Source organism: Vicia villosa, linkage group LG1 (assembly GCF_029867415.1).
Source record: "Vicia villosa cultivar HV-30 ecotype Madison, WI linkage group LG1, Vvil1.0, whole genome shotgun sequence".
In the NCBI taxonomy this organism is placed as follows: Eukaryota; Viridiplantae; Streptophyta; class Magnoliopsida; order Fabales; family Fabaceae; genus Vicia; species Vicia villosa.
The window spans coordinates 62,797,894-62,869,982 of NC_081180.1; the positions used below are offsets into that span (position 1 = coordinate 62,797,894).

General features: G+C 34.8%; 4 protein-coding genes across 5 annotated transcripts in view; 3 read left to right on the forward strand and 1 right to left on the reverse strand.

The window, feature by feature from the left end:
• LOC131639531 (uncharacterized) overlaps nucleotides 1-2,029 on the forward strand; it is a 4,495-nt gene extending 2,466 nt beyond the window's left edge. Inside the window, exons 5-6 of the mRNA XM_058910025.1 lie at nucleotides 99-340; nucleotides 577-2,029. Coding sequence (XP_058766008.1) covers nucleotides 99-340; nucleotides 577-1,550 — 1,216 coding nt within the window. The 3' untranslated portion in view covers nucleotides 1,551-2,029. The remainder of the gene's footprint in view (nucleotides 1-98; nucleotides 341-576) is intronic.
• A 24,552-nt stretch (nucleotides 2,030-26,581) lies between these two features.
• Nucleotides 26,582-30,262, forward strand: LOC131607692 (heat shock factor protein HSF24-like). Its single transcript, XM_058879669.1, has 2 exons — nucleotides 26,582-27,158; nucleotides 29,425-30,262. Exons 1-2 carry the CDS (start codon nucleotides 26,946-26,948, stop codon nucleotides 30,016-30,018), a joined length of 807 nt encoding a protein of 268 aa, XP_058735652.1. The 5' UTR covers nucleotides 26,582-26,945; the 3' UTR covers nucleotides 30,019-30,262.
• Nucleotides 30,263-39,918: 9,656 nt separating this feature from the next.
• Nucleotides 39,919-40,843, forward strand: LOC131639554 (ethylene-responsive transcription factor ERF109-like). The gene has a single exon (XM_058910045.1). It carries the CDS (start codon nucleotides 40,063-40,065, stop codon nucleotides 40,657-40,659), a length of 597 nt encoding a protein of 198 aa, XP_058766028.1. The 5' UTR covers nucleotides 39,919-40,062; the 3' UTR covers nucleotides 40,660-40,843.
• Nucleotides 40,844-41,220: 377 nt separating this feature from the next.
• On the reverse strand, nucleotides 41,221-50,703 carry LOC131639540 (uncharacterized). Of its 2 annotated transcripts, none has more exons than XM_058910038.1 (7): nucleotides 45,382-50,703; nucleotides 45,067-45,296; nucleotides 44,881-44,992; nucleotides 43,785-43,983; nucleotides 43,301-43,642; nucleotides 42,488-43,209; nucleotides 41,221-42,258 (listed from the first exon to the last, which is right to left on the reverse strand). In XM_058910038.1, exons 1-7 carry the CDS (start codon nucleotides 50,287-50,289, stop codon nucleotides 41,593-41,595), a joined length of 7,179 nt encoding a protein of 2,392 aa, XP_058766021.1. In that variant the 5' UTR covers nucleotides 50,290-50,703; the 3' UTR covers nucleotides 41,221-41,592. The 2 variants fall into 2 exon arrangements, with proteins under 2 accessions (XP_058766021.1, XP_058766015.1); XM_058910032.1 differs by having other exon boundaries at nucleotides 42,488-43,212.
• Between the last annotated feature and the right edge of the window lie 21,386 nt (nucleotides 50,704-72,089).

Below are 72,089 nucleotides of genomic sequence, written 5' to 3' on the forward strand. Positions count from 1 at the left end.
TAGTAATCTATTTGGCATCCGGGACTGAGACCTTGTGTTGAATTCAATGTGTTGCAATGTATTACTTAACAAATATTTATATTCAATCAATTTCTCAGGGACGTGTTTCAGTGCTCAGTATTGATAAGCTTCTGGCGAGTTCGGCATTTATGGCATAAAAACATAATTAAGCGTTTGGAAACTGGTATGCAAATAAAAATCTCCAAACGGCTTGGGTGGATAATGGATAATATTTTCCGTCGTCAAGGAACCATGTTACTCTTTGAAGATTTTGTAGAGGACTTCATTGATGAATCCAATTTTATGGACTATTTCAAGGCCACTTGGTATCCTAGAATGGGTTAGTAACTTGCTAATATCTTTCTAGATACTAGAATGTTACCCTTTTTCTTATAAAATTGAGAAATAGTAGTATATCCCCCAGCCTGTTTTGTTAATTTGTTAACTATTTGTGTGACTACTCCCCGTACGTTGCACAACCTATATAATAATATTTCCCAGATATTTCCTGAGTATTCTGTTCATTCAATGTCATCATGTTATGTACACTGGACTTATTCTTTCCTTTTGGTGTAGGAGTATGGGTTGATGCCCTTAGAACTCTTCCTCTTGCTAGCCAAGAGTCTTGTGCAGCGATGGAATTTTACCACAACCAACTGAAGATCAGGCTGTTGAATGAGAAAGACATCAGTGTTTATCAGCGTGCTGATTGGTTGGTTGACAAGATAGGTACAAAAGTCCATTCTTATTATTGGCTTGATGAGTGCTCAGATAAAGATGATTTTGCACGATATTGGAAAGACGAATGGATGAGTGGTTTAACATCATGGCGCAAAGCACTGAAGATTCCAGATGCAGATGTCGTAATGGAAGATGGGTGTGCTAAGGTTAAAGATGAGCATGACCAAGATAAAGCTTATACTGTATGGAATGCTGGTTCAATGTTGAGCATCTGCGATTGTGATTGGGCAATGAATGGCAACCTTTGTGAGCATATCTTGAAAGTTTTTAGTATCTGCCGAAGTCGAGGGTCTGTTCCACCATCCATCAGCTTATTGCAGTACCATCAGGTGCTAAAGAGCATGCTGCGTTGCCCACCTTTTGATTCTTTAATTCGTGATCATGCTGTGTCGTTGGCAGTTTCAGTTCAGAAGCAGTTAAATACACTACTTGACAAAGAAAGTATCCAGGCTGCCGGGGGATCTAATGAGAAGCGAATCGATATTGATATCCATCGGCTGAACTCTATGGTAGCTTCAGCTGCCCAAGATGAAGCCTTAGTTTGTGAGAGGCAAGTCATCAAAGATATTTTATCCCGGGGTGCTGCACGTGGAGTGAGTGATATCATCGGTCATGCGAACATGGATGTTGATGAGACTGTTTCAAATAATAATGCATTACTAGAGAAAAAAACGACGAGTTTACTCACCATAGGAAATGGGATTTCAGCTTCCAAAAATGGTGCTGTTTTTGATGAGATTAATGAAGATATTTGCAAGGATAACAATGGTATGGATGCGGATCCCCCACCTGTAGACACCACCTCATAAATGGAAGCATCTGAAGCATTGTGAAAAGCTTCATAATGGTGCTTTCAAATTGGAGGATGCTAATAGCCACTTGGGCTCTCATTCAACAACCATGGCAGTTGAGCAAGTTGCAGCTGGCATGGTTGAAAATGCAGGAACAATCGAGGTGGATGTGAGCTTGGGATCAAATATATAGATGAGTTTAGGTGTCAATATGGATTTATTCCTTTAACATATCAACCCTCAGTCGCTATAATGTCTAATTCTAAATATAATTTTGGTATGTTGAGGTTACAAGAGGCTGTATGAAGCTGTGTTGGTAGCACTCAAACTTTCTCATAACAATAGGGATGTTCCCTTATTCTTTTTGTCTACAAAGTTACAAACGGATACATGAGAATCTAAATGTATTCAATTTTTTTATGGAGTGGTGAGAATTTTGAGCTGATTAGCTAAATGTAACTTATTTCATTGTAAATACACGGCATCATTCTGTGGGATGTACTTATTCTTTTTATATTAAAGACTCTTTTGACTAATTTAAGACATTAAAAAAGTTAGTTAATTGTTGCACAGGTACAGCAAAAAGTAAAATGTTGTGTAGAGATATTTAATATTGTGGTGTGAGATTAAACATATAATTCTAGAGATATTTGCTATATTGTGGTTATAGATTGATCTTTCAATTAGATATGACATTTGGTCCCATATCCTACCATAAATAGAGTAAAATCTTGCAAAATTATCATGTACATGAATGACCATGGTATCTCTTTTTAGATCAAATGACATTGAGATATCAAATTTAATATAATGATATTTCTGATAATTTTTTATCAATCAAAATTAACTATTTAGTGAAGTTTTATAACACGTTAGTTTTTATACATCTCATTGAGATGACAAATTATTTTTGACTGATGTTAAATTTTATAAACATGATCTATATAATAATATAAAATTTGACATTTAGTGTCATTTGACTCTGACACACACACACACACACACACACACACACACACACACACACACACACACACACACACACACACACACACACACACACACACACACACACACACACACACACACACACACACACACACACACACACACACACACACACACACACACACACACACACACACACACACACACACACACACACACACACACACACACACACACACACACACACACACACACACACACACACACACACACACACACACACACACACACACACACACACACACACACACACACACACACACACACACACACACACACACACACACACACACACACACACACACACACACACACACACACACACACACACACACACACACACACACACACACACACACACACACACACACACACACACACACACACACACACACACACACACACACACACACACACACACACACACACACACACACACACACACACACACACACACACACACACACACACACACACACACACACACACACACACACACACACACACACACACACACACACACACACACACACACACACACACACACACACACACACACACACACACACACACACACACACACACACACACACACACACACACACACACACACACACACACACACACACACACACACACACACACACACACACACACACACACACACACACACACACACACACACACACACACACACACACACACACACACACACACACACACACACACACACACACACACACACACACACACACACACACACACACACACACACACACACACACACACACACACACACACACACACACACACACATATATATATATATACGAGGGATATTCTTACTCCAAGAGTAAGTTATTAAGACTTACTCCTCATCATAACCATTGATTCTTCTCAATCTAATGGTTAAAATTAATGAGTATTATTTTTCTCTCTCCACATTTAATTACTTATTAATTTTAACCATTAGATTGAAAATAATCAATGTCATGATGAGGAGTAAGTCTTGATAACTTACTCCTGAAGTGAGAATACCCATCTTTATATATATATATATATATATATATATATATATATATATATATATATATATATATATATATATATATATATATATATATATATATATATATATATATATATATATATATGAGAAAATGGGTGATGCACTGATAGTGTAAAAAAGTTTTACACTGTCAACCAATCACGACTTTGTTAAGCACCAAGTCATACTTTAAATATTAAATTACTGATATGATGTGGCAGAATAAAATATTTTTATTGGATGACAGTGTAAAAATTTTTTATACTGTCAATGCACTATCTTTTAACTATATATATATATATATATATATATATATATATATATATATATATATATATATATATATTCTAATTCTTTCCGCATCTTAAAATCATTAAGTAAAAAAAAATAATTCTAAGACCTGATGATTACGTGTGTGTTAGCGACCTACAATCCACATTTTTCTTCAAGTCTAGGAGTTGGAAATATAACATTAAAATATTTATCTAACATAAATTTATTTAATAAACTCGTCAAAAGTCGATTGCATGTAGAAATTATGTATATATTGTAAAGGGGAGTATTATGTATAATTATTTTATAATTGAAACACATAACCAATATGACACTCACGATGACACAAAGCAATCATTAGTTTTATCTCAACTACAAATATAATTCACAATTTTAAAAAAAAAAAGGTGCATACACCATGTATACGTATATATTTATAAAAATTGAAAAAAAAAAGATTTTTACCAAAAATATAAGACAGAAAATAATAAATTTATGAAAATCAACAAAATATTCAAACCTAATAAAAAAAAGTCTACATCATCTAGTACGTGTTGACAAATTTGTAAATGACGGGAAGTCGGGAATTATATATTGTTGAGAAATGATACATATGGTCTCTGAATTCTAGGTGGAGTGTCTAGAACAATGTTAATTTAATCTAACAAATATGCTTATGATGATTAATTAAGATACGTGCATATAGAATTCGTTCACACTATTTTAAAACGAGCAAGGTGTATGTCTTAAATTTGACAAGAGAAATATTCAACATATATATTATGATTAGCACGTTTTGGGGTTGGAACAAGTAAAAATAATGAGGACAGCATTTGAGCCGTACCGTAATGTATGGATGGTTTTTGTCTACTTAGTAATGACTATAGTCTATAAATCTACATTTTAAAGCAACTAAACAATCTTAAACAATGATGATAATTGTTAGAATATTCTAACTGTCACGCTGTTTAGATATAAAGTTTTGAAAATATAACTGTCACGCTATTTAGATATAAAGTTTTGAAAATAATTTATATAGAGTGACAATTTTTATCTTACAAGTTGAATTTATATGGTTGAGTTATGTCAAATTATAATTTGATATTAGAGTTAGTCGATCGGATTACGGACCGCCTACTATTAATATCAACAAAGTCGATTTTGTAAGATTGAGTTAGAAATAAAAATATTAAAAATAGTGATGATTGCGGAAACTTCGGTAGAACGAAGCTTCTACGTTGATATAACACTTACAAATGTATTTATACCCTGAGCTTTACGGAGTAGGTTAGATAATTGATCTCGTGCTATTGGACATTTGGTCGACGTTGAGCGATGCGTCCCGAGTCTTTGGCCAACACAATATATATATATATATATATATATATATATATATATATATATATATATATATATATATATATATATATATATATATATATATATATATATATATATATATATATATATATATAATCAGGATCTATTGACACTAGGTGTAAGTTTAAAAGACTTACATTAAATCTCAACCGTTTATAACACTCAATCAAACATTCATATATATAATATATTTTTCATGAAAAATACTAGGCCATATATATTTTTTTATTTAATTTAATATGATTATTTGATCAATCTTTTCAACGGTTGAGATTTATGTCAATGAATCCTGACTTTATATATATATATATATATATATATATATATATATATATATATATATATATATATATATATATATATATGTTTTGGTTGTCCAATAAGTTAATGATTATTGCATTATCAATTAAGAAATATATCATTTTCAAAAGACAAAATCTGCATTTTTCAAATTCGGGTAGGAATTTGCAGCAATATAAATTGTTGGACTAGAGCATGAAGCAAGTTGTTATTCAAAATGTCCATGTGTTATTCATTTGCCTAGCAATGGAGTGTGGATCAGGTCAGATTTTTGGTATCAATTATTGAACAGATTTGTTGTTTTATGTCTTTTAGTAGCAAAATAACCATGTCAAGAGAGCTTGGCTTTTAGGTTGGCTTTTGGATGCTATTTCATATATTTAGGATGTTAATATATGTATTTTGTTGCAAATTTATATATTTTGGGTGATTGGTTTAATCAAAGATTGAAAAAAAGAGTAAAAAAGGGTAATTGTGTACACATTTGTTAACTTAAAAGATCAAGTTGTTACAAAAAAAAAAATTTAAGGGACCAACTTGTTACAATAAAATAACTTAAAGGATCCCTAGTATAATTATGCTTTTTTTTAATATTGATTTTGTTTATTTTGGTGTGACACTGTCTGAATTTTGGACAGACAATTATAACAATTTGTGAATTTCTCGGATTGGATTTGTCTGGAGTCAACACTTCCCTACAGTCACGCATTTTTAACGGTCCAATTAAGATCAGACGATTATGATTCAAGAGAGATACTTTTTAAATCTGTTCTGGACTAGCCCGACAATTAGGAACGGCCTAATCGATATCTACTCTGGAACGACCCAATGACCCTGGCCCAGTCGCTCAAAGGCAGAAAGGCCACCACCTATTCTGCCTGTTGTCGAGCTCGCTCCTCCTTCCACGACCGGGGACGACCCTGTTAGAACAAGATTTGTTCTGATCAATATTCTTAGTTTTGATGATAACAATGTATATGAATTTTGTATGAGATAATGTGGTACTCTAATACTATGCAATTTCCATTTCAGGAATTATATAAAGAGTATGCACAAAATCAGCGCAAGAAGCACTGACTCAGAAGGTTCAGCATGCAACATCAGAACATGGTCTGGCAAGACATCAGAAGATGGTCAAGCAGAATCAGAACATGGGTCTATGGAAGCATCAGAAGGACTTGAGATCAGAAGCAGAAGCACTGAAGTTCTCATGGTATCACGCTCAGAAGCACTTCAAGGTCAGAAGACAAGAAGATGCTCTGCACCAAGCCGTTTGACTCTGATGATATTCAAATGTTGTTCACACAAACATCAGATCAGAAGCAAGTACTAGCTGGCAGGCTACGCTGACTGACAAAAGGAACGTTGAAAGCTATGAAAGGCAATGTCAGTAGACACAGCGAAAGCAAGGCTCGAGGTAGTTGACAAAAGAGTGAAACATTAAATGCAATGCTGTACGGAATACGCAAAGCATTAAATACTCCCAACGGTCATCTTCTCAAACGCCTATATATATAAGTTCTGATGAGAAGCTGAACACAACACTTGCGCAAATATACAGAATCACTGTCAAATTCAAAAAGCTCTATAACTTCATCATCATCCTCACTACATTGCTGTTGTAATACTTTAGTGAGATTAAGCTTAAACTTAAGAGAAAATCACAGTTGTGATAATAGCTTTATAAGAAGCATTGTAACTCTTAAAAGAATTTGTTTACATTAAGTTGTAAGAACTAGAGTGATCAGGTTGTTGATCAGTATACTCTAGAAAGTCTTAGAGGGTATCTAAGCAGATTGTTCCTAGAGTGATCAGGTTGTGATCAGTATACTCTAGAAGACTTAGAAGTTGTCTAAGTGGAAAACCATTGTAATCTCGTGTGATTAGTGGATTAAATCCTCAGGTGAGGTAAATCACTCCAAGGGGGTGGACTGGAGTAGTTTAGTTAACAACGAACCAGGATAAAAATCATTGTGCAAATTGTTTTTATCTTACAAGTTTTAAAGCTACACTTATTCAAACCCCCTTTTCTAAGTGTTTTTCTATCCTTCAGACCCACCACGGCCTTGTCGATCGAGCCAACTCATGCGTCATTTGTCGAACATTCGACCCCTCGGATACCGCCCATAGTGCCTTCATGTCGACCAAGAACGCCCTTCCGCTCATCCAACGACTAGTTCTGAGAAGCTTCCTAGAATTCCTAGATTTACTCCTAGAATCCTGGAAGTCACGCGTTTTGTGCCTAAATCCACGATTCAGGCTAAAATGCTGACCAATGGCCATGTGCTAGGGGTATTATATAAACTCTCTCCCTCGAGAGAGTCAGGTAACACAATTTCAAAACCCTAAACACTAAATCGTATCTGTGTTCCTACTTACTTGATCGTCGAAGTATCTTGCAGTTACACCCTTTTTTTTTTCATCATCACCGACACTGTGTGAGACGTTTGTGGCCCTTTCTAGTTCTGATCCTCAGGTCAGTACAAAATCATTATATAAAATTTTAATTTGTTTATTTTATACTATTCGATCAAGATCTAACGGCCAAAAGTATCATGAGTGTGTGATTGTATGGAAATTCTGACTGCAGTGGATCCATTTTGGAATTTCTCGGAGCAGTGATTATTTGTGGCAACGTGTTTTTAGAGTCTCTGAGCAGTGATTGTTTATGGCAACATGTTTTTAGAGTCCAAAGTTGCACTTTCTTCTTGGTACAGTGGAAGATCGGGGTATGTGCCTTTTTTATCTTCGATGCAGAAAGAAAAACGAATATCTCTCATTTACATGTCTTTGGATGTAAGTGTTTTGTCTTTAATAACGAGAAAGTTAATTGAGAATTTGACGCTAAAGCTGATGAAGACATATTTCTAAGATATTCCATTTCTAGCAAAGCTTATAGAGTTTCTAACAAAACTAGTAAGATGGAGATAAAAAAAATGAAATTTTAACATTTAAAAATAAAAATTGTGTCTCAATTAATAGTAATTGTTGATTAAAATAAAATAGATATTGTGTTGATAATGACCCATGAAATAAAGTGAGAGAAAAAAATTAAATAGGGATCATAAAAGTAAGAAAGTGTGGTAAAAAAGTGAGAGAAATTTGAAATTTTAATTAAGATAGAGAAAGTGTGTAATGATCAATTAAAATAAATTAAATATTATGTTGATAGTGACCCCCCGTGAGATAAATAAATATTTAATTTTATTAAAATTAAAAAATAGATTATTAATATTTGTGGTGATAATAAGTAAATGGAGAAAAATTAAAATGAAAGTAAGAAAGTGTGGAAAATGAAATGTGAGAGAAATTTGAAATTTTAAGTAAGAGAGAGAAGATGTGTGTTGGGGAGAAAAAGTTGATCTATTAGACCAATAAAAAAATGACACTTGTGAGGCAATGTGACAAATATGAGAGTTTTAATTGAGACATTTGTTATTTACTTATAAGCTCTTTTAGTAGTGTAAAATTTGAAACAAAACGGGTAATTTAGGCAAAGCATGCAATTGATTTGTTATAGTTAGATAGTAGATAAACATGACGATAGAAGAGTCAGTTTAAGTTACCTTTAATTAGTCTAACCCTTTTCTTATAGAGGTATATGTTGTTGATTGTGCAGGTATCCTTCAAAGTTTCTTGAAGGATGTTCAAGATAAAGGTGAAGATCAAATTCAAGAGGAATTCCAACATCTAAATGAAGATACTCAAGCCGAAGAAGTCAATATAGAAAATAAATGTATACCAAAAGAATGGGGAAACACTAAGGACCATCAAATTCATAATGTCACCTTGACACTCCCTTAGTAAGATATGTAATCATGTGTCATTTGTTTCTCAAATTGAGCCAAAGAAAATTGATGACACCCTAATCGACGAATGATGATTGGTTGTTATCATGTAATTTTGTTACGCATTTTCATGTGTTTTGAGGTTTTATTAGCTGAATTTATCCGAGTTTTAGTGAAAAATTGCCTAATGTTAGGGTATTATAACAAACCTTGCAAGCAGAAGAAAATGTGGAGAGTTTGTGAAGAAAATTGTAGATCAAACCCTGGAAAAATCGTATCCTAAATCATGACATGATCACGCGTCATTCCCAAATTGTGCCATGATGGAAAAAGATCATTGTGCGATCATGCATTAATTCAGCATTTTGTGGTACGCTAGAAATGATCATGGTGTGATTCATCTAGTTTTCTGACGTGTTTATAAGGAAAAGAGGCATGTTTCATAAGGGTTTGCAGTTTAAAGAAGAATTCTGACGAAACGTCACTGCAAGGGCTAGCTATGGAATGAGATTTTTGTCATCGAAGATGAAATTCCATCTTGAGTTTCATGTACTGTTTCTTTAAACAATGATATTCAAAGAGTTTAGCAAGAATCATGATTCAAGCGGTTGAGGAGGGGTTATTCAATGAGTTCATGGTAAATAATAGGGTTGCATACAACTTAATGTAGTTTGCTGACGACACAATAATTACGGGAGAGGGTTCAAGGTCGTATCTTTGGATTCTAAAGTCGATTTTGAGGGGCTTCAAAATGGTGTCGGGATTGAGAATTAACATGTATAAGAGAAAAGTTTATGGGATTGGAATTGATGACCACTTTTTACTTGCTGCCTCAAAGTTTCTTTGTTGCAAGGTTGATTGTATTCCTTTCAAATTTATTGGGATCACAGTTGGAGGAAACCACAGAAGACTGAACTTTTGGAACCCTTTGATCAAGGGCTTGAAATCAAAACTTTTAGTATGGAAGGGTAGAATGTTGTCTATGAGGGAAGGGTTTCTCTGATTAATGCAATAATGTCCAATATTCCATGTATTACTTTTCCTTTTTAAAGTTCCAGCAAGAATTATCCACGATATCACATATATCCAAAGAAATTTCCTATGGAACGGATCGGCTGATAAGGGAGACATTGCTTGGCATAATTGAAAATGTATTTGTAGATCAAAGGAGGAAGGTGGCCTTGGAATCAAGGATATTTCTTGTTTTAACATGGCGTTGTTAAGTAAATGGATCTGGAGATTTTTCAAAGATGAAGGTCCTATATGGTTTAACTTACTCCAACAAAGGTATAATAATCTGAATAAGAGGTTGTGGTTTGGTGAAGGTTCAAGGAATAATACTAAAGAGTCATTGTGGTGGAGAGACATAATGAAGCTGAATGTTTCGAATGTTGGCTCTGGTTTTTTGCAGCTTCTGTTTTGGCGTCTTTGAGGTGGTTTGAGCATTCCTTTCTGGACAGCCAAAAGGATTGGTAGTTCTTTACTTTGCAATTCTTTTCTAAGTTTGTATTTTGCAGCACTGCATAAGATTGTGTTTGTTGGAAACTTTGTTGGAAAATTCAGAGTTTACTACTGAGTTGAATGATTTGGAGGATATGCTAATGGGGGTTAGCCCGATGATAAACACTTTGGATTGTGTTGTTTGGTTGTATGACGTTGGCAATAGCTTTTTGTCAAATCTTGCTATGCTAAACTTATGCAGGGTCAGAAAGTAGCAGCTGCAATTGAAGGAACCAAGAAAGCTTTGAGGAGTTTGTGGGAATCAAAAGTACCTCATAAAGTGAAGATTTTTGGCTGGAGGTTGTTGCATGATAGGTTCCCTTCGCGTGATCAACTGGTCTGTAGGGGAGTTATCACCAATCCTCTTGACAGTATGTGTGTTTTCTGCAATGATTTCGTGGAAAGCGTTGATCACCTGCTGGTTCATTGCATAATGGATAAAAGTATTTGGTAACAGGAATATAACTGGTTTAATTTACTTGGTCCTGCACTAGAAATTTGTAGTCTTGATGACTTTTGTAGCCACTTCTTGAAGATGCAAGTTTGGTTTCAAGGTTAAAGCTTCTTGATGTAGAGAAGGTGTCATATGGTTAACAACTGTTTGGTGCATTTGGAAGGCTAGAAATGGAAATATTCAATAATGAAGTAAGCGATGTCGAGGAAATAGTCTTTATAATTAAGATGTATTCCTGGTGGTGGTTACGAATTGATTCTAAACGATTGAGTTATAATTGTTACAAGAGGTGTAAATACCCTTTTGACTATCTTTGATTTGTTGGTCGGTATGGAATTAGATGATCTTTGTTTTTGTAGGGCTTGATTACCCCTAATACTCTTTTTGGAATACAAAGTTGCTTATAAAAAAACATTTATATCCTTCCAAATCCAAAAATCTTTAGTTGCCTATACCTAGGTTTGGAACAGCTGATGAAATGGAAAGAATGGGATGATATTAGATGTTCTATTTGCATAGAATCTCATCGTAACATTGTTCTTCTAAAGTGATATTTTCATGATATAAGTTGTTGTTCTTACAAATTCAGTACCAATTACAGGCACTCCAACTGTTGTGAACAATTTTGCACGTCATTTGATTCTCATCTATCATTAGCAATATTAGAAGAAATTATGTATTCAAATAAAATACATTTCAACAAAATATTTTCCCTCTTTTGATAAATTTGTTTTCCTTGCATTCGATTATTAGTTTTGAAAATTTCTTTACCCACCTCCCTATGGGGGTTACCCCCAGCGAAAATCCCAAATTACCCCTGCTTCGGAAATGAACTTCCGAAGCGCTTTTTTTTTTAAAAATTTCCACAATTCGGAAGTGCATTTCCGAAGTCAAAAAAATTCAAAATCCGTGCATATTTTCGGAAGTTCATTTCCGAAACTGTTGCTGCATATACAAATTTCCCTCATTCACTATTTCATCATTTTTCTCCAAAACTTCTCAAACCCCTCTCTAAAACCCAATCAATCTCCATCCATTTTTAGTTCGTTCCGGATCGTTTTTGTTTGTAACGATCATTTTTTGTATGTATTGTTGTTTATCATGTAAAATCGGACCGATTCAATACATATATAATATAAGTATGTTTTATGTCATCTTTGTGTAATTTATGCCTATTTTGAATGCTTTTGGTATTGGTAACACAAAACTGAATGCAATGCACAAAATTTGAAATTTGCCTCTATTTCTGCATAATTCGGAAATGAACTTCCGAAATATACATGTCTGGAGCCTATTTTCGGAAGTTCATTTCCGAAATGTCCCCTGATGCAGGATAAGATTTGTTGGGCCATCAATGCTCCAATAAGTCTATAAATACCACACACTCTTCTTCATCCTCTTCACACCACAAAACACAAATGACACAAACCTACCCCCACCTAGCATTCGTCTACTTTGAAACCGGCTACCCGATGTCGTTCCAATTTCGCTTCTCGCGCGACACGCCGTTTGCGGAGTTGATACCGTCGCTCAACACGCTTTTGCGCTATCCCGAGAATCGAAAGGTTGTCAAGCTCGAGTACCGCTCGCCATCGCTTAACGACGAGGGAGGCATTAAGTTCACACCTTTTGAGATCAAGAACGACGAAGATTTAGCGGTTGTGTGGACAACGTTCGACCGATTTTCTTCGAAAGGCCCGATCGAGTTGGACTCGAAACTTCAAAGATCGGCGGACGACGTAATCAAAATGTTGACTCATCCCCACCTACCCGTGTTCAACAATATGTAACTTTAATTTTCAGTAATATTATCGTTGTAATCTTCACCCGATTAAATAAAGCGAATCGTTGTTGTTTTCCATTTTTCTTCTGTCCAGACCTAAATTCGGAAGTTCATTTCCGAATTCCTCCAGGGGGTGCGTTCGGAGATGAACTTCCGAAACACCACATTTTCTAAAAATGTAACTTTATTTCGGAGATGCATCTCCGAAATCAATATTTTATATTAAAAAAAACACGTTTTCGGAGATACATTTCCGAAAACACCTTTTTTTCAAAAAAAAGTTGCTTTTCGAAAATGAACTTCCGAAACAAGGGGTAGTGTTGTAAATTCACCAGGGGTGGGCTGGAAGGTTAGGAGGTGGGTGAAGAAATTTTCTTAGTTTTTACCTCTATTCCTCCTTTATTTTCTCACAAACCCAAAATCATGATTTCACTGTCATGAAGCTTTATGTTGTAGTGAATGAATCTATGACAATGAATATAGTTAATACCATCTACAATTGACCTTGTGTAACAGGGAATGCGTTGTTCTAGAATCTAATTTTCTTTCTAAGGTAATTTGACTTTTTTGAATTTAATTAATTCGAGGAAGAAAATAATAAACAACAATTAAAACTCATAAAATATTTGTAGTCTTTAATTTTCCGCGGCTAAATCAATCACAAATTTTATTTAAGTTACATGGTATTCCATTTCACTAGCACATTGTTTTATTGATTGATTTTGACTAGTAGAATAGATGTTAAAAACTATCATAATTTAGTTTATATAGTTAATAAACTCGAATGATCTTTTTTTTTTAAGTTAAGAAGATAAAGAAAATTCCAAATACAAGATACAGGACAAAAATGAACCTCCAGTACAAAATATTGAAACAATTCATTGTTTATAATATTCCTTTGTTCATTTTTGCTCATTGTTTTTGTAAAAAACATTGTTGTTTTAAAATTCAATATAACATTAATTATTTTTTTTGAATAATAATTTTAAATATGTATTGGAATGAGAGAAATATGCAGAATAAAATTATTATAACAAAAAGACAAATGAATATATAAAAAATGTCAAAAACTATTGATTTTCTTGGTATTTGCAAATAAGATTAAAAATACAGCTAAAAGGGAAAGGAGGGAGTTATTTTATATGGCAATAAAATGTTGGTATTTTTTTTTACCATTATATACTTAATAAATATTATGTTTGACATAATTAATTTTATATTAATTTTTTAAATTAATAAATTATTATTACTTTTAACCATCTTCATATATAAAGCATCACATTTAATGTAATTAAACACCTTATTTAGTTTTTCCATATTTTTTTAAAAAGTATTTTAATAAAATGGAGAATTTAGACTTTCCTACATGAAATTAAAAATAGAGTTAAAGTGTTTTAATCTTTATAAAATTACATATTTTTTAATTTAGTTTTAAACCCTTTTTTTTTTTTACCATTTTGCACTATATCTTTTTATCCAAATTGAAACTTTTAAACCATCAAAAGAACTAAAAACACTTGTTTATATAAATATATTGACTAAAACTTAATAAATTGCAAAAAAAATTAAAAGAAATTATAAAATAAAAATATATTTAATATTTAAAAATAATTACAATAAAAAATTGTACTTATGGAGTGGGGATTTCGTAAGCATGAAATAGTCATCATATCAACAAATATTTAACCTCTCAAATCGTTCGAGCTCTACTCGAAAAACTCTACTTTGATCCGATGCGGGTGTGAGTTTGAGTTTTTTCCTATTAAGTATGTAGCTTAAATGTTTCAAATCATTTAAGCTACTTATGTAATTAGTAAATATATTATATTTTACAAGTAAAAAGGTATGATATGTGTTGCTTAATTGAGATAGCCGACTAGAATAATTTTATTTTGTTTTTTAAGAAATATATATAATACAATAAAGAATTTAATAATAATTTTTTTGACTTAGGTTCCTAAAAATTCTCCTTCAGAAAACATGTTAGCAAGACCTATAGGCAATTAAAAAATGGTAAAATATGCCCTAAAGACACATCTTAAAAAACTAAACATAAAAAACTTATTTAAAAGGATTCATTCAATTGTTCAAAATTTTAAACATTGTTATTTTCAATATAAATCTTCTATTTATAGACCTATTAACATCTTATCTTAGAATACAAGTTATTAAAACCTACACCCAATTAGTAAATAGAAATGTTTTTAAAAATATATATTTAATATTTTTTTGTCATGTACCTTATATTTGATATTTATTTTGGTCTCATAATTTTAAAATAAAAAATAAATTAAAAAAAAGACTATTTTGGAACTTTAAATTTTTAAAAAATATCACATTAGTCATTTTATCTAAATGACATTAACAACGTGTTAATTTTTGTTGACGTGACAAAATATGTGTAATATAGAATTTTAGTGACCGACTTAGCGACACAAAAATAATCAATAAATTGTATTTTTTAAATTAGTTAAATTTTTGCATAAATATTCATCTTCTTCATAAAAAAAAAACTTCTTGTGACAATTGAAATTGTTCAATTTAATTTATAAATCTATGATATCATTAAGTAGTTGACATTGTTTTTTATAATTTTCTATGTTTCTTTGTTTGAAGCGTTTTCTATATAGATTAAGTTGATACTGAACTTTTATGTTTTTTTTCTTCATGTGTGCACTGTCTAGTTAAAGACTGTATTTTTAAGAATGTTAAGTTGATGATTTCCCACTGTGATTGTTGTTTAAGGAAATAAGACATCCGTAAAATATAAGTCTTGGTCTCAAAATAAAACCAAAACAAACCATATTTCATAAACCTTATAATACTTGCCTGAAATTTCATAACAAATCCTTAATAGAAATTATTATAATTAGTTCAGTCCATCTAAAGCTGTCAAAATGGACTATCTAACCCTAAACGGATCGAGTCTGGTGGGTTTTGGGCTTTTTAGGATTTGGTCAAAAAGATCTTGTGTAATATAGGCTCAAAAATTACTATTCGAGTCCGACTCTGGACTTTGGACTATCCGACCCTAAACGAGTTTTTTTTATTTTAAAAAATTAAAATTCCATAATATTTATTGTAAATAAAATTAAAAAGGGTCTTGCTAACCAGTGCCCTTAGGGCACTCTTTAAACATACTAAATAAAGAAAATATTCTTTATAAAAGTTAATATTTCAATTTCCAATACATTTTCAATGCATTGAATACACGCATTTTAATAAAAATTTATCACTTTAATCACTTAAAGAATACCCCAAGGGCACTAGTTAGCATTCCCTAATTAAAAATTATATTATTTTAAACATAATTCATTTTTAAATATTTTTTTTTTATAAATTTTCTAAATACAATATATGTTTAAGTTATATAAAATAATATTTGAATATTTAAGCTTAGAGAAAAAATAATAATACAAAAAAAATTGTATTTTAATAAAGAACTTTTAAACAAAATCTTTTTCCTCTTTTGATGAAAAAAAAAACTTTGCATTTTAGCTTTTCCCTTTATTTCTCCCTGATTTTTTCACAAGCTTGAAATCAACGATTTTGATTTCATCGTCATGAAGGTTTATGTTGAACTGAACAAATCTATTGCAATGAACATGGTTAAGATCCTCCACAATTGACCATGTGTAAAGGTAAATGTTTTGTTTGGAATCAAAAAAAAAATTCAATGAGTTTTGAAAATTTTGGAAAAATTCAATGAGTTTTGAAAATTTTGGATGGGTTTGAGGAAGAAGATGAAGAACAACATTTAAAATCTAAAAAATATTTTTAATGACTGATTTCTCGTACCTAAATCATTTACAAATTTGGTCTAAGCCACATGGTATTCTACGTCAGCGCCATATAGTCTTATAAATTGACTTTGACTATAAAAATGAATGGAAAGAATTAATATTTTTCAGTTTGCATAGTTATTAATAGACTCAAATGAACCTTTTTTTTATGTTAAAGGACTAAAATGAACGAAAAAAGATATTAAACTTAAAAAGTAATAGAGAGGCCCATAATTCATAAAATATAAAAATAAATTGAGAATAGCTTAACTTGGGGGACTAGGTGCTAGTCATAAGCCTCGAGAAGACTGTGGATGCGGTCATATTGGTTTAACGAAAAGGATCAGTTGAACTTGTTAGGGTTGTCATCAAGGTTGATCATAAGCTTATTGTGGTTGTTTGCTTGAGAGACTAGTGTTAGTCAGGAGTATCAAGGAGACAGTGGATGCGGTCAATGTGTTGTCTGTAATTAGTTTTGTTATAGTGGATTAAGTCCTTATTAAGAAGGCAAAATCACCTTGGCGGGTGGACTGGAGTAACTTCGTTAACAGTGAACTAGGATAAAAATAATTGTTTTCATCTATTTTTATTCACTTGTTAATCTCTTGTTTTGAGTTGCAAAAAGATTATATTTGGTGCAACCCAATTCAAGCCCCCACTTTCTTGTGTTTCTCGCAGCTTCAATTGGCATCATAGCTCCGGTTCTAGTTTTATACACTTAACCGTGTCAGATAAAGATCCAAATGAGGTTCGGAAACACTATGGTTGATCCTACATGTAACACCCCAAATCTACCCTTCAATTAATAAGAGCAAACAGAGTATAAAACATCGAAACAAGCAACTAATTTGAGGCGTCACATATTCGACTTAAACAAAACTACAATTCATGCTCAAAGTACATGGATACATAACACTTATATCGGAGGAAACTCATAATTCATCGAACATTTAAATCCAAACAACTTCATCATATTGCAGCGGAATTCAAATAATAACACAATATCCAAATCTTATATTTTTGTCAACATGGCACAATAAGTCCAAAACGTCTCCACAAGACATAACATCAAAGTTCAAGAAAAGATAATCAACATAAAACAAGACACAAGCAAGTATCGCAAACATCCCCCCCGAGTGCTACGTATCAAAGCATTGACACACCGACTCGAGCTATAAGGTACACAGCTACTCCACGTCGTTACCTGCACGTTACCAACAAAGGGTAACATTCAAACATAAGGGGTGAGATATCATTCATTATAAAGAAACGTATGATAATATTCAAAACAAGAGAAAAGATCATACATTGGTCACCACTTCTCATCACAAAACTCAATACAACGATTTCACATCAAATAATCAACTTAAGAAACGGCAACAATGTCATCAATTCAACTATGACAATATATATACAATTCATAAGTAAGATTCCAACACAATCACAACAAACATCTCATCATAAAGTCACCACGTCTTAACAATCATATCATCATCAAATCACAATATCATAATCAATTAAGACTCAAATGCAATTCACATGTGACTCGACTTATGCAAATGCATGTGGTACCATTTGGAGTAAAACTCCCACGTCTCAAGATTTGCCATTGGGCACACCGTCGCTAATTGCCATTAAGGCCACCGTCGCTTTTTACCATTAAGGCCACCGTCTCTTTATGCAATGGATGTGACTCAATAAATGCAACATCCACACAAACACGACATTCACAATACATCACAAATACCGACTAAACATCATTACTTTTATAGTAATTCACCACTTCCCAATCACGTCGCTACGTTGCATCATCATACAACAACACACTACTTCACCACACAAATCATAACATCAAACAAATTCATTTAAAGAAAGATTCTAAAAGGTTTATAAGCATTCTTAAATCATATTCCTTAGAAAGGTCTCAATTATAGTTTCACATAGGTTTAAACGACACTTAAAAAGGAGTTACGGTTCAAAAGTTACATCATTTCAAAGTTTGGAAAAAGTTCTGCAAAACAGGGTTCGCGGCGCCAATAAGGTTCGCGGCGCGAACTAAGCGAATCAAAAATTCCTAACTTTCTGCCAAGCAGTTCGCGGTGCCAACAAGGGTTCGCGGCGCGAACTGAGCGAATCCAATTTTTCATGAGTTTCTGCCAAGCAGTTCGCGGCGCCAACAAGGGTTCGCGGCGCGAACTGGCGATTTTCAGAAACTCCCAAACACAGAAAACAACATACGAAACCCATCCCAAAACCCCTAAACTCAACCCAATCAAGTTGGAAAACACCAAGCATCACGAATAACAATAGAATACATGTTATAAACACAATTATAACACCTATTATGGGTCTTCTAACATCATAACATCATCAATCATACTTAAATTCACAATTTCATAGAAGTCTAGCATAAACCCTAACAATCTCTATTCAATTTCTACACAATCATGGATAACAACATACAATCAAAACCCCACCCAAAACATCATCATACATCCCTTTAGCATGAAAGAATCCCACCCTTACCTTAGGTTTTGGATTGAAGCCAACTCTATCTTCAACCTTGAGATTCTCCTCTTCTCTCCTCTCTTCTCTTCTTTTACCAAAAACCCCAAATGAACTTCTAATTTCTATTTCCTCTAAAACCCTTGTTTTAGTTAAACCCTTACTATCTTAAATTACTAATGGGCTCTAACTAACACCCCTCACTTACTAATACCAACTTGGCCCAATAATCAACAACACTTACTATCTTATATTATTTACTAATAATTCCCAAATAAAACAACATAAAATCAATTAGGCATATAATTAACACATAGTTCACAATTAATTCACATAACTCACATAAATAAATAATTAAAGAAAAACGGTCGTTACACTACACCACCACCACCACTCTCATCAGTTATCAATGAAAGAGAACAATACAATGATAAACCTCCAATCTTTGATGGAGAAAGATTTGATTACTGGAAAGAAAAAATAGAATGTTTCTTTCTTGGTTATGATGTTGATTCATGGGATATGGTAGTCGGTGGCTATGAACGTCTTGTTGATGATAAAAGAGACAAGGTTGAAAGAAGAAGTATGAGCGACCAATAAAAGAAAGATTATAAGAATCATCATAAAGCTAGAACCATCTTGCTTAGTGTGATTTCTTATACGGAGTATGAAAAGATAACAAATAAAGACTCTGCTAAGTCTATATTTGATTCTCGTATAATGACTCATGAAGAAAACATTCAAGTAAAAGAAACCAAGGCTCTTGCCTTAATTCAAAAATATGAAGCCTTCAAGATGGAAGAAGCTGAAACTATTGAAAACATGTTCTCAAGATTCCAAAACTCTTATTGCAGTTCTTAGAGTTTTGAACAAAGGGTATTCTACCTCAGATCACGTAAAGAAGATTATCATAAGCTTGCCAATAAAATGGAGGCCAATGGTAATTGCTCTCAAATTTGCCAAAGATCTGAACAACACCTCCCTTGAAGAACTCATAATCTTTTTAAGAAGTCACGAGATAGAATTGGAACAAGATGAACCTCATAAAGGAGGAAAATCTATTGCTCTAAAGTGCGTCAGAAAGTCTGAAAAGACTAAAGCTCTTCAAGCCGAAGAGGAACAAGAATCATCAGAAGATTCTGATGAAGAAGATGAGTTATCACTTATTTCTAGAAAAGTCAACCAACTCTGGAAGAAAAAGCAAGGAAACCAGTTCAAAGAAACTGGAAGGACGGGTTATCGCTTCAGGTCTTCATTTGGGCTAAAGAAGTCTGGCAACAACAGAGATTTTTTATGCTACGAGTTTAATGAGCCAGGTAATTTCAAGAACGAGTGCGCTAAGCTACGGAATGAGAATTCTAAGAAAGGGATTGTCAAAAGAAAGAAGAAAGGTCTTAAGGAAATTAGAGATTCTTATGACTCTTCAGAAGACGAATCTGAAGAAGAACTTGCCAACGTAACTCTGATAGCTCATGTTGGATCCTCTGAAACAAATATCCATTCAGAAGACGAAGAAGACTTCGAGTCAGAATCAATGGAATATCCTTATCTGCTCAATTAAAACATTAGTCATGGTACTTGGATTCTGGATGCTCTCATCACATGAGAGGAAGAAGATATATGTTTCAAAGTCTATATCTTAAGCCTGGAAGCGTCGTAGGCATCGGAGGTGAACAAAAAGGAAAATTTATAGGCTCTGAAATTATAGGTAATGGATTTCTTCCTTCTATAACTAATGTTCTACTTGTTGATGGTTTAATGCATAATTTATTATCTATAAGTCAATTAAGTGACAGTGGTTATGATATCATCTTTAATCAAGAATCATGTAAAGTTGTTAGTCAAATTGATGGCTTTATCATATTCAATGGAAAAAGGAAAAAAACATTTATAATTTTAGACTTTCTGATCTTAAGAAGCAAAACGTAAAATGTCTTATGTCTATCAATGAAAAGCAATGGACTTGGCACATACGTTTAGGCCATGTAAGTATGAGAAGGATATCTCAGCTAATCAAGCTCGATCTTGTCACAGTCTTCCTAATTTGAAGTTCACTTCAGGAGCTCTTTGTAAAGGATGTCACAAGGGCAAGTTCTCACAAACTTCTTTTAAAGCCTAAAATGTTGTTTCTACTTATAGACCATTGGAGCTTCTGCATATTAACCTTTTTAGACTAGTGGAAATTGCATCAATCAATGGAAAGAAGTATGGATTAGTTATTGTTGATGACTATATCAGATGGACTTGGGTGAAGTTCCTCATACATAAGGATGAGTCGCATTCTGTGTTCACCACCTTCTGTAACCAAGTACAAAATGAGATGAGTTTCAATATTGTTAAGGTTAGAAATGACCATGGTGGAGAATTTGAGAACAAAAACTTTGAGAAGTTGTTTGACAAGAATGGCATTTCCCATGATTTCTCCTGCCCTAGAACTCCACTTCAAAATGGAGTTGTGGAAAGGAAAAATAGAACTCTACAAGAAATGGCCAGGACCATGATCAATCAAACAAACATAGTAAAACACTTATGGGCAAAGGCTGTAAACCCGACATGTTACATTCAGAACAGGATCTTTATAAGACCTATTCTGGGCAAGATTCCCTATGAGCTATGAAAAAAAGAAGCCCAATATTTCTTACTTTCATCCTTTCAAATGGTTGTGTTTTATTCTAAATACTAAAGAGAATCTCAGCAAGTTTGATTCTAAAGCTCATAACTATATCATGTTGGGATATTTTGAATGTTAAAAAGGCTATAGAGTATACAACAATGAGACATTTATAGTTGAATAATCAATACATGTTAGATTTGATGATAAGCTTGACCTTGAAAAGTCAAAGCTAGTTGAAAAGCTTGCAGATCTGGAAATTACCTACTATGGCTCTGAAGGAAATGAATCTGCTACAGAAGGATATGGAATTAAAGATTCAGAAGATGCTCAACCAACAGCTACTGAAACACAGACTCCTCTGAGGAAGCACAGACAGAGATTATCTCACCCTAAAGAATTAATTATGGGAGACCAAGTTGAACCTGTTAGAACTAGATCATCCTTCAAGCCCTTTGAAGATACGCTTATAGGCTTAGTGTCTTTAATAGAGCCCACATCTATTGATGAAGCACTGATGGATAAAGATTTCATTCTAGCCATGCAGGATGAACTCAATGAATTCTTAGTAAATGACATATGGGATCTAGTATCTAGACCTAAAGGAAACCACATAATTGGAACCAAATGGGTCTTTAGAAACAAGCTAAATGAGAAGGGTGACATGGTAAGGAACAAGGCTTGACTGGTTGCACAAGGATATAGTCAACAAGAAAGAATTGATTATATTAAAACCTTTGCAACAGTTTCCAGGTTAAAATCTATTCGTTTGCTAATTTCCTTTACTGTAAATCATAATATCATCTGTACCAGATGGACGTCAAAAGTGCATTTTTGAATGGCTATATAACTGAGGAAGTATATGTACACTAACCTCCTGGCTTTGAAGATCTTAAAAATCTATAATATGTCTTCAAACTTAAGAAATCATTGTATGGTATGAAACAAGCTCCCAAAGTTTGGTATGAGAGATTAAGCAATTTTCTTTTAGAAAATAACTTCACCAGAAGAAAGGTTGATACCACCTTATTTTGTAAGACCTTCAAAAATGACATTCTAATGGTTCAAATATATGTCGATGATACTATTTTTGGTTCTGCTAATGTCGTCTTGTGCATGGAGTTTGTACATGGGTTGGGTCAACCCACGAAACTTGGTCAAACTCAACCAAAAGATCCACAAAAATGGGTGGGTAGGGTAATTGGGTGGATATGGGTTTCAAAACTAAAATACCCATTAAAAAATCGAGTTTCGGGTAAAACCAAACTCAAAATATCCATTGACCCACTAATCAAATATTTATTATTACAATTTTAATAGTTTTGATGAATATTAACTTGGATGTTGTAATTTTAGTCATTAAACATTTACTATTTTAGAGAACCATGGCATTAACTAATTTTGAATGTTTCACTTTTTTGTTATTTTAATGCTAATACAATTTTATGTCATGCTACCTTAATTTGTTGCTAGTATTATATGATAATTTTTATTAATTGATATTATCATTTATTATTTTATAATGCTAAAAGATAGTAAAAATAGATTATCTACTTTTTTTTAAGAACATACAAATTTTGAGTAACTTTTATGAAAAAAAAATATGATGACTCATCATTTAGTCCTTTAATGTTAATAAGCAAAAAATTTATTTGGACAACCCACTATCCAACCCAACCCAATCCAAAAATTAATGGATTTGCCCAAACCGACACATTGATGTAACGCTTGGTTAATTTACATCACCCAAACCGGAGTGTCCAATATGGGTTGGATCTTGGGTTTGGCCAAACCTAATCCAAATCGGCCCATGTACACCCCTAGCTAAGTCTATGCAGGCTGAATTCAAGATAAGCTTAATGGGAGAACTCAAGTTCTTTCTAGGAATCCAGATAAATCAAGGGTCAGAAGAAACTCTTATTCATCAAAGCAAGTACACCAAAGAACTTCTGAAGAAGTTCAATCTATCTGACTGTAAGATAGCCAAGACTCATATGCATCTTATGTGTGTTTTGGAGAAACTGTACAGAGGTATGATAAGTTTTCTATTGTACCTAACTGCTTCTAGACCTGATATCTTGTTTAGAGTTTGCTTGTGTGCTCGCTTTCAATCAGATCCTAGAGAATCTCATTTGACTGCAGTTAAAAGGATTTTCAGATATTTGAAAAACACCACTAATCTTGGTTTGTGCTATAAAAAAGTCTAGGGAATACAAATTAGTAGGATATTGCGATGCAGACTATGTTGGCGATAGACTAGAGAGAAAAAGTACTTCTAGAATTTGTCAATTTCAATGGAAAAACTTAATATCATGGTCCAACAAAAAGACAGTCTACAATAGCCCTCTCAACTGCTAAAATCGAATACATATCTGCTTCTGCATGTAGTACATAAATCCCTTGGATGAAAAGTCAATTAAAAGAACTAATTATATCAATTTATTCACAATAGTTGTTATATTAGTGTTTTCAATGTACTCAGGATTTGAGCCTAACTCCTCCAACTTCTTTAACCATTAGTTCAAATCAATTGAAATATACAAAATAATAAAGAGTCGTTGGAAGCTTTTCCCATTTGGAAAAAAATATAAGAAATATTTTGCAAAAAACAATGTCTAGCCAATGTTACTTTGACCGTGCATAAAATAACAAAAGAATTTAATTTTGTAACGTGTGAACCCAGGATTAACATAACACTTAATTTTTCATGTTTCCCGCATTCCTTTTTTGAATATTATTTTCCCTCTTTAGCAAAAATGACTTGCATGCGTTTCTTTTCCATCAAATTCCTTCTTATCTTATTTTATGTCTTTTTTCTAAAATAAAAAACTCATAATTTCCCTTCACTCTTTCTTTATAAAAGGCTCTTATTTGTCAATATAAGTCTCTCCCTCACACACATTAAAAAAACTGTATTTTTTCACCCACATTGTTGTGCTCTCTTCTGGTGGATCGACGTTTTCTTTCTTTCACATAAAGGCTCAATTCGTGTGCAAGATTTAGGTTTAAAAGGTAAACAAACTCAAATCACTTTTTTTTAAGATATGCCTCTTATGAGTCTTTTTTTATTTATTTAGGTTTATTTTTTTATCGTATAAATTTTGAAGTATTATTGTGTTTGACGATAAAAAATTTCTCTGTTTTGAAGTATTAAAGTTTTTCTACAATATTGGGATTTCATCATCTGAGTGAAGTGTTGTTTCTTTCGTCGTTTTAGCACAACATTGTTTTGTTTTTCGTCATACTGTGGTGTTTGTTTAATTCATATTTGATTTATAAATTCAATCAATGACATATTGAGGGTCGGCGGGCAAACATTGCACTTTGTAAGCCTAAAAATATAAAATTTTATATTTATATTCACGTTGTAAAATCTCGGGAAAAAAACGGAACAGAACGTGGTGGGCACGATTGAGGGTGAGTGCCTAAATTTTTTGTTCACCCCACACTAAAATGCGATCAAAACAGACATACCCAACGGGCCGAGTCTGTTTTGTCACCCCTACTCTTACTTAAACCCAACGCTTTTTACCCTACATGCATAAGTATTAAGTAAATATGCAATAGTGTCTTACAATGAGGTGTTCAAGTCCAAAAATTCGAAAACGCAAAAACCGAATATTATTGGATCTGTTTAGATGTCATTTTGTTAAAACCGTTCAGTGTAGATTGAATTTCGGATAAATTTAAAAACCGATCCAAACCGAACTGAACTGCGTGTATATATTTTTTATACTTATTTATTTTTATTTTATTTTTTATTAATATGGTATGTTGTGTTAATTTGTTATTTGATGATACTCATTTTTTTTAATATTATTTATTAGTTTAATTTAATCTATTTATTTTTATAAGTTCATTTGTTTCAACAATAATCGATTATTCTCAGTATATAATATTAATTTTTATGATATATTAATATTTTTATAATTTTAATAAAAAATATAATTTATAATTTATATATCCAAAAATCAATCCAAATTAAACCTCATAAAATTAAATCGGATTGAATCGAATTTTTTAATTAATTATCCAAAACCAAACTAAACTGCAAATAAATTTATCTTTAGATCGGATAAATTCTTATCTCAAAAGCGATCCACATCGCGTAAAAACTTCTAAGACAGATATGTCTCCATAAGTAAATTTATAGGCAAGGAAAAAAAACAATAGACCCGGTCAATTTATTTTAATTTAATTTTTCATCATGAAGCAGTCAAATTTTTATTTGTCAAAAAAAAAAAAATCAGTCAATTGATATTTAATCAATATCCAAAAGATTCCACATATTTTAGTAATTGTCGTCTATCTATTATCCAAATAAGAAAGAAATTTAACATTTTCGTTTGATTCCATAGATATGAAAACTAGAATCTCCAAAAGTGGTTTTCCTTTTATTTCATTTTGTCTTTTAGACTTCAATATTTCTAGAACACACGTAACTTTAGAAAATGGTAGTTGGCATAGATTTTTATTATATTATTATTATTATAAATAAAAGAGTCCCGTGCAAGAATCTAAATTCCAGAAACATTTTTTCATGATTTTAAGTTATCACTCTATTGACCTTTCTTCTCTCTTTTCAAGTTATGGTATTTTTTGTCACTTTTCATAAGATTTGGATTCATGGATTTTGATCAATCCATTAACAAGAAACCTTGTTCTTGTTCTTGTTCTTCTTCCTCTTTTCATTTTCGTTTCTATCTTTTTGGTTTTTATTGCTGGGATTGGGAATTCTTAACTGCTCTTCTTCTTTTTAGTTTTTCTTCATAACCTTTTTCATTTCCTTTTACCATAATAAACATAAATATACCTTTTTTTTTCTTCTTTTAAAAGGAAAAATAATTATTATTCATAGTTACATATAATCTTTTTTTTCTTTCTTCTTTTCCTTTTATAAATATACATTAGCTTGTTTTTTTATTTGGCAAATAAAATAGTGTAGAATTTTTTGAGGTGAAGGATAGATCGAGAAGAAAAAATGTCACAGCAGCGAGTTTCTTCGTCAGCGGCGCCATTTTTGTCGAAGACTTATGAGATGGTGGATGATTCTGTGACTGATGATGTGATTTGCTGGGGTGAAAATGGCAAGAGTTTTGTTGTGGTGCAACATGCTGAGTTTTCCAGGGATTTGCTTCCTAAGTACTTCAAGCACAACAATTTCTCAAGTTTTGTACGTCAACTCAACACTTATGTAAGTTTCATCTTCCCTCTTATTATCATCGTATACGTATTGTATGATAGTTGAATGATAGTTGAGTTAAATGAACGTAAGTTGTTGATTTTTAATATTCGGTAACAATAGTTAATGTATTTGATATCAAATATATATATCAGATACATTTATTAATTAATTGTTTATTGAATTTGAATTTTTTTTATATGTTTGAGATTATTAATATATTATAGGGAGTACTTAAGCTTTTATAAAATTTATCTTTTTTTAGTGCATATGAATTTATTTTAGTGGTTTGAAATATTAGTTGAAACTTTCATTTGAAGTATCATGGTTTTGAAAATTATTTGAAGTAAAACGAGTGGGTTTTACATTACGTAGGATGCTTTGAATTTGTTTCTTGTTTGTTGAAGTATCGTTATTGTAGAAATCTTCTTGAATCATTTTCACACCAAATGTTTTTGCTATTTCTTGGAAATTTACTCCACATGTGTGTACGTTAATAGTATAAATTCTAAAATATAAAAATATTTTGTTAGTTATATGTAGTGGTAAAAATACAGGTGTTTCTTAGCACTATAAATTTTTTGTTAGGTGGTCGAATTCAAATAAGTTTTTATATACCTTTCTCTTTTTTTAATTTTTTATTTAAGTTTTATGATTTTTTTCAAGTAAAATATATTTTTTAAACTTTTTTTATTTGTTGAGATAGTATTAAAATAATTATATTGTAGTTTTTGAATTTATATGTTTTTAATCAGTATAATTTTGGTACATTGTATTTTATCAAAATATTCACAATAAACTAAAAAGAAACATTTCAATAACTACAAAAGAAATATTTAATGTTATTTTAATTTAGCTTTAATTCTTTTATTAAAAAAATCTTCAAAAATTCTAAATTTCTTCTAAACATGTCCAAGTAGAAATTCACTTTATTTTTTCATTCATTTCTTCTATGTAAATTCACTTTATTTTTACAATTTTAAACTTTTTTGACAGATGTTTGAAAATCAAACTGTTTTTATGGAAGAAAAAGTAAGAAAACATCTTCTAGAAAAAATATTTTTAATATCATATGTTGATTTATTCTAGAGTGGATCTTTTCAAATTAAATTAATGGTGGAATAATTACCTTTGACCCATTTTAAATTTTTTAATATTATTTCTCTTTAGTTTTTAAATGACTTTATAAAATTGTCAAATACTCCTACTTTATTTATTCTATTATTTTAATATGTATAGGGTGATTTTGACTGTAATAAATGAATTAGATAAGTCTACAAATAAATTTTGAATGTCAAATTGTACGGTATTTGATTTAAAATATATATAAAAAAATTTAGTCTTGTTTTTTTTTTTAATAAAATAATTATAGTTTTGTTTGACTGTGTTGTAAACGGGAGATGGATGAGGGCAATGGTAGTTGCCCCATCATCTACCGGCAAATCCTAAGAGTATTCAATTATTTATTCATAAAAGCAATTTTTTTCATCTTACTTTGAATTTATAATTTGTTTTAATAATAATAAGGTAAATTCTTCACCTAATAATAAAATAGTGACTTCTATCCTTTGACTGTAATAAATACAAATAACTATAAACACTTTATTTTTTGAATAATTTTTACCTTTTTTTTAATTAATTAAAGGTTGAATTGATTGCAAAGGTCAATAAACTTGAGTATTACAAAAGAATGAGGTTTTTTTAAAAGAAAAGTTGTTTTTAATTGTTTTTAATTTTTTTTATTATGATTTTTTGTTCATATAGATTTTCTTCTTTGTTGTTATTAATATTTGTTGATTTTTTTTATAGTGTTTAACATTTTTTATTGATATATTCTTAAAAAATCAAATATATTCTATTCAAAATTAATTATATAATGCTTTATTGATAAAAATTGGTTCAACAAATTATTTATTCTTTTATATGTATATGAAATTTCAAAAAATTATATTTTCTAATTTTATTTATAAGAAGAAAATTATTATTTAATTTAATTAAATATCAATGTATCTAACCTTTTATATTGATTAAATACATTAATTATATAATAAACTTAAAAAATAAAGTTTTTCAAAATAGAATACAAGATAAAATAAGATGTTTTTTCTAATATTTGTTAAATTTTTTGAGACGCATCATACATACGTATTACGTACTAGATATTGCGACATTCTTCCGAAATTTTTAGTTACAAAATAATTTTTAAAATGTAGAATTTACTGAAGGAAGACAGGTTTGTTTTGAATGTGTTAATAACTTTTAAATCAATTTTTTTCAGGGATTCCGCAAAATTGTTTCTGACAAATGGGAATTTGCCAACGAAAATTTCAAGCGAGGACAGACAGAGCTACTATCATCAATCAAGCGCCGAAAGACTCAATCATATGTAGCCATAAGACCCGTTGGTGGCCATGGAAATTCAAGATTGAATTCTGGTGGCGAAGACATGAGCTCAACCTCAACAGGATCAAGATCAGCGGAACGAAATACCCATCGCTCTAATCTATCGAGCGAAAACGAGAAGCTGAAGAAGGAGAACGAGAAACTTAAGACTCAATTGGCTCTCGCGAAGAAGCAGTGTGCCGAATTGGTCGCTTTTCTTCGTGACAATGTCAATATTGGGCCTGATCAGATTAGCCGCATCATTAGGCAAGGAACAGGTGGATCCAGCCTTGAGGCGGCGCGTGCTGATGATGGCGCTGAAGGTGAAGGAAAATGTAAGGGTGGAGAGGGTGTGAAGCTCTTTGGAGTTTGGGTGAAGGGTGGTGGAGATGGAAAAAACAAAGTGAAGAAAGAAAATGGTGATCCTAAGTCTCGCAAGAGGGGACATGAAGAGGCAAATTGTGGTGAAAACAAGAAGTCCAAGACTTAGGGATGTTAGGATAATTTTAAAAACTTTAGTTTGAATAAAAGCATGAATATGAAGTGTATGAATAATGGTAGTTATTAGTTGGTTATTTTGTAGTTTGGATTTGGTGATGCACAGTGGTTTTGGTTGGTTATACATTTTTAAAATGTATGACTTCTATAAAACCATAATTAGACAAGTTTCATGGATATGTTTTGCACAGTGGTTTTGAATTGAAACCATCTATAAGTTATTTGTTTGGAAAAAATGTTTCTTTCATATATTAATAGATTAGGATGAAATTTGAACAACATTATTATGATTGTTCATGTTCTAATATAACAATGAACATCAAAAATCTTCATCTTTAAATTATTTGAGGTTGCTATCATTAAAATTAATATAAAATTTTTTGCCTCAACAACCATCACATGAATTTCACTCGATCAATAATTTGTTTGATGACTAATCTTTGAGATTGAATAATTTGTTCGATGAGCCCACATAATTGACGTGCATGGATACCAATATTGTTGTAGGACATAGGATTGAAGATACCGAGCTTGTTTAAAGTTGCATTCCACACGCTTCTGGAGAAGGCTCAATCATAAAGCAAGTTATGAGATTTTTTTTTAACCTCCTAACCATGAAGACGAAGAGATGAATCTTCAATGATGATGTTATGATAAAATCAAATTAGTTTTTTTGTGAAGTGTGTTTTGTATCAGCTACCTAGCAAAAAGCAACACCTTTAGGTTTTATTTGGATTGATGGAATTGGATGGAGTAGAAATGAGTGGTATGGATTTTATTCCATTCCATCACTTACCATCATATTTCTTCCCCTCCGATTTAGACGGAATGAACAATTTGTCTTATTCCATCCTAAAATTTCTAAACAATTGAATGGTATCTTCGTTTCACTCTGTTTCATTCCGCTTCATTCCACTTCACTCCGCTTCATTCTGCTCCGTTCATTTCATGATATCCAAACATAGCCTTAGAGGGATGTTAAAACTTAAGTTTATTATTATTTGTATTTTAATCTTTTGGGCCCAAAATGCACTTTACTTGGCCCATTGCATTATATGCTTGTACCGACCTTATAAATAAAGTGCACTGTACCTTTTATCGGTTAATGAAAATAAGAATGCAGTTTTTTCATTCAATGGTATCCATGTATCAGTTGTTAAGTGTCAACATGGTATTACAAGATTAGAGATTTCTTTAATTCTCTCCACTCTCTTTCATGGTTACGTCCTTTGTCTTCATCTTATCACAATTTCAATCTACCATGTGGATTACCTTCATTTCTCTTGTGGATTTCAGTCGTAGTTTTTTAGTGGCAAAACCTCACTTTTCTATCATATTAATGTTATCCTTCTCTCTCTCTCTCTTAACACAAAAACGACCTCTCACTGATCCATCCCTCACGTATTTCTTAACGAAGAAACCTTCATCTTCATCATCAAATCAGTAACCATCATTCATATCTTTCTTCTTTCTTTAAACCGATCTATAACCCTTTATGTTCATTTTCCTTGTTCGGTATATCCATTCATAAATTACCTTTTGTTCTCTCTGATTGATTAGACTTCGCCGTTTTTATTGAACCCTAACCTCTGCCTTCATCTATGAAGGTTGAACATGATGAATCATCAAATACCTCAAATAATACCACCAATAACTCAAAAAACCATAATGAAACCCTTATTTGAAACTACCAAATCCACATGCTCGACCTGTTCTACATGCACCCAATTGATAACCTTAACCTCTCCCTTGTGTCTCCCTCGCTCAATAATACCCACTTCCATTCTTGGTCACGCGCAATCAAACTTGCCTTAAGATCCAAAAAAAATTAGGGTTCATCGATGGAACCCTATTTCGTCCTAACCCTTCAGATTCAAAACATCTAGCTTGGGACAAATGTAACAACATGGTGATGGTGTGGTTATAAAATTATATAGAGAAGGATATCTCTGAAAGCATTCTTTGGATAGATTTTACAAAATCCATATGGGATGAACTACACGAAAGGTATCATTAAGGCGGCAGTTTCCATATTTCGGATCTCCAGGAAGAAATATACGCTCAGAAGCAAGGTGATTAAAACATCACTCAGTCTTTCACATTACCCGAGAAGCTATGGCAAGAATTTGGCAACTCTCTACCTATTCCTGTAGTTGTGAACCTGCTTGCATGTGTCAATTAATCTCCACAATCAAAGCATATTGCGACCATGACTATGTCATTCAGTTTTGGAAAGACATCAATGATTTCTATGCCCCTACTCGAGCTCGAATAATGCTCATGACACCATTGAATCCAATCAACAAAGTGTTCTCGCTCCTTATTCAACAAGAAAGGAAAATCGTATAACCTCTTGAAGACGACAAAATTGTTGCTCAAGTTTCCAAACTCTATCAGAAAGCTCAGCCCACTGACTCTAGTTCAAAACATCAGCTTTACAACAAACCCTAAGGCATCAAAATGTGCACTTACTGCAACAAGCCTAGACACACAATTGAATTATGCTTCAAAAAGCACGGCCTCCCTCCATTTCTAAAGAAGCCTCAAATTGCTCAAGTCTCCACATATGAACAACCTCAAGACTCTGTTGAAGAATAAAAAAATGGTAATACACTTAAAGTCTTAACCATTGATCAACAAAGAGCTCAGCTTCCATTTCTTCAACAAAGCACTCCTCCATCAACTAATGTGATACATCACCTCATTTTTCTCATATCTCTAATATAGGTACCTCTTTAGTTAGACTTAAGACTTCACACACAAAAGGGGGGTGAATTGTGAGGTTTGGAAAATCGTGGTTTGAAAACTTTTTCATATTAAAAATAGAGTTTGAAAAACTTAGGCAGCGGAAAGTAAATAGTAGAAAATAAATTGTGGAATTTAAAAGTTTAAGAGAAGAAGAATAACACCAAGAGTTATAGAGGTTCGATCAAATCAAAAGGACCTAATCCTCTCCCCAAGAATTGATCTTGAGAGTTTCCAAAAATAATTGAAAGCTTTTAGTAGGAAAGACTCGTGAATCCCCTTATACAAGGAAGTGATGGTTGACCTTTAACCAAATAATACAAGACGATGGATGTAGGCATTTGCGTTTTTTCTTCAATATATTGTTGACAGTGAAGCGGCCAATCTTCCTTCCTAACAATGGATTAAAGTGATTATTCTTCATTTCACGAATGCGGACCTTGGAGCGGTTAGTCTCCAAGTTCCAACAAATTTGAGCTCAATACTTTGGTTTTATTCAACATCCTTACAAAAAATTTCATATCCTACATCTTAGATATTAATAGGGGATTTTCTTCTACCATACATATGACTGTAGTAGCAAGGATTATCCTTCTCTTGATGATCACTTATAGTTTTCTTCTGTTACTCTATCTTTATGCAGGCTTCTTCCCACTTGGTGATCAATAGAATATAATTCTTAGCTATATCTTCATCACTTAAGTCTTTATCACTTTACTCACTCTCAGCAATACACTTACTTATGTTAGTCATCATGTTGTTAGGGGATTCTTCATTCATTCTCGAATTCTCAAACCTTGTTGTTTTGAGTTGCAGCCTTAACATATGAGCTTTGATTGTGCCTTCATGTGAAATATTGAGAATCTTGCATGCTTCTTTAGCTTTTGAACATGTGTTTATCATCCTGAACATGTTCTTGTCAACCCTCGTTTAGAATAGCATTCAGAGCCTTGGAGTTTCCAAGGGCTTCATCATCTTCAGTTTTGGTCCAATCAACCTCTGGTTTCAGGCTAGTTGTGCCATCTTCAGAAGTAACCACTGGATGTTTCCATCCTCTCATCACAACTTTCCATGTTTTGTTTCCCAAAGATTTGAGAAAGGTAATTATCATAACCTTTCAATAATTATAATTTGTACCATTCAAAATAGGTGGTTTGTTGGTTGATCTTCCATCTTTGATGTTGTCCATATGAGCAGAATGTATCTTCCCTGGAACTCACCCAACAGGCTAAGGTGTCTTCTCTGATGCTAATTGAAATTTTGTTCCTTATGGGACAGATGTCGCACGCGTCCTGGAAAGTGGTCTAACTAGTTAAATCGGACTCACCACAACTTGTACAATATGATGGAGATAAAAAGCAATAAATAACACAATCAATTGGTAACTCAGTTTGATACAAACTGCACCTATGTAAACACCCTTATAAACCCCACGTATAATCTATGAGTAAATCATTTAAAACAAGCCACACAAGGTGCCACACTTGATAAAAGCATAATAAATATTTCTGCTCTGTAACACGGGTTACATAAATTAACTTTTAATCTTTCACAAGCAAACATACATTCATGATATTTTTACGACATCAATTCTCATTTAGAAACTTCACAACGGAGTTATCATTATTTAATTTTTATTATAAAATAAAACTCACTTTGAGTCTTAAAAAATTTAACTTGGAAGAAAATAAACATAGTTCAACAAATTGTCTTCAAAATAAATAACATCATAGTTTAGGCAAGTCAAATGTCAACCCCAACCCGATGTTACATGATCGGAGCAGAAACTACTAAACAAAACGATAACAAAGGAAATGTCTTCGTAACTAGCTTTCTCTTACTTCAACTGAAGCTACTCCTGAGTATCTTCACGTTACCCACGTAGAGGCAACATTTAAACAGAAAGGTGAGTAATCATAATCAATTATAACATATTTAAGATAAGATTAGATTTGAAATAGTTGTAAGCTATGGGTTGACATCATCAAATACATCATGTACTCACACCTCAATCATCACAATAATTCATGCACAACTTTCATCACAAAGCTCACATATAAATCACATAACAAATACAAGTATCACCAAATCACATAGCATCAACAAAATTATGCAATACCACATAGAATGTTATGCAACAATACTGACTCAATGTATGTGTTACCGTAACATGAACACTCTTGTTTATTTTGCTCCATGTTCCATCGCCATCGGATACATGATCCCCACCTTAGGATCTGGTTCACTCTTGAACAAGACACACCTAAATCGCTACCCCACCATAGGTAACACGTCACTAATTCTCCACCATAGGAATTAGCTACTCGCACTAGGTGCATCACCATAGGATCGAGGCTGAAACATAATTAGAACCGAATTTTCGACAACATGGATGCATGATTTACAACATGCAACAACAACATTAGCACCATAATAACAACATCAATCTTCATCATCATAACAAGTCATCATAACACAACATTACTACAATAGTGCAATAACTCATTAACAGAACATATAAACAAGCAACTTCACAAACATATTATACATATAAATAATAATCAAAAAATTCACCTATATATATCATGTTATAGTTCAGTGTGTTATCTTTCTAGTGCTTCGAACGGCACTCGACTTGGACTTACGGGTCAAAATTTATGATTAAAATAGTATTTGACTAAAAAAATTCACTGTAGGTCTGCAGTAATCGATTGCCAACCCTGAAAATCTCAAAACATATCATTTTTAAGTTGGTAATCGTTTACCCATATGTGGTAATCGATTACCACAAAACCTATGATGAAAATACTTGATTTTTTTGTTGTCTAAAGCCCTTCCAAACATGCTCTAACACACCCTAACATCTTATATCAAAAATCCAACATTACATATAATTCACATACCATTAACATAACATATATGCATCAATATTCATACAATTCATCAATCCATACACATTTATTCAACAATTTCCATGATTTTGCATTATACCTAAAACCTTCAAAACTTTAATACTGGCATAAACATGGAATTGACTCAAAAATAGAACTTCTATCCCACAATTATAAACATCCTTCATCAATCAAAAGAACTAAAACCTTACATATACCATTCCCTCATATCAATCATAGTTGAGAACCATTATCCAACCTTACCTTGTTATTCCTAGCAATTTTGCTTCCGAAACTCTATGGATCGATTGTTCTCCTTAAGCCTCTTTTTGCCCTAACACTCTTCTCCTTTCTCTCGACTTTTCACGTGCAATGCAAATATGACCCCTTGTTCCCTTATTTTACCTTTTTATTATTAAGAAATATCCCTCAATTATGTTTTTCCTCATATGCCCTCATTTATTCTCATGTAATTACCTCAATACCCTCAACATCTCTACTCATTCTAATGTTCTATTTTTCTTATTATTCTAATTACTAACAACATAAACTATTATTTAACTATTCTAATATATTTTCTAACTCATGGTCTTACACCCTAACCAATACTCAAATAAATACAATAATTATATAATATTAATAAATAAATATTATAAACAGCAAACTTTTAAATTGGGGTGTTACAACCTACGTCTTGAGGGTTAGCTTCCAACCCAAGAAAGGAAATTCACTATTAGTAGCTTAGTACAATTAGTCTTACAAGCAAAAACAAACCCTGTTTTTTTTTTCAATGCATTTTTCTAACACTATTGAATGAATTTCTATTTTGGACTCCCCCTAAATATGAGACACCCTCTCACCTTCTCTCAACCACCCCCTAATGTTGGATTACAATCACTAAACTTTGGTGATCAACTTCAATCAAAACTATCAGCGATATTGAATCTTACAACTCAACTAGACAAACCTACAACTATGCCAAGTTACTGAAACATAGTGTGGTGTATATAAAATAACAAGGACTCTTGTAAACCTAGCACTCTAAAATCTTAAATGTGAATGCTTGAATTTCAATGTAGGTTTGAGTTTCTTATATAGCATAATGATTATGGACTTTTCTTCGTGGATATTTGATTTGATTTCGTCCAAAAATAATGCAGAATCTGTTTGATATTATTTGCTCTATAAATCTCTCCAACAAAATATGATTTCTTTCAATTCAAATTCAAATTTAAATCTTCATTTAAATCTGAAATATTAATCTTCATCCAGTTGTAAAAAAAATCACTTAATCATATTGTTAAATCAATAACAATAAAATTTGATCTAATCATTGAACAGAGAATCTTCCAAAACGCAATAGCAATTACCTGTTGTGCAGTGATTAGATATCTTACCAACATGTTGGGACATCGTGTCGAGCATGTGTTCCTTCTGCACTTCCATACAGCTTAAGCAAGTTAGATTAATCTTGAACAATTTAAACACTTCTTCATGTTGTTGTTTTGCAAAATGAAGCCCATTCAAAGAGTTAATCCAAAAGGAACTTCAATCTCCCCATTTGAAAAATTGTGGCAAAACAATTCTTCAAGATATAACACTTATTTAGAACAAAACAAGTGACAACTAGTATGAGCATTGGTCTATCAGAGCATCCAATCAACAACAGCAGCCTTCTTGTAATCATCAGAGTTAAGCATAGCAGCAGGAGTAGAAATCAGTAGCATCCACATTCATATGCTTACACAAAATCCATTCAGTAGCTCCAAACCAAACAGACAATCCAACATGCAATCATTCACAGACTTAGTCATTCATATACTTAGTCAATCTATTTAGTTTCTCCAAACCAAACAGACAATCCATCATGCAATCATTCACAGACTTAGTTATGCATGTACCCAATCAATCCACTCAGTTGCTCCAAACCAAACAGACAATCCATCATGCAATCATTCACATACTTAGTCATGCATGTATCTAGTCAGCACATAGTTAGTAGCATACAATCCTACGACTAACAATTATTAGCATGCAATCATTCACATATTTAGTCATGCATAACACAAACATATAGCAGTTAATATTAGGATATGTAAGGAACCACTAAAATAAAATCTCACTAAAAAAGGGTCAGATGTCTAGCCTGATGCTCCAGCATTTGAGCACATCAATAGTACTTACTCGCCCGTAAAGATCACTAGAAGGGTTGAAGGTCATCTAATTCCATGTTCAGTCTTTTAAATGTATCCTAGTAAAGAATGTCAACAGAGCTCCCTTAATCAATCAAGACTCTTTTAATCTTTCAATCATCACATCTCACTGTGGTGACCAAGGGATCATCATTATGTGGATGGATGTCAGCTGCATCTTTCTCGAAAAAGGCAATCTCAACTTCTGGGGCTTTTAGCTCTCCTAAAATAGAGTCAGTGGGCGAACTCTTAATGGCTAGGATTTAGCGACGTTCCTTTTAAGTGTGGAGCTAGTATCCCCACTACTGGTAAATTCTCTGTGATGGTAAATCCTTTTCTTTATTTGATCCATGACTCCCTGAAGCATTTTTCCCCTAAGAGATTGATCCTCCTAGCCTTCAAGAGGAATGGCCCTTGACATAATTCTTTAAGCGTCCCCTTTTGAATCAAACGCTTTGTCTCTTTCTTGAGCTGATAGTAGTCCTTAGTGTGGTGTCCCTTGACTTTATAGAACTTACACCAACTATTAGACTTAGGTCTTATGATGTATGCCTTTGGAGCTGGCGGTTGAGAGATGTTATGCATGTGGAAGACTTATCTCCATATTTTCTCCTAGAGAATGTTCAAAAACGTGAAGCTTTCGGTGAATTTTCCACTTCACTTCAAAGTTATTATGTTTAAAGGCCCGTATACCACCTCACGAATGTATCTCTGAAGGTTCTAGATAGGAGCTTACATTTTAAAGAGTCCATAGCAGCGCACATCTCTACTATGGCGCTTTCTTCGCCTTCAGTTTCTTTGTTGGATGGAATTGTTGTCTTTTTGTTCACCATGATGGTCAAAGAGATTGAATGTGATGACAGAAATCTGATAGGGTGTTGTTGTGGTGGAGGTCAGTTTTTCCAGGGTTCCACAGTGGGCGCCAATTGTACTTGCTAAAAAGTACAATATGTGATAACCCTTAGTGATTAAGGATTGTCAGAGATTTTAAGGTGTATTGTGGAGTTGAGAGCTAGCTCACGTAGCGGGTGAGAAGCTCTGTATATGTGGTTTTCTCTATGAGAGTTAGATTGTCCCGTTGAACTTCAATGTTGAGTTATTTATAGCAGTCTTGGGCCTGGATCCTAGGTCCCTTAAAAATAGCAACCACCGCTGAGAGGATAAGAGAGTGGACGGTTAATCCACTGCTATTTCGAATAGTGTGGTCAAACAACTCCTTTTGTATCGTTGCGAAATTGAGACATGTCATTTCTCCACTTTTCCATCTCGGCCGATAATTCCCAGAAGGAGTCGACGTGTTCAATAAAAGTGTGGCGCATCTAGCAAATGGACGATCAATCCAGAGGACGGACGACCAGAAGGTTTTGGGCATGGTGAGGCTACCTCCCCTATAAGCTCTGAGAGGCTCCTTACGAATATACCAATACAAAAATATTCTTTAATTAATTTTTAGGATAATTATTCCTTAATAAAAGTATACTCTTGAAATTGGCTTGGCTGAACATGAAATCAAATAGCATAGATAACAACACAGCAATTTGGTGATTCAACTCAAGGACTAGTCTTGGTGATTCAACTCAAGGACTAGTCTTAGTGTCATTGAAATATAAAATAATGATGTACTTTCTAGTTCTTAGACTGGTGTGTTGAGTTGCATTGCATAAATGTGGAGGGAATTTTGCAATATGTGCTATGTTAGGAGTGCAGTGTGATTTTTGCATTTGATGATGGCTATTTTTCTACTGTGGGTGGTGGTGCTATTGGTCAAGTTAGAAATTTTGTTTGCAATTTTAAGAGAGCTTGGGTCGTAAAAGTCTGTCTTTTTTCTTTTTGATGAAACAGGGAGTAATGTTTGGTTGGTTCAATAGGAGCAAGCCAGCCAAGTGTAAAGCTCCCATTAAGCCACGTGTCCCATGTTTCCATGCAAAGCAGCAAACTCTCCCCACAGCCCCACGTAGCTTACAATGCTCCCTCCATTCCAAACGTTTGGGGTTATAAACTCCCTCCACGTGCTAACCATCCCATTCATCACAGAGTATCACAAACAATCCTTCACAAAACACCAACCCTCCACGTTACAAGACCCATACCATACCACATTAAAGAAAACAAAAAATGAAACAACATAAGACCTTAAACTATCGAACAATATTCGCATTTTTCTCACTCACTCTCACTCCAATGTGAAGTGAGTGAGAAGAGTATACAATGGCTGATTTTCCCATTTCAGGTGATAATAATGTTGGAGCAGCATTATTACCAGATAAGGAACAAGAAAACTCTATCATAGTATCCACTCTCGTTCATGTTCTCTCCTCGTCAAATAACGTTGCTGTTCCTAACCAACAAATGAAACGGGAATCAGAATCAGCCACGTCATCGTCTGCAAGTGGGTCCCTCCAGAATCAGTATGATCCTTACACGTGTAGTGCATGTAAAATCAACGGCTGTCTCGGTTGCAAGCTCTTCGTTGAGAAAGAGAAAGGAGAGAAGAGAAAAAAGTACAGGGGAGTGAGGCAGAGAGCATGGGGAAAATGGGTGGCTGAGATACGAGATCCAAAAAGGGCCACTCGTGTTTGGCTTGGTACTTTTCCTACAGCGGAGAATGCTGCAAGAGCTTATGATCAAGCTGCTATAAAGTTTCGTGGTGCTAGAGCTAAACTCAATTTTGAATCCTCAGATTGTAGTGTTACTGATGAAAAGATGCAAAGTGCGAAAGTGAAGGAACATGCTGGTGAGATTGCAGAGATGAATCAAACAAAAACTACTATCTTAACATTCGGGTCAACAAGCCAAGTTGACTAGAGCATGTAAGATGAGAAAAATAAACAGCAACTTTGTTGCTATGAAGTTCATTTTGAATAGATAATAAGCCACACGTGTTACTTTGTATGCGTGAATTTTGCTGCTACTTCAAAAAGTTAAGTGTGACACTTCACTCTTCATTCATCTCTTCAAAAGTTACTTAGTACATGTTTTGTTTTCTAAATTTTACAAATTTAATTGAACATTTATATTGAATATTTTAAAACAAATCAAACAGAGAGGTGTAAAAATTTCAATAGTTTGTTTTGATGTTATAATGGAAGGAACCAAACTGTTATTTCCCTTCTACAAGATTATATATTTACCCATCTTCAAGATGTACTGTTTCGGACTAATTATTTCTCCTCTGTAAGCAATACCCTTGAGGTAAAAAGAACTAATTAACCAAGAATTGTGTCAAAACAAAAGAGAGAAGGTTCGTGGCAGAGAGGTTGTGCAACAAGGGTCCAAGAAATTCAGGTTTCAAAAGAATTTTGGCTGGCGAAATTCATCAAAAAACCAACATGATCTGAGTACAAAACTAGAAAAGAAAACTAGCAATTGCCAAAACTGATACTTATAATAATGTTAAAAATATATAAAGACATCACTAATTAATGATTCCCATACCCAAAACCCAATAAATAACTATGTTTTTTTCCTGTCAAAACAAAACCAAAGGAAGATTGTCCAAGCTTGATTGCTATTGCAAAATGACATAGTGACAACAATGACAGTGCTATCAAACCCTTCCACGGCCTTTATCAAGAAGACCGGTATATAATCAGTTGTAGCCAGCAAAAATCTCAATCTAACACTCAACCTGCCCTAACCAAAAGCTAATCAAAATTTTATTTCCGCCGGACCAATAATTAACAACAAAGATTTCCATTTTTTTCCCTTAAAATCCAGCAGTTATTGGCTGTGCACGACTTATGACACTGTAGATGACCCACTAATAGTCTGCTTTGCCACATAAATTTGTTTGACCTTTGCCGAGGAAAAGTTCTTATCCCCACCCAAAGATTGGTTTCTTCCATGGTATCTACGATGGGACCATTCACCGCCAGAACTATTTCTCTGAGAAACACCACCACCTCCTCTCTGATAATTACTGTGTCCCGAGGAATGATCATAATGCTGCTGCTGGGAAGAAACATTGATTTGTTGCGAGGGCTGAGTCCTGTACCCAGAACTTGCATTCTGGTTATTACTTTTGCTGCTATTTCCATTCTGAACATCAACTTTGGCAGCAGCATTTGTACTGGTTTTCTCAGATGGGGTCTTATTAATAATACCCTTGGACAAAGTCTTAGAAGAAGTGGAATTTGAAGTTTCCACTAATCCAAGTTCTTCAGGTAATTGGTTGACATTTACATCAGCTGCTCTAGAAAAATTCCTATCACTGTCAGAAGATGTTGAAGTCCGAGAACCAGTAAATCTTTTGACATTTAGTGACTGGTCAACCGAAGGGCCATGGCTCATCTGAGAAGTTTGAACACTTTCTTGTTGATGCAACGGCATTGATGGTGGAATAGATGAAAGTGGTGCATTAGGAACATGTGGCCATCGAGCTTGCACTGACATCTCAGTAGAATGCTGGCATAAAGTTCACACATTTGTTAGCGACTAGTACGCAAATAAAATACAACGTGAACAGGTAAATAAAAATAAAGCAGAAGAAATGAATGACTTTTAGTATCTTCTGGAATAGAAGAAATTAGAAATAACTCATTGACAAATTCCAAGCAAGAACAACTACACTACCCCTGGCACTCCAATATGTACGACAATCATCCCCAAGAGGCCAAGACAGGTAAATCTTTACCTGAAAAGGAGAAACATCATACATAGCCACTGGAGATGCCATTGGCAAAAGTGGTGAACCAGGAGCAAGATGTTGAATTTGAGAAGGCATGCTAGCAGGATTCCTCTGAGATGTCATATTCATATTGTTCATATCCCCTTCACTAGTCCCTGCTGCAGAAGTTGTAGGGATGTGTTTCCAGTCAGGCTGCTTTCCAGAGGGGATATAAGTCGTGCCCATGAAACTCAAGCCAACTTGACCAAATTGTCCAACAGGTGCAAAATGGTTATAAACAACCATGTGTGGAGGCCCTTGGACTCCTGGAATGCCTCCAGGCGGAGCAATAAAAGGTCCAGTAAATCCTGTTGGAGGACCATAAAAGGATTCCACGCCAGAATGACCCTGTTGCCAGCTCCCAATTGGCCTTGATGTTGGTGCGGTAGTTTTTTGAGGTTGCGACTGTGTTGTAGATGCAGACTCATCATGTGGTCCAAAAGCAAACACAGGACCACCCATCATAGGATTCATTTCATAGAAAGGAAAATGAGAAGGTGGGCCAGAAGGAAAATGAGGAGGGACAGCAGGAAAATGTGAGATCATCTGGCCTGATGAATTCTGAGAATTTGGTAAAGCAGGCCACAAGGAAATTGGTGGTGTCTCAACAGATAAATCAGCAGGAAGAGATACACTAAGAGGTTCCTCAGATCTAGATTGGCTAGCAGATTGTTGCTCACGACCTACTCCTGCTAGAGTAATTAATATTATTAGATATATGCCAGAAGAAACAAAAAAAAAAACTAAACTTAAGTCTTATAATGAGGGAAAAAGAATCACCTGCTACTACCCTATCAATATCTTCAGCTACAAAACTTTTAGCATCTGAAACTGAGACAGAACTAGTACCCAACCTATTTCCAACAGTTTCATCACTACCAATGGCAGCAACAGCAACAGCAGAAGCAGCTGCTTCGGCTTCAGCTTCCGCATCACAATCTTCTAAATGGCCGTGAGATTCATTACCATGCTTACCTTTCTCAAAGAAAAGACTGCAATTACTGTCCGATCCAGCAAGGTTGTGGGATATTTGCAAGTCTGATCTAGATGATCGAGGGGGGCCAATACCATGAGACACACCACGACTGCTAGGAGGAAGAACAGTTGGAGATGTCACTGCACCTGAAAACAAAAAGAAATACCATCCATAAGTAGGAAAACTTAACATCCAGAAATATTACTTCAAACTGCAAGAAAGTACTCTTTCAATGTTATTATGACAAAATAAATGACTAAACAAATTCCAATAAACTAATTTTCTCACCAAATTGAATTTTCTCTCCAGCAAGCAAGGAATTTATTGGACTGGCAGCAGATGAGAATGCTTTCTCTTTTGTCAAAACGGGTGGTGCTGGCAAGCTGGTTTCAGTAACAGAAGCTGCCATATTGGCACTAGAAGCCTGTGAATCAAACTGCTGAGGATTCATAGCCTCGTCGAGTTGTGTCTGTGTCAGCGCCATGACCTGTCATGCAATTCTTATATTCTCAACTAAAATTGAACACACAACAAAATATGACATAATAATTCAAGCTTCTCATCCATAGCATTTTATTCATTCATATAAGCAGAATGAGGCATTGATTCAATCCCTTGATAAAAATGCAATTACTTTCATAAATGGATTTAACCATTGTGATTTTTCTACCAGTTTTGCAATGTTTCAATCTCAAAATCATTGGGATTTCATCCTTCATTGAATTTAAAAATTAAAAAAAAAAAAACTGGAATAAGTATAAGAAAAAACCCATAGATAATCACCAAAGAGTGACACCCTTTATTTAAACAAAGTTGATAGGCCAGGCTAGATTTTACACTTGCTTTGCACAGTAACAGGGACGCATAGCATGTGTCAAAGAACATGAAGTACGAGAGAAATTTCTAGGAGATTGGTTAGAGTTTGTTTGGTACACAGCAGGATAAGGTTCGACTGTACAAGACATCATTATATAAGGCCTAGTTGTTAAGACGGATAAAAAATTAAGAGAAAATAGGATATGCACGTCAACCAATCACAATCATGCATTCCACCAAATCAAACTGTAATTTTTAAGTTAGTGGTATGACATAGCTGAGTGATGTATTCCTATTGGACAAGAATGTAAAACTATTATACAATGTCGATGCATAACCATTAAACTCAAAAATTTAATAGTATGCAGTGTAAATTTAATAGTATGCAGTGTTTTGTCCAACAACGTAAAATGTAGTTGAAATTGATGGCGGACCATGTCTGAAAGCCAAATTATTATATATGAGGGATTTAATGTAAGCATTGAAGTAAAAAAGCACAAGAGATAATTAGAAATTATGGCATTTTCATTGCCATTGTAATCTTAAAAAGGGAAGTGTGAGTTCAAACCTGCTGGCTAATTTGCACATTGCCCCAAGAGCCCAAAGATGTCTGAACATTTTCATGGACCTTGTTCTTGCTTTCACGACCAGAAACTGATGGGAGGCTTGTATGAAGTGATCTGTAAAATGAAAAATAAGATTGATGTTTCTTGTACAGTTACAGCCATATGAGCATTTACAAGACTGCAACTACCTGTTAGTTTGAGATCTTAGATCAGGCTGGGCATCAATTTTCGTAGTAGGCGTGCCTATAGGAGGTAGTGCCTGGGACAGTAAGTTTGAATTATATCCAGATGAGGAATCACTCTTTGTCATCCGGTGCCCATCAGCAGCAGCAGACACTTCTCCGGTAGAAATGGATCCTTTGCTTGAATTGGCCATGGTCACGGTACTTTGTGTGGCGGAACGGGTTTTCCGTGGCAGCTAGTATGAAACAAAAACACAAATATAAAAGATGAACTATAAAATAAGATTATGCAGATAGATAGGAACTGAGATGGTTATATACCTTTGCAACACGAGATTTAGCCTTGATTTCTTTCTCTCTTTGCTCCCGCCTATCATTTATCATTTGCCTCTTTGACCTGACCTCTATGAAGTCATCTTCATCACTGGGAGCTTCAATTCCAGGTTGCTCAAACACACGTATAATTCCACTTTGTAATGGAGCATCAACATCTTCCTCAGAACACAAGTTTCTTTTGAGATTACTCTGCCCAGAATGTGAAATGCTCTGAGCCTTAGTTGATTCTTTTCCTTCAACCCTCTCAGCTCTGCTTCCAGAATCCATGCCATGTGAACTTTCTCCCATTGATTCTATTGGCTGTTTTCCCATTTTATTGGTGAAAGACTTCCTAGATCCAGTTCTTCCAGACATGCCAATTCCCCTTCCAGTGGCATTTGACTGATGGTCCAACCCAAAATGATCAGTTGGAAAAGAATTTGTAGGCTGCCTCTTATCCGCACTTTCCCGAACTCGGAACTCGGTGCGTTGTGTATTCCTATTAGGCCTCCTCATAAATCCTCTGGAGTCTGCTCGATTAACCCTGGGAGCTGGACCTGTGCCTGGACCTGGAGCTGATGATTTTGAGCTTGAAGTTTTTACTGTATAGACATATCTCTGTCCTCTACCACCAGATACAGGAAACCGTGCTTTTGACTCCATTAAATCTTTCTCTTCTGAAACTGAATGAAGAAGTGCATCTTTATGAGGCTGAACCTCTGAGTGTTTAGCATTGGATGAAGTGCTGCTGCTCTTTCCAACTACATTTTGGCTCCCACGCTTGTCCAATTGGAAACTAGAAGCAGTCCTTGAGCTATTATTAACATCACGGGGAGGAGCATTAATTTGTCCCTGCTTTATTCCAGCCAAATTTTCTGCATTTTCACTTGGCAGTGAACCATGAGATAAACTTCTTGAATTACCTGGTTGGCCAAGAACAGACTGATGCCTGATATCATTTTTAATAAACGGCTCAGAAGATACTGGACCACTTTGAACTGGCATTTGGCTTCCAGAGTTATGATTAAAAGGGAAACCAGATGGGATATTAGGCTGAACAAACGACATTGATTGAGGACCTAGAGGCATCATCCCTTGTGATACAGGAGATGAATACCTAAGCTGGCCAAATTGAAATAAAGGAGGTTGTGATGGGTGCATGTGATGAGTGAGGGGAGCACCAACCTGCGGATGCAGATGAAGTGGCATCTGTATAGAACCTATTTGTATGGCTGGTACTGGAGAGGGTATCAATGATGGACCAGAAAAAAGACCAAATTGAAGCTTAATGGGTAACTCAGCTTGACCTGGAGCAGCAGACGTAACAATTTGACCCGAAGATGTGTAGTGTGGGCCAATAATAACTGAAGATGGTGTACTATGATTGGCAGAGAAGCCAATAGAAGCTTCCACATTACCCAAACTATCAGATGCAACATTTGGAGGTTGCTTTTCTGATTCCTGGAATAAAGTAGAAGAACTATTGAGATTTACCTGAGAGGTATCGTCAACATGTTGAAGGACTTTGCCATCATTGTGTGAATTGTCAAAAGGTGCTTCGAGACTGATGTCAGAAGCCTGCTGTATCCTTTCAAACTCCTCATTTGGCATCCCAACCTGAACACCCTCATCAAACCCTAATACAAGGTTATCCATCAAGTGTGGCAATTCTTTTTCTTGCAAATGCATATTTTCAAAATTCTGGTGGAGGCCAGCATTATCATCTCCTTCATGCACTTCCTCTTCTTCCCGGTAATCTCCATCTTCATCATATTCTTCTTGTTCCTGGAGCTGCTCGTTATTCTCAGTAGCCCATTCATCATCATCGCCACTAGAGACAGCACATGAAGTAACTACGTTCTCTTTACCATCTGCCGCAGGTGTTGCAATGGATTCATTATCTGGAACTGATACAGGGCCGTTTTTGTTTTCTTCAGAAGCCACTATTGCAGAAGAGTCTCCAGAGTCATCTAGATCATCGTGAGAAAGATGTGTTGGTGAACTGGGGGGGCTTGAAACAGAGAGTGAAGATTGAGAATCACACCTAGGTGTGGCCTCCACTTTATGGTCCTCATTCTCAGCAACCTCTTGGAGGGGTTTGACTATTTCAGGTTGCCCATGATTCCCATTGTCATAACCAGTTGGCATTGTAGAGTCACTCCTCGTTGTCTGATTATACGGTATCTCACTTTCTAGGAATGCAGAAGGAGCGTTGTGTTCATTTCCACTCCTGTAAGTTCTGTGAACTGAAGCAAGCGGAGGGGGGAGAACACGCGGCTGCCTAACAGAATACCGGGACCTCCCCAAGGCATAAGGTCCATCTGATTCAGAGTTCTGGTAAGGACGGTCAGGGAATGGAGGAAATGCATTGCCACGGGGACGATTCTGTGCCCAACCATCAAATCTTTCAACAAAATTTTCATTAAAATCAGAATGCACATCTGTATTTCTGCCAACATGATCTACATCTGCAGGTTGATTCCACCTTGGGGCTTTAACATGAGCATATTCATCTAAATGAGTCTCTGAAATCCCTCCTTTATAGTATGTCCTTGAAGACATTAATCCAGTACCACCATTATATTCTTTCCTCATAAATGGCTTTCCACCGATAGATGAGTCTCTACGAGGACTGTTGTGACTATTTTCTTGATCCTGTGAATAGAATGCCGGGCTACTCCAGCTCTCATATCCATCTCTTCTCCATGAATTAACTGGTTTGCCTCTATCAACGAAGGTGGAAGACAAATCTCTAGGAAAATGAGACCTAGAACCCATCTCCAGTGGTCTATTCACACTTGATGAATCAGAAGATGCCGAAGTTAATATCCTGTCCACCATTCTTTCACTATCCTCCCAATCACCTACATCCGTAGCCCTGGATGCATCTCTTTCATTCACATTTCCAGGCATTTTCTCGTCCACAATAACTGGAGCATTATGGTAACCTTTGGCTGCTTCAGCCTGCCGCCTAGCAATCTTTTGCTCCAGTTCTAAAAGCTTTTGTTTAGCAGCTTGTTTCCTCCTCTCCTCTTCTAACTGCAATCTTTGTTTCTCTTCTTCCCTTGCTAGTCTCTGCTCTTCAGCCTTCTGCAAAGCTTCAATCCTATCTTGTTCTGCCCTCCATGCTGCCTCTCTTGCTTCTTCCTCCAACCTTCTTTGCCTATCTTCCTGTTCTCTAGCAAGTCTTATTCTTTCCTCCTCTTCTCTGCGAGCAAACTCCACTGCCCTTTCTTGCTCTTCAATGATTCTCTGCCGCTCTTGTTCTTGCAGTCTCTGAACCCTTTCAAGCTCAGCCTCAAAAGATTCTCTAGCAGGATCATGGAAATCAGTTTGTTTGAGTACATCCTTCTTCTTCTTCACCACCCCGACAAGACCTGTTGAAAAAATATCCTTCCCATCAAAAGCAGAAGCTCCAAAATCTTCCCCGTAAGTCTTTTCATTCTTTGGTAAATTACGTTTTTCTCTGCCAAAATTAAGCAAAGGATCATTAACAGAAAGCCCTTTACCACCCAAAGAAAATGAAGACTTCGACACCGAGCTCTGAGAAGAATCAACTCTATTCCTATTATATTGATCAGCACCAACATGCCGATGATCACGCATCCCATTTCGTTCACCATAAGATTGTGCCATATTATTCCAAGGTTGTTTCACACCTTGACCATACCCTGCATCCCTCCTTCCAGAATCATCATGAACAACCTCTCTAAAAGGGGACGAATTATACTTATTATCCTTCCCTGCATCTTTATTTCCACTGGAAGGCCTTGCATTCCCACCAACACCATTCTTATCATTCCCAGCAGCATCTTTCACACCAAACCCATCTTTCGAAATAGTTGAACTCCTCCATGATGAGGAACTAGAGGAATTCCCTTCCCTTCCTGGCATTCTATCATAAGGGTCCATCTTAGGAACTTCACTAGAAGAAACCTTACCAGCTTCATTGCCCCGCAGCTGTCCCCTCTTATCAAAACCAGTACCATACTTTTGTGGCACAATGCCAATCCGAGGCATATCAAAATCCCAAAAAGCATCACTTTTTGAGAAACCATGATCCCTTCCCTCTCTACTCCGCTCAGTGAAACCATGACCAGTATCACGCTCATCATCAGCCCAATCAAATCTAGGGTTCAACCTTACCAGAGGCAAAGGACCTGGAAAAAACTCATCCTGACTCATCCCACCTCTGTTTTGATTCGGCCCTCGGGAGCCAATAAAACCTCTATTCTCGCGACCATTCTCAACTGGAAAATTCCCAGTGCCATGAACATTGTATCGGGCGTTCACATTAACATGCGAAAAAGCATTAGCACTACCATTAGCATCTGCGTCCACCTCCTTACTCTTCTGCTCAACAGATACATTCTCATTAGCATAATTCTTAGGCTTTTGATTCAAATTCTCTTGGATCTTCTGATTCTGGCTAGGCCCAGGTGCAGGAGGCACCAACGTAGCACGTAAAGAAGGAAAATCCTCTCCTCTCAACACCGCTGAGGAAACAGACGGAGGAGCAACTGGTCCAACCGCCTTGGCAACAGACCGCGGCACATCCTCCTGAAAAATCTGCTCTTTCTCTTGCAAAACCACAGCAGCGGGCTTCGTCCAACCCATCCCTGAAGAAGAAGGTCTCGAACCGTTTCCTGAACCAGCTCCCCCGGCTTGACCTCCTCCCGATCCAAGAGAATCAAACCGTTCATGTTCCTTCCGCAATGAAGGAAGGTTCAAGGGGGGTGGAACAGAAAGCTTCGCCCCCACCTTCTGCGAGCTTCGAGGCCTCGAAAGGAGCGCCATGCCCCCACCCGTACCAGCGGGCCGTGCCGCCGTTCGGGTGGATCCAATAGCGGCGGAGTTTTGTCCATACGACTTGTTGAGATTCACAGACACATACTTGGTGCCGGAATTTGCCATCGCAGTCGCACCGCAAGTGTGAATCGCCAAAGCATGAAAACCCTAACCCTTATTATTACTTCTCCTCGTGATCTGATTTGTGGATGATCGAATCAAAAAAGGCTAACCCTATCTCCAACAATGATGACCGAAATCAATGCTTCAAATTTGACCGATCGAGGTTCGATCGATCTCTGATTGTTCTTTTTTTACAATTAGGGTTAGTGTGATGTGAATTAGGGTTTGAATTGAAAGGGGGGAGTAGGTTAAGAGAGTAACCTCCGGGGGCGTAAAATAGAGCGCAGCGGTGGTTACGAGCGCGGCGAATGGGAGAAGCCCTACTCTCTAATTTGTAGAAGCGGGGTAAGAGGGAGAAAAAGAGAGAAAATAGGAAAATGAAGTTTACAATGAACGAGCTCAACGAGTAGACCAAACTAACTTTTCTGTCTTCGTGTTTTGAACCCTAATTTTTTAGATATTTATGTTTTTGCCACATTGTCCTTTCCACGTGATATATAATCAACGTCACTTTACTATGTGCTATTATATGTATATAGTAATATATTATAAGTATTTAAATAATAAAAATAATTCGAATATATGCTAAAAGATGCCTTTCTATCTTAAATTCAGTACTAAGCAAGCAATATTATTACAAAATTATAAATATTTCATTTTTTTATAATTATCTTTAAAAATAATCCATAAATGACTATGATGTGTTCTCTAATAATATATTATTATTGTCATTGATAAAAAAAATCTATTTTGCTTTTTGAGAAGAAAACAATGAATTTCAACTAAATTTTAAAAGAAATTGAAAACAATGAATTGGAATGATTTAATTTCTACTTTAACTGCTTTTTCTTTGAATAAGAAATAAAATATAATTAAAATAAATAAATTAATAATTTGAATATATATATATATATATATATATATATATATATATATATATATATATATATATATATATATATATATAATGATTTAATTTCTACTTTAACTGCTTTTTCTTTGAATAAGAAATAAAATATAATTAAAATAAATAAATTAATAATTTGAATATATATATATATATATATATATATATATATATATATATATATATATATATATATATATAAAGGTTCTAGAGAAAAAATTTATATAATAAGAAAAATTATAATTACAATAAAAAATAATCAAATAAATAAAATATATTTTAGACCAAAAATCCATTTAATTTAAATAAAATAAAATAATTTGAATTAAATTATATTCTAAATTATATTTTTTTTCTCTTTTTATGACATACTTACGAAATTAGTTCCTCGTTTGTTTTTAAATAGTAATTTTCATTAGGATGTCAATTTGCATCTGTTAATGGAAATCCATGTGAGAATTATCTGTTTGGAGCATCGACAAGGATAGAGGGAAAAGTTCTCCTGGTGACACTTTGGGGCGGGGATTAGGAAAGTACACTCCGCCCTGTGGATTCCCCGACTCCAACCATATTATTTAACTTTCATATTTTATATATTATATAATTATAAAAGTTTACATATTAATGTATTAGAAAATGAAGAGTCATTAGTGTAACATTTTATTTTTATGTGTTATTAGGGGTGGCAAAGCGGGCGGTCCGCCCTATTTAGACTCGCCCCGTTTAAGCCCGTCCAAAAATGAGGCAGGGCTGAACGGGCTAACTTAAATGTCCGAGCTCAAAAGTCAAGTCTGCCCCGTTTACTTACAAGTTGATGGGTCGACCCGTCTATTTTTATTTTTTTTCATTTTATAATTTTATTTACTACATAGTTTACAATTTTTTTTATTATTACCAAAGAGGTCGATAAAAGATTTTTTTAACAACGCACAATAGAACTTCAACATGTCTTAAAGATCAATCGCAACAAAAAAAATAAAATAAACTCAAGCACGAAAAGGTATCAAAATAAATAAATAATACATATCATCTTAATCTAATTTAAAAACTAACTATTAAAAGAACTCAATTAAGAATTTACACAAGACAAATAGTAATAACAATTATATTGCATAATACATCACAATAAATAAAATAATAATGCATAAAATATCAGCACCTGGCTTTCTCGCTGTTTACATCATATAGACTGTTATATTAACTTGATTTCTTAATAGTTAAATCCTAAATTTGTCACACGTTTACACTAATTAAATCCTTCATTTTCTTAAAATCAACATCTATTTCTAAGGAAAACATGTGAGCTGATGTATTAATTAAGAACATAATAATTACGCATGTCATACAATTGTTCTTTTATTTCAAGTTTTTTCAATCAACATATGTATTAGAAAGTTATAGAAAGAACGTTACAATTATAATTCAATTTGTATGTATAATAATTTAGAATACAATTCAATCAACATAATCTTAAGAGAAATATGTTGTTTTTACAGTTAAAGTTGTTTTAATTCTAAATAAAAAATAAAAAGTTTTAACAAAAAGCCCGCAGGCAAAACCCGTCATGTAACGCCTCAGACTGCTTTCAGGATGATCGACTGACCCCACAAACCAACACTGGTCTTTTCAACATGCTTTGACCTCACTCGCACGCTTTTCGGGAAACTTCCCAAAAGGTCACTCATCCCATAATTGCTCTAAGTCAAGCACGCTTAACTATGGAGTTCTTATGGAACGGACTACCGAAAAGAATATGCATCTTGTTGGTATAGGTAGTACCCATCAATTCTTATAAGCTTTCCTTCAACCATGCAGTCGCAAACCTGCACGGCCTAAGGATCCCTCTCATTCCGATGTGGCGACCACCATTTCCCTCTTCGGTCTCAGGTGTTCCATGCGGTGCAGCCACCCCTCGCCTTTTTCGGACTCGGGTGTTACATCGCCGCCGTAATTAAGATTAGAGCCAACATTCAAGATCACTAGTCTATCAACTGCATCCATTTCTGGTTTCCAAACACAACAATAATGTCGTCTATGTGAAATGACTTCCAATTCCTACAATTTCCTCAATTTTAGACCCAGTTTCTGACTTACCAATTTGTTACCTCCTTAGGTTACCAAATTGGAAACACATTCAACCTTCAATTTCAATAATTTTTATGTATACACGTTCACTTTTCAATTTCATCGTTCATATCTCCCTCAGATCTTAGGATAAAAAATGCTCAAAAGTAAACATGGAGATTTATCTTGTCTATTTGATTAATCATTATTTCCGCTTTAATTCCTCTCCATCAAGATCTCCAATTTCCTCAAAAACTCCACAGTATAGCAAAAGGAAGAATCTAAACTCTAGATCTAGGGTTACAGTGAGGTCTAAAGGTGACTTCCATGAAGGTCGGGACATAAATTTTCAATTCGCCTCCCAACCTAACATCATCCTCGTGTTTCCCTTTTATCGAGGCGCTTATCGAGGTGTCGACTGTTGGGCGAGAATATGGAGTAGGAAAATAATCTAGAGGGGGTGATTAGACCCCAAAAAAACTTCAAATGATTTTCCAAAAATAGAATATCAAAAATTACACGCAAAAGGTTTAAAATGAAACTAAGAGAATTGTATTTTATTGGATATTGATCACGTCGACAAATACACAATTTAAAAAGCTCACAGATTGTTCAATAATGAATAATTGAATGATTTTATATTATAGAAGATGTGTTCTATACGATATTTTAATTATGATTGGATTCTAACAATTCTAGTTCCACATAATTTAATCACCACTAAAGTTCAATTAGGCACCAATTCTAACAAAACCTAACCTTACATAATAAATTTCTACCAATTGAATAAACGATAAACTATGTTAAGAATCGAAAATGTAACCATGCAATATCCAATGAAAATGTAAATGCAAGACTGAGATAGAAAGTACATTGGGATATATAGTGGTTCGACGTTCGTCCTCGTTTTGCCTGCTACACTCTTCAATGGTTTCCCATTGGAACTTGCTTTGTTCCCTTTTTTTATTTTGACAAATATTGCAAGAGTTCATACAATCACTAATTCATAGTAGTCCTAAGAAAAATAAATTTCCTATTTGGATCTTGACTTGTATACAACATAATGCCAAACTCTTCTGCGTAATCTTTATTCGATTCACACTTCTAGAATCTTCCAGCTTCACCAATCTGCTCAGAGTATTCGTGTGTAGCAATCACCCCCTTGATCCTAATGACTTCTTGAGCGATGAACTATCTGAAGATTTGAGAAAAACTCCACCTTGTCTGTAACCTTCCACACAGTCACTACTAAGGTTATCTGGAGAGAAGAACCTCATTCTTTTCACTGGAATTTGTCAGCACGTACCAATGATAACATCCTCAATCTTGCAAGCTACCTGAAAATCTTAAACAAATCTCTCCAAGAACGAGAATTTTCAAGATGACGTCTCCCTAAATCAATTACAAATCTCTTATTATTAAGATCTAAAATCAAACCAGGGGTTGAATATGAAACAATTTTTCGTTGCAAGGGTTTTTTTTAATTTAAAAAATGAGAGGGTGTTGATTTTACAAAATCACAATGCAAAATATTGTAAAGTTGTGTTTGGAAAATAATGAAAAAAAGATTTTGTATTTGCTTGAGATTAAACACATAAATGGATGGAAAAAGCAACATTATGCTGCTTTTTACTGTGCTAATAAACTAAAAAACTTATTGTTAGACGATAGGCTACGGTCTAGAGGTGGGGGTGAATCAATCGCAAATGAAATTTTCTTATTTAAAATTGTGTTTTAAAAATTATTTAACTATGGCAAGCAGACACAATCCCGGACGACAATCGTCTATCCCAAACCGTTATCGAAAAGATATGATATGCATAAAACCTAATAGAATGTATTCAATTGATGAGAAATTTAATCAATATATTTTCAACATTAACATTTGATTAAACCCACACACTGATAATCAATTTCCACTGAAATATCAAATAAGAACTTGACTTAATCAATCTGTCAAACACTTGATGTGCAATCAATTCTATTCATATTTCTATTTGATTTTGTTGAAGTGGAAAACTAATTGCAATCCTATAGATTACAATCAACTCAACAAAAACAGCTTGCAAAATTATTAAACAAATAGATTATCTCAATATATTGATTACACAAACAATAGTTTCACAGTTTGCAATGAAAGTAAAAGAGAGGGAGGGAGAGAGATATGGGGAGAGAGAGGGAGAAGGATTTGTTTAGGCAGTTCCCCAATCAAGCTCGTTAAGGGTACGTCTGACCCCAATTCCTATTGGAATTGAGATAAAAAAAAGTTAACCTTTGCAAATGATGTTTACAAGAGAAAAAGTAGCAATCAAACCCTCCAAACCTTATGTTTAATGTTTATCATATCTTATATTCTTTTCCCTTGATTTTAAGCTCGATCAAGTAATCCAATACTTCCAATTTGATCCTTCGGTTATTGTTACTCCTCAACAAAACCCTTTTCTTCGAAGTTTTCACTCAATTGAATCCAAATTGCGAACTATTATGACCCAAGATTACCAAAATGATCCTCTATTTACTGTTACTACTCTGACAGAAACATCTTTCTACAAAGCTTTCATTCGGCTTAATTCAAATTAAAAAATCTTGTGAAAAACCCCCCAAATCAATCATTGATCTTAGAGGAAAACCTTAATTGAATTTATCTTGAAACCCCCAAAGAATTTCCGACCCCATTGATCACAATAAACCTAATTATACCTTATCATACTATCTCTTGATCACACAAGAAAAATGATTATGTGTAGTTGTTTCATGTATGCAACGAGAGAGGATGAAGATGATGAAAATCTCTTTGTATATTTTTGATTTCAATCAATTAGAAATGATGCATGAATGTGTATATGTGTGTGGCGTTAGAAAGCAATAACAGAAAAAATTAGACTTGTAAAATTATAAAATTGGACATTTAAAAACAGAATGAGTTGACTCATTTGTGTTTGGAGTCCACTCATAGAAGCTGGGGAGTCGACCCATGCTTCCTGGGAGTCGATTCCAAGTGGACAAAAAAGTTTGAAAAAAATTACTTCTTTGGGAGTCGACTCCTATAAGTTGGGGAGTCGACTCATGCTGCCTACGATTCGACTCTAAGAGGGCAAAGACATTTGAATGAAAAATGCTACAGAGGGAGTCAACTCACAACTCGAGAGAGTCAACCCATTTGTGTTGTGTGTTGACTTCAGACTTCTAATTTGTCGACTCACTACAGACATAAAGCTTGATTTTCATTTTTCATAAGTGGGAGTCGACTCCTAACATGGATGTGTCGACTCCAAACATAGTTTTTCATGAAAATTCATAGTTTTGACTTGACCAAAAGCTTTTGACTTGTTCTATAAGTATCATAAGATGAAAAGGCAACCTAGCCACAAAAAGATAAGGTATAATGTATAAATATTATACATTACCTAGTTTTGACATTGTTCAAAATATCTAAGAGAGGATATTGCATTCACGCTTTTGAATAAGTGACAGGTACCACTAGTGTTTTTGCAATCCGACTTACACTCCTCGAAATCGGAAACAGAAAAACCTACTAAGCTACAAGCGCTAACTTTAGGATACGAAAGACTGTGTTGGGAGGTTTCGTTAAAATACCTTAAAATACATTTTACAATCTTAAAATGGGATTCCTTATGTGATGCATGATATCTAGAACACATGCACACACTAAACATGATATATGGCTTACTCGTCATTAAATAAAGTAGGGATCCAGTTATGCCTTTGTACATGGTAATGTCAAAGCCCACTCCTTTCTTGTCCTTCTTAATCAGCACATTTGAAGTCATGGGTGTTGAGATACTTTTAGAATCTTTCATATGGAACTTCTTGAGAATATCTAAGTAGTATTATGTTCGAGTTATGAAAGTGTCTTGTTCGGCTTATTTGATGTGAAATTCTAAGAAATATGTCTGCTCTCCCATAAGCGACATCTCAATTTCTCCCTACATCAAACTTGCAAACTTTCAACAAATAAATTCATTAGTAAAATCAAATATAATATCATCTACATATATTTGAATTCAAAAAATATTATTTGCTTTGCATCTAATAAAAAAATTGGTGTCAACTTTATCATGTTTTAATCTTTGTTTGATTAAAAATTCACTCAATCGCTCATACCAAGCTCTAGGAGCTTGTTTGAGATCATAGATGGCTATTTTTAATTTAAAAACATAGTTAGGATTACCGTGATCCTCAAAACCTGGGGTTTGTGAGACATGCACATCTTAATATATATGACCGCTCAAAAAAGTAGATTTAACATCCATTTGATAAAGCTTAAAATTCAGGCAACAAGCTAATCCCAAAAGGAGTATAATAGCTTCTAGACGAACTACAGGAGCATAAGTCTCCTCGTAGCCCATTTGTTCAGCTTTACTATATCCTTTTGCCATTAATATTTATTTATTTCTAGTAATTACTGTTAGAACAAGATTGAGAATCTATGTTCAGAATCTGATTCTGATGATAACAAGCATATATTTTGTGAGTAACAATTTTATTACTAATGGTTTCATTTAGTGTGCAGATACTATGCTATAAGTCCTATACATGATTCATCAGAAAAAGAGTACAATGACTACATCAGAATCCGGCTTAGATATGAAATCAAACATCCAGAAGATTGACAAAGTCAAAACATCATTCATCAGATGTTCTGATTGAGATCATGTAAAATAAGCCCACTCAGAAGAACATGCAACTACAACAGTATCACAAGGAGCTAAATTTCAACAAGACGATCTTCAAAGAGTTAAACAGAAATATCAACATTCACATACAACAAGCACAAAATCAGAAAGTACATCAGAAACTTCAAAGGAATATCAATATACATGAAGATTCGTTACAGCAAGAAGATCACATGAACAGAAGATCAGAAGTTCTAATAGAGTAACGCAGTGACATATAAAACGCAAACAACAACAGAGTCACTTATGAACCAATGAAGAATCTACAGCTCGGCATACAAATTAAATAAAATACAAAGCTTAAAATCAGATGGGAAGCTGTTACAAACATCATCATTGGCAAAATAGTTACAACATTTAAAAGGAACAACTCCCAAGGTTGATTGAAGAAGCAAGCCACGTGCAGCACGTTGGAAAGACAAAGTTTAAACCAGAGAAGCACGCCACTGACTGACACCATCTTACTAAGGACAAGGCTCTATCGTGAACACATGCAGCCAATCAGAGTAAAGCATTCAAAGCCAACTTGAATGTTTGCAATTGAGGAGCATCCTAAGTGTGAATCCATGGGGCATCTGAGGAGTGCATCTATAGTATGTGACCAAAAGAAATATACATGAGAGAAAATCAATAGAAAGTAACTGGGCATGGTAAGCTTGATTGAAGAAATATGAATCCATGCGTCAGAAAACACACGAGAGGCAACACATACTCAGTATGTGATGAATTAATCCATGGTGTTGTTATACACTAATCATAAGCCTATGTGAAGAAGACACAAGAAGATGAAGAAGAAATCCCTGCTATTAGGCAGTATCCTCCAATGGAGTCAGAAGATACCCATGAATACTTGATTGAGTGTTAAATTGAGCATATTGAAAGACAAAGGAAACTGAAGACACTGAGTTGTTGCTCGTAGAGTGTTTCATGTTTACTGACGTTGATCAATGTGTCATCAGCTGTAACAAGCTTTAAAATCAGTATTGAAGAAGGAGAAGTTGAAGATCAATATGAAGAAGCAATTCACTAGAGCTGATGCTCTAAATCTGCTTTCAGAAGATCATTTAAAGAAGCAACTCAAAGCAGAGCTGATGCTCTGAATCTGCTTGAAGAAGAAATGAAGATCAAATCAGAAGCAATCAACAATAGAGTTGTTGCTCTAAATCAGCTTAAGAAGATTTGAAGACAAAGATCAACATGAAGAAGCACTTACCATTTGGAGCTGATGCCCATATTCTGCTTAACAACAGACATGTAAGGATCTCATCTTGAAGTTGAAGACAAGAAGACTACAAGATATTTTGTTTCTTGTAATAATATGTAAAAACACATAGAGTTGTTGCTCGTAGTGTGTTATAGCTTAAGAAACTTTTGATAGATTGTTTAGGCACCAAAAGTGACTTCTAGTCAGTGTGTCGTAAACATACATATTGAGAATAGAAGACCATTTGCTTAATTAAGAAGCACACATGTAATCTCCAGAATATAGATGAACGTTATATCCATATGGGATCACTGAACGGTTCATCATCTACAGTTAGTCACAAGCAGTTGGCTTGTGCGGGGTTAGTCATAGCAGGTAGCTGTGCAGGTTACTAGATTGATGGACGTTATATCCATATGGGATCACTGAACGATTCAGTTATCTAGGGGTTAGTCACTCGCAGGTAGCTTGTGCAGGGTTAGTCACCGCAGTTGGCTGTGCAGGTTGTTAGTCACGATGGAGGATCGTGCAGATGTAATCAAGTTTGGTTATAGTGGATTAAGACCTATGTTGAGAGGTAAATCACCTGAAAAAGGTGGACTGGAGGCAACCTTATTCATAAGGTGAACCAGGATAAAAATAAACGTGTCTTTTACTTTCTGCACAATTCAATTAACTCTGAACATTCACACATAATATCCTTAGAACTGTACCGAGACAAGTCAGAAGTTCTGATAATACAAAGAAGTTAAATTGAATATCTCATAGGCTATGCAACTCCATTCCAAGTATACTTCCGCAATATTGTAAAGCATATCCAGAAGATGAGATACTAAGAAGAAAGAAAAGAAATTAAAGAAAGAGAATTTTTAATTGATAAAGAACACAATTCAATCCCCCCTTTTCTTGTGTTTTTCTCCAATTTTAATTATAGCAGTTTTCATCCATCTTGTTCCTAAATACCCATTTGGTGCCAATGACGGTTTTATCAACTAGATACGGAACAAAGTCCCAAATGTCGTTCCATTTAAATTGGATAAGTTATTCTTGCATAGAAAGTAACCATTCCTCGTTAAGTAAAGCACCATATATCAATTTAGGTTAAATACGAGAAGTGAATAAAAAGTACTTACAGAAATTATGAACACGTGGTCGAATATGGATCCTTCTTTTGTTATCTCCCATAATTTGATCTAACGGATGATCCTTTGTGATTGTCTAATCTTAAGGCAGCTAGTTCGAGATCTCTTTTTTTTCATCCTCGTGTAAGATTTCCTCTTTATATTCATTAATGTCTTAATCCTTTGATGAAGGGGGAGGATCCTCTTTGGAACTTTCGTTGTTGATCAGTTTTTTCGTTATTACACATGAAACATTAGAACAAATACTGAAGGATAGAAAAACACTTAGAAAGGGGGGGATTGAATAAGTGTGACTTTAAATCTTGGACGATAAAAATAAATGCACAAATATTTTTATCCTGGTTCGCTGTTAACGAAGCTACTCCAGTCCACCCCCGCAGAGATGATTTACCTCAACTGAGGATTTAATCCACTAATCGCACGGATTACAATGGTTTTCCACTTAGCCGCAACTAAGTCTTCCAGAGTCTTCTGATCACAACCTGATCACTCCAGGAACAACTGCTTAGTTCACTCCTAAGACTTTTCTAGAGTCTACTGATCAACACGATCACTCTAGGCTTAGTTCACTCCTAAGACTTTCTGCTCAGCCAACTGCCAAGACTTCCTGCTCAGCCAACTGCCAAGACTTCCTGCTCAGCCAACTGCTAAGACTTCCTAGAGTATACTGATCAACTGATCACTCTAGTTCCTTACAACTTAATGTAATCTATTCAAGAGTTTACAAATGCTTCTTAAAAGCGATAATCACAACTGTGATATTTCTCTTACAGTTTAAGCTTAATCTCACTAAGATATTACAACAGCAATGTAGTGAGCTTTGATGAAGATGAAGATTCTGAGTTTAGATTTGAACAGCGTTTCAGCAAGTTTGATATAAGTTGATTTTGTGCAGAATCGTTAACCTTGCTTCTCATCAGAACTTCATATTTATAGGCGTTGAGAAGATGACCGTTGAATGCATTTAATGCTTTGCGTGTTCCGTACAGCTTTGCATTTAATGTTATACGCTTTTGTCAACTACCTCGAGCCTTGTTCACGCTGTGTCTACTGACGTAGCCTTTAGTAGCTTTAACGTTCCTTTTGTCAGTCAGCGTAGTCTGCCACGTGTACTTCCTTCTGATCTGATGTTTGTGAATACGACGTTTGAATATCATCAGAGTCAAACAGCTTGGTGCACAGCATCTTCTGATCTTCTGACCTTGAAGTGCTTCTGAGCGTGATACCATCTTCTGATCTTCAGTGCTTCTGATCTCATGTTCTTCTGATGCTTTCATAGACCCATGTTCTGATTCTGCTTCGACCATCTTCTGATGTCTTGCCAGACCATGTTCTGATGTTGCATGCTGAACCATTTGAGACACATCTTCTGAGCGCTGAATTATGCGTACTCTTTATATATTTCCTGAAAGGGAAATTGCATTGGATTAGAGTACCATATTATCTTAAGCAAAATTCATATTATTGTTATCATCAAAACTAAGATAATTGATAAGAACAAATCTTGTTCTAACAATCTCCCCCTTTTTGATGATGACAAAAACATATATAAATGATATGAATTTGCGATCAGAAAGAGTAGACGGCAAAAGACAAATTACACAGCTATAGCATAAGCATATGAATATGTCTCCCCCTGAGATTAACAATCTCCCCCTGAGATAAATAATCTCCCCCTGAAATAAATACTCGAAGAACTTTGATAAAAGACTTCCCTGATTATTTCGGTAGAGACGATCATATAAGCTTCTGCCTTCAGAGAATTCATAGCTTCTGACTTCTGCTTCCATTGGACAGCTTCAGAACTTGAATTTCTTTGATCTTCAGAACATTCACAGCTTCTGACTTCTGCTTCCATTCAGGACAGCTTCAGAACTTGAGTTTCTTTGATCTTCAGAACATTCACAGCTTCTGACTTCTGCTTCCATTCAGGACAGCTTCAGAACTTGAATTTTCTGGATCTTTTAGAACATTCACATCTTCTGATTTCTGCTTCCCTCGGATAGCTTCAGAACTTTGAATGTCTACCAACATCACTTCATGCTAGATTTGTATCAGAACATTGTTGAATGTACCAGAGCATCATCTGAGCATCTCTACATCCTGAAATGTTACAGAACAAAAACTAAACGACAAAAGTCAGCATGAACGAGTTAGAACATAAAATGTATATTCAAATACATGATATGTATCAGAGCCACATGTATCAGAGCATTTAGGCTAAAAACATGTATCAGAGCAAATAATGTATCAGAGCCATAACATTATATGTATCAGGGCAAATAGAATTTTGTCATAACAGGATAGACAATGATATTCAAATTCTATTATCAGTGCTTCTGATTCATTCTTCTTTCTTGCTTCTGATCTCTGAAGCTTGACAGCACTCAGCTTGCTTCAGTTTCCATGGTTTTGCTTCTAGTGTTTGCTTTGAAGATTCACTTCACTTCTCTGTACCTGCAAAACACTTAAACCATATAGAACTTGCAGTTCTTGTTAGTGAATGTGTGGGAGCCTTTACCCAGCAACTGATGGATTTAATCAAATCATTTATCATTTATCTTTCTCCCCCTTTTTGTCATAACATCAAAAAGAATATATAAAAAGATTCAGATGTATAAAACGACAAAAGAAAACATTTACTGGAATGTAAAACACAAAGAAACTTTTTCATTGATCATCAAAAGATATTACAAGAAGTTGTGCAACAAAGAAAAAGAAAACTACTAAGACCAAATCCTAGGACCCTAGCTAAGACCACGTCTGTGCCAGCATGCCATGAAGGAGTGAAACGCCTCATTGACTGCTTCTAGGGCTTTCAGGCGAGGGATCAGGGAGACTTGGTCCTGCAGCAGATCTTCCACCACCTTTACCAGAGACAACATCCTCAGCGGGTGAAGATGAAGATACTCATACATGAGAACTTCTCATCTTCTCATTCTGGGCATAAATCCATACTGATGTTCTTCAGAATGAACTTAAACCTATCTTCAGCCAGGGGTTTTGTAAAGATATCAGCCCATTGATGGTCTGTATCAACAAAGTTTAAAGAAATAACACCCTTCTGAACATAGTCCCTTATGAAATGATGTTTTATCTCAATATGTTTAGCTTTTGAATGAAGAATAGGATTCTTAGATAAACATATAGCAGAAGTATTATCACAGAATATAGGAATGTTACTCTCAAATATCTGATAATCTTCTAACTGACTCTTCATCCAGAGCATCTGTGTACTACAACCAGCAGCTGCGACATATTCTGCTTCTGTGGTTGATAGAGCAATGGTTGCTTGCTTCTTGCTGTACCAGGAGATTAAGTGACTTCCAAGAAATTGGCAACTTCCTGAAGTACTTTTTCTTTCAATTCTGTCTCCAGCATAGTCAGCATCGCAGAATCCTACTAAGTTGTATTCTTTAGATTTTCTATAAACTAAACCAACATTAGTAGTACCTTTCAGATACCTTAGAATCCTCTTAACAGCAGTTAAATGAGATTCTCTAGGATCTGATTGGAATCTAGCACACAAACAAACACTGAACAGAATGTCAGGTCTAGAAGCAGTCAGATATAGAAGAGATCCAATCATACCTCTGTATAACTTCTGATCTACCTTCTTACTTACCTCATCCTTACCTAGGATGCATGTTGGATGCATAGGAGTTTTGGCTTCTTTGCAGTCTAGAAGATTAAACTTCTTCAGAAGTTCCTTCACATACTTGGTTTGGTGAACATACGTTCCTTCTGATGTTTGATTTATTTGTATTCCAAGGAAATACTTGAGTTCTCCCATCATGCTCATTTCAAACTCAGCCTGCATAGACTTAGCAAACTCCTTTCCAAGTGTAGCATTAGATGTTCCAAAAATAATATCATCTACATATACTTGACAAATTAAAATATCCTTTTCAAAGGTTTTACAAAAGAGAGTAGTGTCCACTTTTCCTCTAGTGAAACCATTATCCAGAAGGAAAGAACTTAAGCGTTCGTACCAAGCTCTGGGAGCCTGTTTCAATCCATACAATGATTTCTTTAGTTTAAAAACATGATTAGGAGACATAGAGTCTTCAAAACCAGGAGGTTGATGGACATAAACTTCTTCATCTATATAACCATTTAAGAAGGCACTCTTAACATCCATCTGATAGAGAGTGATGTTATGTTGAGTGGCAAAAGAAATTAATAGACGAATAGATTCTAACCTGGCCACTGGTGCAAAGGTTTCTGTGTAGTCAATCCCTTCTTGCTGACTATAACCCTGAGCCACCAGTCTGGCTTTGTTCCTTACCACTTCGCCTTTCTCACTGAGCTTGTTTCTGAAGACCCATTTTGTACCGATTATATTGAATCCATCTGGTCTAGGAACAAGATCCCAAACATCATTCCTTGTAAACTGATTTAGTTCTTCTTGCATAGCAATTATCCAGTCTGGATCTTCTAGAGCATGATCAACAGAAGTTGGCTCGATCAAAGATACAAGACCTAATTGACAGTCTGCATTGTTTCTAAGGAATGCTCTTGTTCTGATTGGATCATCCTTTTTTCCAAGAATGACATCTTCTGAATGACCAGAGATGAGTCTGGATGATCTTCTGACAGATGGTTCTTCAGAAATACTTAGATCCTCCAGAGAAGCTGATACTTGATCTTCAGATTCTTTGCTTCTGAGAAGCTCTGCTTCTGATGCGTTGCTTCTTGGCTCAACAACTTCTGATATGTCAATATCACAACCTGCAAAATTATCAACTTGCTTTGGTTTTTCAGAACCAAGCTTATCATCAAACCTGATATTGATTGATTCTTCTACAACCAATGTTTCAGTATTGTATACTCTGTAGCCTTTTGAGCGTTCAGAATATCCAAGAAGGAAACACTTTTGAGCTTTGGAATCAAACTTACCAAGATGATCTTTAGTGTTCAGAATAAAGCACACACATCCAAAAGGATGGAAATATGAAATGTTGGGCTTTTTATTCTTCCACAATTCATAGGGAGTCTTATTAAGAATAGGTCTGATAGAGATTCTATTCTGAATATAACATGCAGTGTTTATTGCTTCTGCCCAGAAATGCTTAGCCATATTGGTTTCATTGATCATGGTTCTGGCCATTTCTTGCAGAGTCCTATTCTTTCGTTCTACAACCCCATTTTGCTGTGGAGTTCTAGGACAAGAGAAATCATGGGCAATACCATTTTCCTTGAAGAATTCTTCAAAGGATCTGTTCTCAAATTCACCACCATGATCACTTCTGACCTTTATGATTTTACACTCTTTTTCAGATTGAATCTGAATGCAGAAATCAAATAACACTGAATGAGTCTCATCCTTGTGTTTCAAGAATTTTACCCATGTCCAGCGGCTATAATCATCTACGATGACTAATCCATATTTCTTTCCTCTGACAGATGCTGTTTTGACTGGGCCAAACAGATCAATGTGCAAGAGTTCTAATGGCCTTGAGGTAGAAACAACATTCTTAGACTTGAATGCAGGTTTGGAGAACTTGCCCTTCTGACATGCTTCACAAAGAGCATCTGATTGGAATTTCAGATTAGGAAGTCCTCTGACAAGATTCAGTTTGTTAATTTGAGAGATCTTTCTCAAACTAGCATGACCTAATCTCCTGTGCCAGACCCACTGCTCTTCAGAAACAGACATAAGACAAGTCACCTTCTGACTCATAAGATCTTGCAGATCTGTCTTATAAATGTTGTTCTTCCTCTTGCCTGTAAATAGGATTGAGCCATCCTTCTGATTTACAGCCTTGCAAGACTCTTGATTGAAGATTATATCATAACCATTGTCACTTAATTGACTGATAGATAAAAGGTTATGTGTTAATCCTTCTACAAGAAGTACATTAGAAATGGAAGGAGAGTTACCAGACTTTATAGTTCCAGAGCCAATTATCTTGCCCTTCTGATCTCCTCCGAACTTGACTTCTCCTCCAGACTTAAGCACCAGGTCTTGGAACATAGACCTTCTTCCTGTCATGTGTCGCGAGCATCCAGAGTCCAGGTACCATGACATGTTGTGCTTTGTCCTTCTTGCAGCCAAGGATATCTGCAATAGGAATAATCTTATCCTTAGGTACCCACATCTTTTTGGGTCCTTTCTTGTTAGATTTTCTCAAGTTCTGATTGAACTTGGGTTTAACATTGTAAGCAATAAGAGGAACAGCATGATAATTCTTAATGTGAGTTTCATGATATTTCCTAGGTTGTGTCACATGCTTCTTAGTGTGTGTTATGTGAAAACTTTGTGCATGTGAGGTGTGCCTAATATCATGAGAGTGGCCATACTTGAACTGATCATACAATGGCTTGTATGTAATTTTCATTTCATCAACAGGTTCAAGTTTGTATGGGGTTTCACCCTCATAACCAATGCCAACTCTTTTGTTTCCAGATACAGCATATATCATAGAAGCTAGTTGACTTCTGCCAATACTTCTAGATAGGAACTTCCTGAAACTTAAATCATATTCCTTCAGAATATGGTTTAGACTGGGAGTGGATTTTTCTGAATCAGAAGGAGATCCAACATTATTGGATAGTTTTAAAAGTTTTTCTTTTAATTCAGAATTCTCCAATTCAAGCCTCTTTGTTTCAAATTCAAATAGCTTTTTCAGCTTTTTGTATTTAATACAAATCTGAGACTTGGATTCCAGAAGTTCAGTTAATCCGGAAACTAACTCATCTCTAGTAAGTTCAGAAAATACCTCTTCAGAATCTGATTCTGATGTAGATTCTGATCCGTCATCTTCTGTCGCCATCAGCGCACAGTTGGCCTGCTCATCTTCTGAATCATCTTCTGACTCATCCCAGGTTGCCATAAGACCTTTCTTCTTATGAAACTTTTTCTTGGGACTTTCCTTCTGAAGATTTGGACATTCATTCTTGTAGTGTCCAGGCTCATTGCATTCATAGCACATGACCTTCTTCTTGTCAAATCTTCTTTCATCAGAAGATTCTCCACGTTCAAATTTCCTTGAACTTCTGAAGCCTCTGAACTTCCTTTGCTTGGTCTTCCAGAGTTGATTTAGCCTTCTGGAAATCATGGACAGTTCATCTTCTTCTTCAGATTCTGATTCTTCAGGATCTTCTTCTCTAGCCTGAAAAGCGTTAGTGCATTTCTTGATATTAGATTTTAATGCAATAGACTTACCTTTCTTTTGAGGCTCATTTGCGTCCAACTCAATTTCATGACTTCTCAAGGCGCTGATAAGCTCTTCCAGAGAAACTTCATTCAGATTCTTCGCAATCTTGAATGCAGTCACCATCGGACCCCATCTTCTGGGTAAGCTTCTGATGATCTTCTTTACATGATCAGCCTTGGTGTATCCTTTGTCAAGAACTCTCAATCCAGCAGTCAGAGTTTGAAATCTCGAAAACATCTTTTCAATGTCTTCATCATCCTCCATCTTGAAGGCTTCATACTTCTGGATTAAGGCAAGAGCTTTTGTCTCCTTGACTTGAGCATTTCCTTCATGAGTCATTTTCAAGGACTCATATATGTCATAGGCCGTTTCCCTGTTAGATATCTTCTCATACTCAGCATGAGAGATAGCATTCAGCAAAACAGTTCTACATTTATGATGATTCCTGAAAAGCTTCTTTTGATCATCATTCATTTCTTGCCTTGACAGCTTTACGCCTCTGGCATTTACAGGATGTTTGTAACCATCCATCAAAAGATCCCATAGATCACCATCTAGACCCAGAAAGTAACTTTCCAGTTTATCTTTCCAGTATTCAAAGTTTTCACCATCAAATACCGGCGGTCTAGTATAACCATTGTTACCGTTGTATTGCTCAGCAGAGCCAGATGTAGATGCAGGTGTAGGTATAGTCCTTTCACTTTCATCAACCATCTTTTAAATGAAGCGTTTTTCTCTTCCTGAATCTTTTCTAAACACGGTTAAGTGCTTGCACCTTAGAACCGGCGCTCTGATGCCAATTGAAGGATAGAAAAACACTTAGAAAGGGGGGGATTGAATAAGTGTGACTTTAAATCTTGGACGATAAAAATAAATGCACAAATATTTTTATCCTGGTTCGCTGTTAACGAAGCTACTCCAGTCCACCCCCGCAGAGATGATTTACCTCAACTGAGGATTTAATCCACTAATCGCACGGATTACAATGGTTTTCCACTTAGCCGCAACTAAGTCTTCCAGAGTCTTCTGATCACAACCTGATCACTCCAGGAACAACTGCTTAGTTCACTCCTAAGACTTTTCTAGAGTCTACTGATCAACACGATCACTCTAGGCTTAGTTCACTCCTAAGACTTTCTGCTCAGCCAACTGCCAAGACTTCCTGCTCAGCCAACTGCCAAGACTTCCTGCTCAGCCAACTGCTAAGACTTCCTAGAGTATACTGATCAACTGATCACTCTAGTTCCTTACAACTTAATGTAATCTATTCAAGAGTTTACAAATGCTTCTTAAAAGCGATAATCACAACTGTGATATTTCTCTTACAGTTTAAGCTTAATCTCACTAAGATATTACAACAGCAATGTAGTGAGCTTTGATGAAGATGAAGATTCTGAGTTTAGATTTGAACAGCGTTTCAGCAAGTTTGATATAAGTTGATTTTGTGCAGAATCGTTAACCTTGCTTCTCATCAGAACTTCATATTTATAGGCGTTGAGAAGATGACCGTTGAATGCATTTAATGCTTTGCGTGTTCCGTACAGCTTTGCATTTAATGTTATACGCTTTTGTCAACTACCTCGAGCCTTGTTCACGCTGTGTCTACTGACGTAGCCTTTAGTAGCTTTAACGTTCCTTTTGTCAGTCAGCGTAGTCTGCCACGTGTACTTCCTTCTGATCTGATGTTTGTGAATACGACGTTTGAATATCATCAGAGTCAAACAGCTTGGTGCACAGCATCTTCTGATCTTCTGACCTTGAAGTGCTTCTGAGCGTGATACCATCTTCTGATCTTCAGTGCTTCTGATCTCATGTTCTTCTGATGCTTTCATAGACCCATGTTCTGATTCTGCTTCGACCATCTTCTGATGTCTTGCCAGACCATGTTCTGATGTTGCATGCTGAACCATTTGAGACACATCTTCTGAGCGCTGAATTATGCGTACTCTTTATATATTTCCTGAAAGGGAAATTGCATTGGATTAGAGTACCATATTATCTTAAGCAAAATTCATATTATTGTTATCATCAAAACTAAGATAATTGATAAGAACAAATCTTGTTCTAACAAATACCTTTTTCCATCTTCTGGGGTGAGAAGCCATCGAATACAACACGAATAGATTCTTCTATTGAAGCAGTTATATGATTGTAAACTCTACAAGCCTTACTCATAAAAGAGTACCTTAAGAATAGGGTGTTTTCTCTAGGATAGGTCGAATGACCACCCTGTTTAATACATGGCATACAGTATTAATCCCATCTATCCAAATGTACTTAGATAGACTCATTTTACTTATCATGGTCTAGGACAATTCTTTTAAAACACAATGTTCACACTCAACAACACCATTATGCCATGGAATTCTTGGACATGAAAAGTTATGAACAATCATATTTCTGGTACAAATGTTTTGAGATTCACGGTTAACAAATTCACCACCATGATCACTACGAGGTGTGATAATTTTCAAACTAAAAACATTTTTGACTAGCTTAGCAAAATTAACGAAAGCTTCAAAAGTTTCACCCTTATGGGTCAAAAAATAATGTCCAAATGAATCTAAAGTAGTCATCAAAAATCATAAACCTATAATAGTTGCCTCATAAACTTCTTATCCGCGAAGGGCCAAACAAGTCTAGGTGGAAAAACTTGAGAGGTTTTAATGTCGAAACAACCTTTTTTGACTTAAACGACATTTTCATTTGCTTTCCCATTTGGCAAATAACATATAATTTGTCTTTTAAAAAATTAATTTTAGGAAGACCAATCACTAGATTCTTGGATGCAATTTTATTTAACAAGTCAAAATACACATGACTTAAGTGCTTATGCCATGACCAATAATCTTCACCCATTGGCGTCTAAATACTTAGTTCAATGCATTGACACGTCATCTAGATCAAGCATATAGACATTATCAATTCTAGAAACCTTAAAAATAAGGTTTTTACTTGCCTTACGCTTAATTAAACAACCAAGAGTATCAAAAACCGCGGAGTAGCCTTTGTCACATAATTTTTATAATTCTAAGTAAGTTGTGTTTAAGACCTTTAACTAAAATCACACTTTCAATGTTGATTGTGGGGGGATTTCCTACAATAACTTCACCTTGAAGTTTACCTCTTATGTTGTCCTCACACATGACGTGACCATTTTCCTTCTCATTAAACTTGATGAACATTGAAACATATCCCTTCATATGTCTTGAACATACACTATATAGAAAGCATAATCTTTTCGCGGAGACAAGACTTTCCCGTGACAATCAAATAGGCAATTTAGGTCCCTAACTAGTGGGTCATTTATGGTTAGTTGAGGTACAATTAAGAATCTATGTCATTTTACCACTGGGAACTTGAACGTTCCTAATATGACAAAGAGGTCTAATGTTTCCCTTATCACCATAATAATGACAAATAGCTTTAGATGAAATGCTTCCTCTATTTCTCCTAGTGATATGAGGGTTTTTCTTGAAAAAATCATCCCTATATTAATTAAAGATCTAGAATAAGTACAAGATAGTTAAGTAGAATGGATTAGTTGTCCTTTGAGATTTTCAATTTCAAGTTTTAAAGTTGGACACGTAATACATTCTAATTTTTACACCCTTTCAACTAAAGTTCCAGAAACATTATAACGCCCATGAACGAAAGATGCACGTGCTTCCTTAAGAGATTATAAAGTGTGATTAAGATTATTTATCTCCTCTTCAAGATTTTAAATCATTTCTTTTTGGAGAGAAATTTTCTTAAAAGCATTTATAGAATCCTCATACATATCATTGAACGCTTTTGACAATCCACTATATAAATATTCATCATTAGGTTCAGAAGTATATACCTTTGAAGTTTCACATTTCTTACGTGCCATCAAACACAGGTTTGCACACTCATCTTCTGAACTCGAGCAAGAAACCGAGGGGAATATCTCATCATCTTCTTCCCACATGATATAGGCTCTACGACCTTTAGAGCTTTTTCCTTTCGTCTTGTAGAATTTCCTCTATTGATGCAGATACTTAAATTGCTAACAAATAGAAGATCCTCAATGATCTTGATCCAATAATCTTGCAATCCATAATAACCTTTTTCAAGTATTTGTATGTGGCAATCCACCTTAATCCCATTGATGTCTTATATGAGCAATTGCCATTAGCTTAACATTCAATTTAACAACTCCTAACTTTGTCTATGAACAATCTTTACGTGACTTCACCAAAGTCTTCCACGGAGTATAATGAAATATTCTCTTAATGTATAACATACATTCCAAACCACATTCAAGAAACAATATATGCACCTACTACAAACAACAAAATTCACACAAAAACATTAGATACCCTAATGCACCACTAGTCTCTCTTAAAACACTCAATCCTTAGAGATGAAGGTCCACAACAAAGGATAAGGACTAAGGTTGGAGATGATGAATAGGGCCAAAGAAATCTCACACACACTAACACACTTTGATTCACAAGATATCAATAATGGAATTAGATGTTGGTGAATGAAGAACACACACAAAGGTTCTCTCAAGTTTCTGGATAAAATGGGTCTTGGATCTTGAGGGTTATCACGAGCTTGATCAACCATGAATCATTACAAGATTGATCAACTCTCTTTTTG

Bases quoted from the DNA above. Each gene is read 5' to 3' on its own strand.
- LOC131639540 (XM_058910032.1), bottom strand. From the start codon at position 50,289: ATGGCAAATTCCGGCACCAAGTATGTGTCTGTGAATCTCAACAAGTCG. The intron at 45,297-45,381 runs GTATATAACCAT...GTTTCATACTAG, and splicing joins CTAAATCTCGTGTTGCAAAG to CTGCCACGGAAAACCCGTTC. The intron at 43,984-44,880 runs GTTTGAACTCAC...ATTGCATGACAG, and splicing joins ATGTGCAAATTAGCCAGCAG to GTCATGGCGCTGACACAGAC.
- LOC131639554 (XM_058910045.1), top strand. From the start codon at position 40,063: ATGGCTGATTTTCCCATTTCAGGTGATAATAATGTTGGAGCAGCATTA.
- LOC131607692 (XM_058879669.1), top strand. From the start codon at position 26,946: ATGTCACAGCAGCGAGTTTCTTCGTCAGCGGCGCCATTTTTGTCGAAG. The intron at 27,159-29,424 runs GTAAGTTTCATC...AATTTTTTTCAG, and splicing joins TACGTCAACTCAACACTTAT to GGATTCCGCAAAATTGTTTC.